The sequence below is a fragment of the Eptesicus fuscus genome, chromosome 21 (genome assembly GCF_027574615.1).
Source record: "Eptesicus fuscus isolate TK198812 chromosome 21, DD_ASM_mEF_20220401, whole genome shotgun sequence".
Lineage (NCBI taxonomy): Eukaryota > Metazoa > Chordata > Mammalia > Chiroptera > Vespertilionidae > Eptesicus > Eptesicus fuscus.
In genome coordinates, this window is record NC_072493.1 from 337258 (window position 1) to 406369 (window position 69112).

The 69112-nt window shown below is 57.2% G+C and overlaps 2 protein-coding genes across 2 annotated transcripts; one reads left to right on the plus strand and one right to left on the minus strand.

Moving 5' to 3' along the window:
• Positions 1–12717: 12717 nt before the first annotated feature.
• On the minus strand, positions 12718–33866 carry ADGRG5 (adhesion G protein-coupled receptor G5). Its single transcript, XM_008152358.3, has 12 exons — positions 33805–33866; positions 24109–24205; positions 23579–23654; positions 22322–22478; positions 21668–21784; positions 20825–20938; positions 19309–19461; positions 18549–18670; positions 18042–18310; positions 14190–14307; positions 13275–13552; positions 12718–12913 (listed from the first exon to the last, which is right to left on the minus strand). The coding sequence occupies exons 1-12, from the start codon at positions 33850–33852 to the stop codon at positions 12816–12818; spliced, it is 1647 nt and encodes a 548-aa protein (XP_008150580.2). The 5' UTR covers positions 33853–33866; the 3' UTR covers positions 12718–12815.
• A 6066-nt stretch (positions 33867–39932) lies between these two features.
• Positions 39933–57498, plus strand: CCDC102A (coiled-coil domain containing 102A). The gene is made up of 9 exons (XM_054711151.1): positions 39933–40006; positions 45171–45914; positions 47994–48220; positions 49936–50044; positions 52076–52192; positions 52522–52731; positions 53290–53460; positions 54373–54476; positions 56534–57498. The coding sequence occupies exons 2-9, from the start codon at positions 45318–45320 to the stop codon at positions 56661–56663; spliced, it is 1665 nt and encodes a 554-aa protein (XP_054567126.1). The 5' UTR covers positions 39933–40006; positions 45171–45317; the 3' UTR covers positions 56664–57498.
• Positions 57499–69112: the final 11614 nt, after the last annotated feature.

Genomic DNA, 69112 nt, shown 5'->3' on the forward strand with positions numbered 1-69112 from the left:
TGCAGAGAAGTGGACTCAGTCCAAATTAGGCAAACTGCACAGTACCCCTTCGTAACCTGCCCCCTGACCCTGCCCCCTGACCAATCGACGGGGCCACGAACGTTCCCCTTCCCACTGCTTTGGACCCCCAATAAAGCCTTTGTTCTCCCAAGCCTCTCTCTCTCCCCCGCCGCTGCGCCATGACTGCTGGAGACGGGAGCTCGTGCTAGCACGAATAAAGGTTCTTTTGCTTTTGCATCGGGCTCGGCTCCTTCCTGGTGGGTTTTTGGGGATCCTGAACACTGGGCATAACAGGTAGATTACAGAGGTAGAAAAAGTAATTCCTAGAAGAAATGGGCTGAGGAAACAAGTTACAGAGGTAAAGGAAGGGCCTTGGAGCTTGGGAGTGAGGAAGCTGATGGTGAGGTGCCTGGGGGAGGGGAAGGGAAAAAGCAAAGGCACTGGGCATGCTCCCAGGAGGGAGAGCATCTGGTCCTCAGTCCTAAGGGCTTTAAGGGTGGAGATTACAGTGATGGGCAACCTTCTGAGCTTGGTGTGTCAAACTTCGCCAAAACACTGAGCATAACTCGGGTAGTGTGTCACTTGGAGGAAAAAACTAACTCCAAGACTCTAGTCGCAAATGTTTCATCCTCAGCAGCAGCAAATGTTTCATCCTCGGCATGCGGCCGCGTGTCATCAGAAATGGCTGCGCGTGTCCGTGCTGACACGCGTGTCACAGGTTCGCCTCCTGTCTTAGGAGGTCTGAATAGTCGCAGTGTTCCAGGCGTGTCGTGGTTGTGGCCTCCACTGGTTGACTGGCCAGCACCAGGGCAGGAGCGCATCACTCAGGGCGGCTGGTCCTGACGTCAGCCCTGGCTGGTGTGGCCGCTTATCTGAGCCTGGAGCTGAAATGCAACCGAGGCCTACATGTATCTCTAGGGAGGAAAGGTCAGGGGGTCCAATCGACAGGACCAACGATATGCTGGGGGAGGAAAAATCACCCTGGGGCAAGGTCCCACCCTAGAATTGATTATCCATTGATAGGCAGCTGGGGGCTTTCCACGCTGATGACCTTTCCACGCTGTACCTGGCCCATCGTCCTTGCTGCCCACAACATCCCCACCCCCTCAAGTATCTAGGCTCTGAAATCTTTCAGAGAAAGGGGGCGTCGGGTCTTCTGTAGCTGCTTCCTGCTGAAAGGGGGCGACATTTTTCTTCAGAGCCAAGAGATCCTTGCTCTCTGTCATAGGGGTGATGGGGCCTGGGCATGAAAGGGGGTGGCAATGGTAAAAGACACCCTTTTTAATAACATATGGGTCAAAGGAGAAATCGCAATTACAAAATAAAAATACTTCTAACAGAACAGTAACGAAAATAGCACCTATCAAAATTGGTAGTAAATTTTTCTAAAGTAATACTTATAAGGAAACATATAACACATATTAGAAAAGAATAAAGGCTTAACCTTAATTAGGTGAACATCCATCTCAAGGCAATAGAGAATGAAGACTAAATTAAACCTAAAATATAAGGCAATCCTACCTTATAATAGAGAAACATGCAAATTGACCGCACCTCCGCTATGTCCATGATTGGGCCTGCGAGAGGCTGGGGGCGGGACTCCGGGTGGCCTATCCAGCCGTTGAGAAGACCAAGATGGCGGTGCCCAATCCTCTTAGTTCCGGGGGTTCCAGGGCGATCGCCACCCTGGGGGGGCATGGCCGGGCCGAGCCAGCCGCTCCCCGGGGGTCCCGGGGGCGATCGCCACCCTGGGGGGGCGTGGCCGGGCCCAGCCAGCCGCTCCCGGGGCGGGGTCCCCGGGCGATCGCCACCCTGGCCTAAATGGCTGGTGCTGAGAGGGATCAATGGGGCCGGTGGAAGGAGCGGGTGGTAGTTGACCACCGAGGGCATCTGCAGCAGCCGGATGCAGAGCTCGGGTCCGCGTTCTCCAGCTTGGCCTCCGTGAGGTCCGCGTGGCACCCATAGTGGCCGAGTGGGGACGCTGGCATCGTAGCCCCAGCAGGAGGCCAGCTTCCCAAGCCAGGCTGCGGAGGGAGGGAGGGCCTCTGGGCTGGGAGCACTCCCCCACCCCAGAGGACAGGGCACAGCGAGCGAGCAGCAGAGAGCTACTAGGGGTGGTGGGTGTGGTGGCCTGGCTTCCAAGAGGCTGGCTTCAGCTGCTGTGGCCTGCGCTGAGGTGGCTGGTGGTGGGGGCAACTGCGTGGGCGCATCCGAGGCTGGGGCACTGGGAGACGTGGGACTGCAGCCCAGAAAGCGAGGCTCCGGAGGACCTGGTCACCGACCCCCGGCATTGAAGCCGCCTCCTACAAGATGTATCCTAGCCTAGGTGTGTGGGAAGCAGGTTCAGGAACCTCTCCCTTTGCGGCGCCAGAGCCCAGGCCTGCCAGCGCCCCAGAGGAGACCCCCGCCAGGATCGGGGGCTTGACCAGTCTCTAAACCAGGGCGGCCATTAGCCCAGGCCTGCCAGCGCCCCAAAGGAGACCCCCACCAGGATCGGGGCGTGACCGGCCTCCAAACCGCCCGCAGCCCTAGCCCAGACCTGCCAGCACCCCAGAGGAGACCCCTGCCAGGATCGGGGGCGTGACCAGTCTCCAAACCGCCAGTGACCCTAACCCAGGCCTGCCAGCACCCCAGAGGAGATCCCCACCAAGATCGGGGCGTGACCAGTCTCCAAACCAGGGCGGCCATTAGCCCAGGCCTGCCAGCACCCCAGAGAAGACCCCTGCCAGGATTGGGGTCATGGCCAGCCTTCAAACTGTGGCGGCCCCTAGCCCAAGGAGGCCTCCTGGCCGAGGACGCCTGAGTCTGTTCTTGACCTAGGGCCGGGCTCTCCCCGCAAGGGACTCAGAAGCCGCCAGAGTCTAACTGCCAGTCTCTGGGAGTGCATCCACTGTCCACCAAAAAGTAGGGCCATCAAACCATTCAGTCTCAGTGCAGGCACAGGTCCGTGGCCGACGGGGTGGAGGCCAGACCAAAACAAAACAGCAGAAACACCCTGCCCACCTGGGCGGGTACTGCTGTAGTCCACGTGGCCTGGGCAGTGTAGAAAGCGCTACCTTCTCCCAGGTCCTGTGCTGGCACCTCCGCCTCGCTCACCCTCAAGCCCCCCTGAGTCCTGACAGCAAAGTGTGTGGGGCATTCTGCAGGAGTTGTGCCGTTCTGGGTGCTTTTGCCCAAAGACACACTTTGGGATGAATTCAGAGCCACATCTCATTTCCCATGAGACTGGAAGAACCATGTAAAAGGATTTTGACAAAAGCTTTCCACATCTCTGTTTATGCTTTTGAATCCATAAAACGATCTTAAAAAAAGCATTCGGGCCACCTAAGAAAGAATGCACTTTCTGGCCAGAGCACGCAGGATTCTTTTGCCCAACAGGTTAAAGGGAGCAGAGCTGGCACAGTGGGAATGGCCCTGGTGCCCTATGAGGAGACCGGGGGAATGGGGTTGCCGAAATTCCATAAGCCTCTTGCCACCTTCTCCTTTGCAAACCACACCATCCAGATCCACCAGGACTGGAGGCAACTGGGAATCACAGCCGTGATTTGGGACATGGTAAGCAAATCTTGAGGGGCCTCTGAAAACATCTGCAACTGATTATAAGACTGGTCTTTATTTAAAAAGAAATAAAAGAACAGCTTTGTTGAGATATAACCCATATACTGTACATGTTACCTAAAGTGTACAATGAACTGGTTTTTTAAAGTAAATTCAGAGTGGTACAACCATCACCATGCTCAATTTTTAAATATCTTCATGACCCATCCCCTCCAAAAAAAACTTCTACCCACTGGAATCACTTTCCTGATCATCTTCCCCAAAATAGATTGCACTTTAAAGGTGGGTAAAGGAAAGTTGAGGGAAGTTAAAACACTGCACAAAGGATATTGTAAGATGACAAATCCCAAAGTGAAGATCATGTGTTTTCTTTAAAAAATATATATTTTTAAATTTTCAGAAAGGGAGAGGGAGAGAGAGATAGAAACATCAATGATAAGAATCACTGATCAGCCGAAACCGGTTTGGCTCAGAGGATAGAGCGTCGGTCTGCGGACTGGAAGGTCCCAGGTTCGATTCCGGTTAAAGGCATGTACATTGGTTGCGGGCACATACCCCGGTGGGGGGGGGGGGGGGTGTGCAGGAAGCAGCTGGTCGATGTTTCTCTCTCATCGATGTTTCTAGCTCTCTATCCCTCTCCCTTCCTCTCTGTGAAAAATCAATAAAATATATTAAAAAAAAAAAAAAGAATCACTGATCAGCTGCCGCCCACAGGCCCCCTACTGGGGATTGAGCCCGAAACCCAGGCATGTGTGCCCCTGATCAGAATCAAACCTGGACTCTTCAGTCCACAGGCCAAACTGACCAGGGCCATGTGTTTTCTTCAAGTTCTGCGTGGTTGTAATGGTCCCCAAATCTATACTAATAAAAGGGTAATATGCTAATTAGAGTGGTTGTCTTCCGGACATCTTTCCAGACAAAGCCGCAGTGGCTACAAAGGCCAAGGCTCAGGCAGCCATAACCAGCTGCAGTGGCAGCAGCATTGGGGTTATGGGGGTGGTGCCTCCAGAGGGAGGCCAGACTGGGGGCCAAGGCACAGGCAGTTTGGGGTGATCAGGCTGATAGGGGAGGGCAAGGTAGGGGCAATCAGGCTGGCAGGAGATCAAGGTAGGGGCGAGCAGGCAGGCAGGCAGTGGGGTTAGGGACAATCAGGCAGGCAGGCAGGTGAGTGGTTAGGAGCCAGCGGTTCCGGATTGTGAGAGGGGTGTCCGACTGCTGGAAGTTGGACATCCCCTGAGGGGTCCCAGATTGAAGAGGGTGCAGATTGGGCTGAGGGGCACACCCCCCCACCGCCCCACCCCCTCCTCCCCCCAGTGCACAAATTTCATGCACCAGGCCTCTAGTATATATATATATATATATATAGAATAGCACTAATTAATAAAAATAGAAAGTAAACATACAATTAAGAAAGTCAACAAAAATTAAAATTGGCTTTTGCAAGGCAAATTTAACATTAGAAAAAAATGTAATTCACAATATCAGTAGATCAAAGGCAAATACTCTAAGCACCATCGAAATATACACAAAAGAGTTGTTCAACAAAATTCAATATCCACTCTTTTTTTAAAAAATATATTTTATTTATTTTTTTACAGAGAGGAAGGGAGAGAGAGTTAGAAACATGGATGAGAGAGAAACATTGATCAGCTGCCTCTTGCATACCCCCTACTGGAGATTTGCCCGCAACCAAGGTACATGCCCTTGACTGGAATTGAACCTGGGACCCTTCAGTCCGCAGGCCAACGCTCTATTCACTGAGCCAAACCAGTTAGGGCTCAATATCCACTCTTGATTAAAAAAACAAAAAGGCTTAGTAAACTAAAAATAGAAAGGAACTTCCTAAATCTGATAAAGGGCGTATTTTGTTTTTTGTGGGTTGTTTTTTTTAGTGGGTACAAGTCTGTTTATTTCACACATACACATTGTATTCGCTATCTTTACTGCTGCCCTAAGAATTACAACTTAATGGCTTCAGACAACGCCCATCTGTTAGCTCACCGTTCTGGAAACCCATTGGGCTCAGGAAGGCTGAGCTGGCTCTCTGCCTGGGCTGAAATCACGGTACCGCTCATCAGGCCTTCCCGGCTTTCTGGGGGCGCTGGGAACAAGTCTACATCAAGGCTCTTTGCTGAATACGGTCCCATGCCGTTCACTGTAGGACTAAAGTCCCATTTTCTTGTTGGCTCTCAGCCAAGGCTGGTCTTGGCTTCTAGCGGCTGCCCGCATCCCTTCTCATGCTTTCCGTGTGGCCCCTCCAGCTACAGCAGGTCAAGTCCCTCACACACTCCACATCTCTGCAACCAGCTGGAGAAAACACTGTGCTTTTTTAGTGCTCGTGTGATTTGACTGGGCACACACAGATAACCCCGGGTGATATTGTCCTATCTAATAAAGAGGGAATATGCTAATTGACCACCACTCCATCACAAAGATGGCTGCACCCACAGCTGAGGCCAAGTTCCCACAAGGAGCCTTAACGAACAATCAGCAGGGACCTGAGGCTACGCCCTCTCCTGCCCCCGTGGGGCTTGACAGGGGACCTCAAGGCATGCCCCCCATCCCGGTCTGGGCTGGGGGACCTCAGGCTATGACCCTCATCCTGGCGCCAGGCCAGGGGACCTGAGGCTATGCCCACTGCCCGGCAGGGCTTGACAAGGGTGGGACTGACCGGGTCTGGATCTAGCCCAATGGGGGGGGAGGGGCCGGTCGGGTCTGGGTCTCACGCGATTTTGAGGTGCATGTGGGTGGGCAGGGAGTTGACTCTGGGTCCTGTGGTGAGCCCCAGACTCTAATAGGAGGAAGGTTTTCATATACATTTTACTAATTTTCTTTCATCTCTGACACTTGTATTATAGAGAAAGGGCAAATAGCAATATTAAATTATTTCCTCTAATTAACCCCCTTTTAATGTGCACGAATTTCGTGCACTGGGTCACTAGTATTGGTATAAAAGTCTGTAACCTTGTCCTGGCCAATGTGGCTCCCCTTCAGCAGAGTCGCAGGTTCAATCCCCAGCCTGGTCAGGTGTATGCAGGAGGCAACCAATCAATGTGTCTCTCACCTTGATCTCTCTCTCTCCCTCTTTCTCTCTCTTTCCCTCCCTCCCTCCCTTCCACTCTCAAAAAAGAAAAAAACAATCAATAGAAAAAATGTCCTTGGATGAGGATTAACAAAAACCAAAAAAGAGAGAGATCCTTCAATAGGAGAATGGATACATAAACTGTGGTCCAGCAGATGCCAGGGAGGAAAAATTACCCTCTACTCTTCCAGGTTCTTCCGGCGGGTTCTCTCCGCTGCCACCCAAGGGGGACACGGGCTGCCCCTTCCCTGGGCCACGCTAGGTGGCAGCAGAGAGATATGCCGCCACTGCAGGGACAGTGGGCCAGGAAGATGCATCTCCAGGTGCCGCCCGGATGCTCCGCCCACCCCTCCGAGCTCGCTTTCCATTGGCTGCTCCACAGAAGGACCACGCTCCCATTGGCCCAGGCGCTGTCCAGAGCAGGCGCCTGGAGACCTCTCAGAACCCAGAGAGGCAGGAGGTGGTCCTCAGGGGAGCACCCCGCCTGGCTCAGAGCCCACCTGCTCAGTGGGGCCTTCGTGACCTCTGAGGGGCTGGAGTCCTTGCTATGAAGGTCGGGAGGCTGGGGTACCTTTCCATCAGCTACACCCCCCCCCCATTCCGGTCCTTTCCACAGTGTCCCCCATTCTAGTCCTTTCCAAAGTGTCCTCCCCATTCCGGTCTTTTCCACAGTGTCCCCCCATTCCGGTCTTTTCCACAGTGTCCCCCCCCATTCCGGTCTTTTCCACAGTGTCCCCCCATTCCGGTCTTTTCCACAGTGTCCCCCCATTCCGGTCTTTTCCACAGTGTCCCCCCCCATTCCGGTCTTTTCCACAGTGTCCCCCCATTCCGGTCTTTTCCACAGTGTCCCCCCATTCCGGTCTTTTCCACAGTGTCCCCCCATTCCGGTCTTTTCCACAGTGTCCCCCCCATTCCGGTCTTTTCCACAGTGTCCCCCCATTCCAGTCTTTTCCACAGTGTCCCCCCATTCCGGTCTTTTCCACAGTGTCCCCCCATTCCGGTCTTTTCCACAGTGTCCCCCCATTCCGGTCTTTTCCACAGTGTCCCCCCATTCCGGTCTTTTCCACAGTGTCCCCCCCATTCCGGTCTTTTCCACAGTGTCCCCCCATTCCGGTCTTTTCCACAGTGTCCCCCCCATTCCGGTCTTTTCCACAGTGTCCCCCCATTCCAGTGCTGGAGAAGACCCTGGGACAGCCCGTAGACAGCCTGGCCTCTGACAGTGGGAGGCTCGCCCACCACACAGAGGCTGAAGACAGAGTGACTCTGGCCCCCGAGGCATCTGTCACAACGACAAACAACCCGGAAGAAAACAGGCAAAAGATGTGAATAGACACTTCCCAAAAAAAATAAAAAAATAAAAAAAGAGGAGATCAACCGGCCAATGAATAAACCCGAGGTGCCCTCGCTCATTCCCAACAGCCCGAGATACCGCTACACACTCAGCAGACCGCCGACCGCTCGCAGGAGCGAGGGTGGCACCGGGGCCGGGAGCCTCACGGGCGGGTGGGACTCTAACTGTGCTTTGCCACTTCAGAAAGCCGGCGTCGTCCCGCGAAGTTGAAGGTACCTACAGCCCGTAGCCCAGACGTCTGCTCCCGGATCGACAGCTCGGAGAGAGCCACGTGCACATGCACCACGGCTCACACATGCGAACGCTCACCGGGCATTGCTCCCAAGAGCCCAAACTGCACACCTCCCGACGTCCACCCGCAGGAAGGGGACTGGGCCACAACACGTGACGAACACGGATACATGACATCCACACGCGACGGTCCGGGTGACTCTGGCAAACAGAACGGCGAGTGGGAGGCGGGGTCTGTTACACCGTCTTCCCGAACAGCCAAACCAGACCCTTGTTCAGCGATGCAGCTGCAAGTGGTAAAACTAGCAAAGTGCGGAAGTGGTTCCTCTCCCATCGGGAGGCTTCCCTCGCCGGGCAGGGAGCTGCGGGATGGTGGACGGGGGGCTGGGGTTCTGGGCTGGCGGTGACATTCGCTTTATAATTTTTGTGACATTGTGTGTCTACCCTGTGCGTGCTCTCTAGTTCACAATCATTTTAATCTTTAAAAGTAAATAATTAAATCCATAAAACTGACACACACACATGTCACTTGTCCTTCCTTCTTGGGCTCCACACCCAAGTTAGAGCCAGGCCACCCCAACTACCCAGGACCCCAAGTACCAGCTTTGATGACGCCCCATTCCAACCCGGATGTCCAGTCAGGCATTCCGCCCTGTGGGTTCCACCTCCCAACACCTCTCAGAGCCTCGCCCCTCCCTCCGTCTCTTCTTACCCTTTTGGTTTCTCTCTTGCCCCTGCCACTACCTCCCTACACACCAAGCCCACCTGCTTTCTCTCTCCTCTTTGCACCTCAACCCCAGTCTTTGCCCAAAACACTTCTCCCCCTCCCCCACCTCCTGGCCCATCCTATTCAACATTGAGATCTCAGCTAGAAGTCCCCTCTCATAAGAAAGCTTCCTGCCAGGCGGGGTTGCACCCATCACCCTGCCCTAACACCCCCCACCCTGCCCTAACACCCCCGCCTAAGGAAACAGCCAGCCCCAGGCTCCAGGCTCCAGGCTCCAGGCTCCAGCTCCAGGGCAGGGGGAGGGGTGCTCCTGCAGCCTTGGGAGCCTGGGGGGTGGGAGGAAGGGGACAAAGCCAGGACCTGCCTGCGACCAGAGGTTCCCACTGTCGGGGACAGCTGGGAGGAAGGTCTGGGTGTCTCTGAGAGGCAGCTTCTCGGCCTCAGCAAAGCTTCCCCCGGACCAGGACGCCTGGGGAGGGGCAGGGCGGGAGCCAGCATAAGAGACCCCATGGGCCCTGAGGGTTTTCCCAGTGGTTAGAGCATCGGCCCCCGACTGGAAGATCCTGGGTTTGATTCCGGTCAAGGACACGTACCTCAGTTGCCGGCTCGAGCCCAGTGGGAGGCAACCAATTGATGTGTCGCTCTCACATCAGTGTTTCTCTCTCTGTCTCTCTCTCTCCCTTACACACACTCTAAAAAATATCAAAGCGAAAAATACCTCGGGTGAGGATTAACAAAAAGTAAATACAAATAAAAATTTAAAAAAAAAAGAGAGACCCCATGTGCTTGAGTCCAAGGACATCAGCAGTGACCGGGAGGGGCGGAGCTCTCTCCCCGGGTTCCTTCCAGGAGCCACAGGCGTCGCCCAGGTTGTCATTGAACCCACGGGCCTCCTCCAAACCACTGACGGCACGCCCTGCCCCGCGGAGGACGGGGTGTTAGGGTCACTGTGATGTGAAAAGTGATGGAAGGGGCGTTTTGCACCCCTCGTCTGCTCACACGCATCACGCTGTGTCTGCACCGGCTGCTCGGTGTGCTGTGGAGCAGCCGGCCCGTTGCACATTTTCCCCTCGAGCACAACCAAGTCGACCCGCTCCGCGTGCCCACCAGCCCCTCCCGCCCGCGGTCTGCGAGCCTCCACTTCAAACGGGCCTCCGTCTGCCTCCAGACTCCCTTCCCGTCCTCCGGTCAATCTGGTTATCCCTGTGACAAATTTCTAAATATACGGGCTTCTCTTAATTACCTTTTGTCATTACTGTCTAACCTCACTGTACTGAGGTGAAGAATGTGCTCTGCATACGTCCGTTCTTTGAAAGTTTGGGAGCTTCTCTAAGCCAGTATGCAGTCAATATTTTAAATGGCCGTGAGTGCCGAGACCAGTATGACTGTGGGACGCAGGATTCAATCAATGTCCATTAGAGCGAGCTTTGTACTCCTGCTGCTCAAGTCTATGCCTGGTCCAAATTTTCCAGCTTTACCGTCAATAATAGGAGACGCATTTGAAATAACCCGTGTTGATGGTAGATTTGTCTGTTTCTCTTTCTTCTATCATTTTTTTTAAAAAGGCGGTTTTATTGAAGTAAATTGATGCCTAATAAATTCCACTCATCCCTGCCCCCACGTACGGTGGGGCATTTCCCGGAAGTGGTCCCATCCCAGAGCCTGGACCCCAATGGGGTTCCGGGCCACAAGTCTGGGGCCATTTCCTGGAACCTCCAAACCCATTTCGTGTCACGGTGGCCACATCCTCTCTTGCGTAGCCCTGGGCTTAGACCCCAGGCCCCAGCGGGGGGTGAAAAGGGAGGTCCGGGCAAGGCCCCCCATCACTAGGCTGCCAACCCAGCCTAGGTCACCGCTCCCCGGAGCTGCCCAAGAGAGGGGCTGGGGGTCCGTGATCCCTGAGCACCCTAATGAGCACGGGAGCTACCCCAAGTCCTGGGGAGCCTTGTACAGGTCAAGGCCGGGCTAAGCCAGGGGGACTCGAATGGGGGTCACATCACCCCGATAGAGGTGGGCGCACTCTGCTGGACTCAGAGCGGGAAAGACACTTTCTCTGCAGGGCAGTCGGAGCGATTTCCTGGAAGAAGCGATCGAGGGCCATCGGGTGTTTCAGTAGAGCCGAGGGTTGGGGAATGGAGGGTGGGGGCAGGTGGCCACGGCGTGGAGGCTGCGTTGTGTGGGGAGGGTTCCTAACCCGCAGGCCAGCGAGGCTGGAGGAGGGCACGCTGGGGGAGGGCGAGGAGGTGGCCAGGCCGAGGGGCAGCAGGAGGTACCCTGCGAGGTTGCTGAGCAGACCTGGGGCTTCCACAGGCTGGCCTCTGAGACGCAGCTGACGCCGTTCATCAAAATAGCAAAAGTGCTAACCGTAACCATAGTAACATTTATTGAGCTCTTACTCTGTGCTGCGCCTCTTTATATGGATTATTTCATTTAACCTTCAAAATCAGTCCTCCTGTTGCCCCTGTGTACAGGTGGGGAAACTAAGGCACAAGGAGGTTGGGTGGCTTGTGGCAGAGCCGGCATTTGAGCCCCGCCAGTCTGGCTCCAGAGCCACGTACCACCTCAGAAGGGCTGTGTGCATCAGGGAATGAACAGAGGGCCTGACAAAAGGGATCCCGCTCCCATCCCTTCCCTGTGCCCTTCGAAGTCATTAAAATCTGTCCCGTGGCCCCGAGCCGGCCCGAGAGCCTACCCCGCCCACTGCTCTCGGGCCAGGTCTGTCCAGAGCACCAGACCCCAAGAGCCAGAGCGGGCAGCTGCGTTGGGTACAGAGGGAAATGGCTGTGAACAGTGCTGACAGCCCTCCTCCTGGTCACTCACAGGCGCAGTCCTGGCGGCAGACCCTCTGGTGGGTCCTGTTCCCGGGCAGGCGCTCCCAGCATTTCCAGAAGCGGTTTTGGCGCCAATAGCCTCTGAGCACAGGTCAACAGCGCCCCCTGGTGTGCAGTCTCGGAAAGGCTGCGGCTTCATCAGTTTCCCACTTGGTTGAACAGATAGGTCAAGGGCAATGGTGATTCTCTGCTCCTGCGGCCTGACCTTGGATTTAGAACCCACACCCTCACCCCTAGCAGGGAAATTCAGTTCTACCCAGTCGTCCAATAGCGGGTCACAGGCCCAGCTGGCTCAGATGTAGGGCAAGGAGGCATTCCCCTTCTACTCCTTCCATGCCCCGCTGTTCAAATGGGCCGCTGGTCTAAATGGCCTTGGAGACTTGGGAGCACTGGAGGGAGGAAGGGCCTCTGGGAAGGACTGGCTTCCTGACATTTGAGAAGTGTGGCCATGGAGTTGGGGTCATCATAGTCTTGGGGGATTAAAGGGAAAGAGGCCTTGCACACAGGCTGGTGAGGTCTCCGACAGTGGGTGGGTCTCTAAGGCCTGAGCCCTGGGCCTGGCGGGGGAGGCAGGCCCAGCCGGCAGACGCAGTTCACGGGGCCGCTGTGACCCTCTTCCTCCCCGGCCTTATTCAGGCTTCACGAAGCTCTCAGTCTAGGCAGGACCAGAGCCGTCTGCCTCATGTCAGATGTGGAAACCGAGGGTCTGTGAGAAATGACAGGCCCGACGTCACAGTAAGACCCAGAGCCAGGCCTTGGAAGGTGGCCTCCTGGCTCCCAGGCCAGAGCTCTGTCCGGAAGCCAGGCTCCAGGGCGGAGTTTGCTGCCCCCCAGGGGGGTGGACCCGCCTCGAGTAGAATGCCAAGGGCACTCTGGGCATTGCCCTCTGGGCCGGGGAAGCCACAGAGGTGGGAAGCCTCCCTAGAGGGCACCGGGCTCTGGTGTCCAGCAGCTGGCCTGCCACCCTCTCTGGCGGAAGCCAGGGCCTCGGGGTGCAGGCAGCCGGAGAGGCTGGGGTTCCGGGCCGCGTGCAGACTAGTGCATCTGGGAGGCGCTGAAGGCCTCCTTCTCGGCCTCCGCCTCGGCCTCGGCGCGACACCTCTGGGAGCAGAACCACAGGAACAGGAAGAACCCTGCAAGCAAAGGCCGGCCAGTGAGCGTCCCGGGGGCATCGCGGGGCATCGCGGCCTCTCCCAGGACCCTCCTTGGTGGGTGAGTCGGGCCTCCCTGAGGCCCTGCAGTAGTTCCCAGAATTCCTTGCTGCTGGAGGCCAGGAGGGGTGGAGCACGGGAGCGGGAGGACCGGCCGCTGCTAGTCCAGAGGGAGCCTTTGTGCAGGTTGCGAAGCAGCACCTCCTGCTCTGGGAGGACGTAGCCCCCAGCCAGCTCCTCCTGGGGCTGGGTTTCCGCCCCTGACCCGCCCTGGACCTGAGCCTCTCGGCAGTGAACACCTACCTACCAGGTGTGCACACCCGCCAGGCCGCCCGGGACCCACCGTAGAGAGAGTTGAAGATGGTGAAGAGGAAGAGCTGCGGCAGCAGGAAGACGCCGAAGGAGAAGAAGGCCAGGGCCCAGGTGGTGCCCAGCAGCACGGTGAGGCCCAGCACGGTGACGGTGTCCCTGCAGGCGGGCGCGCCGGCCGCCTCCTCCCGCGCCTTCAGTCTGCGCAGGGCCCGCAGCGCCCAGGCCAGCACCACCAGGTTGAAAAGGGTCGTGAGGGTCCCGTAGCCCATGACCAGGACGCGGTGCACCCCAGGGCTCCGCACCCAGCATCTGCAGGGGAGGGCGAAGGTCAGGGCGCTGTGGCTCTGCGGCTGGGGAGGCCGGGGGCTCTTGGGCCTCGGGATTGCCTCTTGAACCCGGGCCAGTGTCTCGGCTCAGGCCTCCTGTTTCTTGCCTGACTGCACACGGGGGGGAAGTCCTGGGCCGGCTTTCCAGCCAGGCCCCCACGACAGGACCCACCTGCCACCTGGGTCCCTGCTGCAGCCCCCGTGCCTCCTTCCCAGCCCTCTGCCTCCCAGGACACCTTCGTGACCTGTGTTACCTTTGCCCGGTCAGACCCTGTTCACACACTTTCGGGAGATTAGCCCAGTCAACCCTCATGAGGACTCCATCTCTGAGTCAGGAATCATCCCCATTCTACCGATGAGGAAACTGAGGCTCAGGCTTAGGAACACACACTAGTAAGAGGCAAAGATGGGACTTGAAGCCCTGTGGTCTGAGCCCAGAGCCTGTGCCCCTGACTGTCAGCATGAGAACAGCCAAGTAGCTGAGGTGGTTGCAGCCGCCTCAGGGCTCCAGGCACCCCCTTCCAGAAGACACAGCCAGCGCCCTGCCTGCGGACACCCCGTCCAGGCCTCAGGGCCACATGGTTCTCCTGCCGGGGCCAGGGAGCCGGGCGCGCACTCACATGGACATGTTCTGGAAGGCCGCGCTGTTCCCCTGGCTGTGCGAGAGAGGGATCGTGTGGCGGCCATAAGCTGAACCGTTGATGGCAAGGAGGAGCAGCACCAGGAAGGCTGGGACCCCTGAGGAGAGGGACAGAGGCTCAGCATCTGCCAGGAGACCCCAGGGACGGACTGGCTGTGGGTCCCTGTGGCTGCTGAGACAGAATTCCACTGGGAAAGGGGTGGGTAGAGAAAGAGTCTGTTCCGAGCCCCCAGCCCCTGTCCTTGGTCCAGCTTCAGAGCAATCAGCCTGGAGATCTCAGAGAAGGCTGTCTCCCAGGTGATGGGGGTGAGGGCTCTGAGGTGGGACAGTGCGGCAGCAGTGGTGGCCACGCTGGGGAGCTAATGGGAGAGAGGGCTGAAGAGCAGATGAGGAACAGATCATAAAGAGAGGGGCTAGGATGCTGCTAGAGACAACAATGACAGTGGTGCCCGAGATAGCGGTGAAGGTGAGGGTGAGGATGGTGGCGATGATGGAGGGGGGCGGGGATGTAGTTAAAATGGTGGTGGAGGTGATGGAGGTGTTGGAGGTAGAGGTGGTGGAGGAAGAGGAGGTAGAGGTGATGGAGGAAGAGGAGGTGGAGGTGATGGTGGTGTTGGAAGTAGAGGTGATGGTGATGTTGGAGGTAGAGGTGGTGGAGGTGATGGTGGTGATGGAGGTAGAGGTGATGGTGGTGTTAGAGGTAAAGGTGGTGGAGGTAGAGGTGATGGAGGAAGAGGAGGTGGAGGTGATGGTGGTGTTGGAGGTAAAGGTGGTGGAGGTAGAGGTGGTGGAGGTGATGGTGGTGATGGAGGTAGAGGTGATGGTGGTGTTAGAGGTAGACGTGGTGGAGGTGATGGTGGTGATGGAGGTAGAGGTGATTGTGGTGTTAGAGGTAGACGTGGTGGAGGTGATGGTGGTGGTGGAGGTAGAGGTGATGGTGGTGTTAGAGGTAGAGGTGGTGGAGGTGGGGGTGGTGGAGGTGATGGTGGTGTTGGAGGTAGAGGTGGTGGAGGAAGGAGTGGTGGAGGTGATGGTGGTGTTGGAGGTAGAGGTGGTGGAGGAAGGGATGGTGGAGGTGATGGTGGTGTTGGAGGTAGAGGTGGTGGAGGAAGGGATGGTGGAGGTGATGATGGTGTTGGAGGTAGAGGTGGTGGAGGAAGGGATGGTGGAGGTGATGGTGGTGTTGGAGGTAGAGGTGGTGGAGGAAGGGATGGTGGAGGTGATGGTGGTGATGGAGGTAGAGGTGATGGTGGTGTTAGAGGTAGACGTGGTGGAGGTGATGGTGGTGGTGGAGGTAGAGGTGATGGTGGTGTTAGAGGTAGAGGTGGTGGAGGTGGGGGTGGTGGAGGTGATGGTGGTGTTGGAGGTAGAGGTGGTGGAGGAAGAGGAGGTGGAGGTGATGGTGGTGTTGGAGGTAGAGGTGGTGGAGGTGATGGTGGTGATGGAGGTAGAGGTGATGGTGGTGTTAGAGGTAGACGTGGTGGAGGTGATGGTGGTGTTAGAGGTAGACGTGGTGGAGGTGATGGTGGTGTTAGAGGTAGACGTGGTGGAGGTGATGGTGGTGTTAGAGGTAGAGGTGGTGGAGGTGGGGGTGGTGGAGGTGATGGTGGTGTTGGAGGTAGAGGTGATGGTGGAAGGGGTGGTGGAGGTGATGGTGGTGTTGGAGGTAGATGTGATGGAGGAAGAGGAGGTGGAGGTGATGGTGGTGATGGAGGTAGAGGTGGTGGAGGAAGGGATGGTGGAGGTGATGGTGGTGTTGGAGGTAGAGGTGATGGTGGAAGGGGTGGTGGAGGTGATGGTGGTGATGGAGGTAGAGGTGGTGGAGGAAGAGGAGGTGGAGGTGATGGTGGTGTTGGAGGTAGAGGTGGTGGAGGTGATGGTGGTGATGGAGGTAGAGGTGATGGTGGTGTTAGAGGTAGACGTGGTGGAGGTGATGGTGGTGTTAGAGGTAGACGTGGTGGAGGTGATGGTGGTGTTAGAGGTAGACGTGGTGGAGGTGATGGTGGTGATGGAAGTAGAGGTGATGGTGGTGTTAGAGGTAGAGGTGGTGGAGGTGGGGGTGGGGGTGGTGGAGGTGATGGTGGTGTTGAAGGTAGAGGTGATGGTGGAAGGGGTGGTGGAGGTGATGGTGGTGTTGGAGGTAGATGTGATGGAGGAAGAGGAGGTGGAGGTGATGGTGGTGATGGAGGTAGAGGTGGTGGAGGAAGGGATGGTGGAGGTGATGGTGGTGTTGGAGGTAGAGGTGATGGTGGAAGGGGTGGTGGAGGTGATGGTGGTGTTGGAGGTAGAGGTGGTGGAGGTAGAGGAGGTGGAGGTGATGGTGGTGTTGGAGGTAGAGGTGATGGTGGAAGGGGTGGTGGAGGTGATGGTGGTATTGGAGGTAGAGGTGGTGGAGGAAGAGGAGGTGGAGGTGATGGTGGTGTTGGAGGTAGAGGTGGTGGAGGAAGAGGAGGTGGAGGTGATGGTGGTGTTGGAGGTAGAGGTGGTGGAGGAAGAGGAGGTGGAGGTGATGATGGTGTTGGAGGTAGAGGTGGTGGAGGAAGGGGGGGTGGAGGTGATGGTGGTGTTGGAGGTAGAGGTGGTGGAGGAAGAGGAGGTGGAGGTGATGATGGTGTTGGAGGTAGAGGTGGTGGAGGAAGGGGTGGTGGAGGTGATGGTGGTGTTGGAGGTAGAGGTGGTGGAGGAAGAGGAGGTGGAGGTGATGGTGGTGTTGGAGGTAGATGTGATGGAGGAAGAGGAGGTGGAGGTGATGGTGGTGTTGGAGGTAGAGGTGGTGGAGGAAGAGGAGGTGGAGGTGATGGTGGTGTTGGAGGTAGAGGTGGTGGAGGAAGAGGAGGTGGAGGTGATGATGGTGTTGGAGGTAGAGGTGGTGGAGGAAGGGGTGGTGGAGGTGATGGTGGTGTTGGAGGTAGAGGTGGTGGAGGAAGAGGAGGTGGAGGTGATGGTGGTGTTGGAGGTAGATGTGATGGAGGAAGAGGAGGTGGAGGTAATGGTGGTGTTGGAGGTAGAGGTAGTGGAGGAAGAGGAGGTGGAGGTGATGGTGGTGATGGAGGTAGAGGTGGTGGAGGAAGGGATGGTGGAGGTGATGGTGGTGTTGGAGGTAGAGGTGGTGGAGGAAGAGGAGGTGGAGGTGATGGTGGTGTTGGAGGTAGAGGTGATGGAGGAAGGGATGGTGGAGGTGATGGTGGTGATGGAGGTAGAGGTGGTGGAGGTGATGGTGGTGATGGAGGTAGAGGTGGTGGAGGAAGGGATGGTGGAGGTGATGGTGGTGTTGGAGGTAGAGGTGGTGGAGGAAGAGGAGGTGGAGGTGATGGTGGTGTTTGAGGTAGAGGTGGTGGAGGAAGAGGAGGTGGAGGTGATGGTGGTGATGGAGGTAGAGGTGGCGGAGGAAGGGATGGTGGAGGTGATGGTGGTGTTGGAGGTAGAGGTGGTGGAGGAAGAGGAGTTGGAGGTGATGGTGGTGTTGAAGGTAGAGGTGATGGAGGAAGAGGAGGTGGAGGTGATGGTGGTGATGGAGGTAGAGGTGATGGAGGAAGGGGTGGTAGAGGTGATGGTGGTGTTGGAGGTAGAGGTGGTGGAGGAAGAGGAGGTGGAGGTGATGGTGTGATGGTAGTAGAGGTGATGGTGGTAGAGCTGGTGGAGATAGAGTGGTGTGGGAGGTGGCCGTGAGATAAGAACAGTAACGTAGGAAGGGTGGTGGGTGTTGGCAGGGATGGTGACGGGGTCCTGCAGTGGTCACTATGAAGAGGAGGAAGGGAAAGAGGACAGGCGGGCAGATGCTCAGTGCCGCCGGAAGTCTCGGGGAGCAGGAGGGGAGGGAGGCTGGGCTTACCCCAGCCCACTGCGCAGAGCTTGAGCACGTATCTCCGGATGTAGATGTTGTAGACACGCCCCAGGAGAAGGTAGAGGTTGAAGCCTTCGATGGCCATCCAGGTGAGGCAGCTGAGCAGCGCGTAGTGCAGGACGGCGCCCAGTGCCATGCACGCTGCCCCGGGCATGGAGGGCAAGGCCAGCGCGGGGCTCAGCAGGAAGGCGACGTTCAGGAGCAGCACGGAGGCGTGCAGGTGCATGTGGATGCGTGATATGAAGTTACTCTGCTTCCTGCGGTGGGAGCATGGCCCTTGGTGGCCTGGGGACACCACCCAGGCCCGGGCTCAGACACACAATGACGGGGACGCAGGTCGAGGCGGGCAGGGAGCCAACAGCAGCCACGCAGGAGGCTGGTCCCCTGTCTTGCGGCCTCCGCCCTCGGGAGAAACCCATCCCACTCTGGGGGACCCAGCAGAAACGAAGGAGAAGTGCGGAGCAGCCGTGGGGGCAGGCCTGGCACCGGGCATACCTGGTGTAGAAGTGCAGCAGGAGACTGAGCAGGGAAGCCACGACGGAGATGCTGCAGCCCACGAGGGAAATGTACGTGAGAGGTGCCAGCAGCTCCGCCGGGAGTGGGGCTGGGGAGAGTTGCTGTGGGAGAGAAGGGGGACTGGAGACCAGGGCATGGAAATGCCTCCCGCCAGGCTCAGTCGGAGAGACCTGCCACGGCCCCAGGTTCAACCCCCTTGCCCCACAACCCTCACCATGGTCCTGGCTCGAAAAAAAGCCATGGCAGACACAGTGGCTTCCCCACCTCCCAACTCCCATCCCCCACCTCCCCTGCCTCTGTGAGATCTCCCCTCCCTCACTGTCCACACACCTGGGTGGACCCACCACTTCTCCCACTGTTGTGCACAGGTGCACCACTCCCGGCTGGGAGAGCCCTCCCTCCTCCTGTCCACAGAGATTGGTTAGGGGATAGGTATGTGACACACTCTAGGCTGGTGGGACTCTACCACAAGAATGTGACCGGCAGAAATGAGTAAGAGAAGCCATCATCCCACTGGCCTAAAAGCTAGCAGCACAGGAGGCCTGTCTTGGTGATAGTGAGCCCCTGGATCAAGCCGTACCTGAAGCCTAACCCAGCCTTTTCAGAACATAAACCCACTGCTTTCCACCCCCACCCCAAGCTCCTTTGAGGTGCATGTCTAGCCTTTGCCTGCTTCTCTGTCCTGAGCGTGGGGCCTTCTGCAAGTCTGGCCGCCCTCCGCCGGCGGGAGCACACGTACCATGAGAACGGCGAAGTAGCTGAGGTGGTGGCAGCGACAGAGCACCTGGGAAGGTGAGGGCTGCTCTGTGCGACAGCCCTCAGGGCTCCAGAGCCCCCAGTGGCGCGTGCTGGCTCCCTCCTTCCAGAAGACACAGGTCACGTTGTAGCCTTCCTAAGGGCAGATGCTGGGGTTGGGTGCATCCCAGGGGTCCAGGGGAGGGATCAGGGTCTGGAAATCGTGGGGGCCAAAGATGACTCGACTGCACCCTTGTCAACCTTTTACCAGGTACTGGCTGGGCTTTGCCATCAGGCAGACCCAGATTCTAGCCCCGCCTCCACCATGGACTCTGAGAGTGACTTGGGCAAACCACATAGATTCTCTGAGCCTCAGTTTATTCATCTGCAAAATGGGGCCTTTTATACCAAGTCATAGGATAGTGGAAAAATTAAAGGCAATGAGGAATCTTGAGTGCCCAGCTCTGGCGTATACAGTTGGTGCTCTATAATCAACTGTCCCCTTCTACCTCCTCCCTGTGGGGAGCAACGGCGGTCCAGAGCCTTCCCAGTGTGTGTGTGGGGGGGGGGGGGGGGGGAGATTCGTCCACAGACAGCCATGACACCAAGCCATGTGGGTGGAGGGCGGGGTATGGCCCAGACGGCGCCATGGAAAACCACAGAAGGGGCAGAGCAGTCCTGAGGAGGCGAAGCGAGGCTAGCGCACCGAGGCCTGGAGGACACGCTGGGCTGCAGCAGGAGTGGAGCCAGGGCATTCCCGAGAAGCGGGAGCCCATGGGGCAAAGGCCCGGAGCGCTGGAAGGAAAGGGTGGAGGTGACACTGAGTGCGGAGAAGGGGCTGATGGGAACACAGGGCCGGAGCACAGAGGCTCTGGGCTTTAGGAATGCGGGGACAGAAGAGCAGGCCCTGCGGCCTACTCCCTGCTTCCCGTGCGAGTGCACGTCTCTGGAGGACCCGCCCCTCCCACAAGGGCGGGCCAGATGTGAGCCAGGCCTGGCCAACCCACACAGTCCACCTCCTGGTTCAGGGATGGACATGTGACCAAACTGGACCTTTAGGACGCCATTCCGGGACCTGGCAAGAAAGACCCTCTGAGAAGCGGGGAAGAAAGTCCAACGCTTCAGCTGCCATCGTGCTACCGAGTGGAGAGCCAAGGCAGGAAACCATTGCTGAGAGATGGAGAGAGACTGAGCCATGACGGCATCATATCAGCCCCTGGATCCAGCCGTGCCTGAAGCCAGCCCTGCCCTGGACATTTCTGTACATGAGCCAATAAGTTACCTTCTGTGCTTAAGTTGCTGGAGTTGGTTTACTATCACCTGCCACTCAAAGAATCCTGGCTAATGCCATGAGTAGAAGTTTCTCTCCCTCATTTCTTTGGTAAGAATTTTCAAGGTGTGATGGATTTTACACCGTTTGTTTCCAAGATGGTCCCACAGGTTTGAGTTTGGCCAACCAATGTTCACCAGGACAGTCTTAAAGGGGCAGCACGGGTGGAATGGGGACGTCCCCACAGTACCAGGCTTTGGTTGTGCCAGAAGCTGATGTTGATGGGCTCCGTGAGGTTGTCCACGTGTTCGTGGCCCAGCTGGGCCCCCAGGACGTAGTTATTGAGCAGAGACGAGTCGTCATGCTGGAAGGTGACAGAGGCAGGGCTGACTGGAGGGGACGGGAGACCTGGGCAAGGTCCCAGGGCCCCCTCTCCAGGCCCTCCCCCCTGGGTGAGCAGAGCGGCATGCTTTCGTGCGGCCGACAGGAGCCAGCCTCCGGCCTTCGCACATGCCGCCCCCCCACCCCCCCCCCCCCCGCCGGGGAAGCTGTCCTCTGACCACCCTCCTGCTCCACCTCCCCTCTGTGTACCCTCCACTTCATCCCTATCCTAACTCACTCTCACTGCCAAGGTTAAAAGACACCTTCTCCGGAAGCCCTCCCGGATTGCCCATTGGAACAACCCTGACTCACCCACCACTTGGTATCTCTATGGTTATAATCAACCTCGAGCTAAAATTAAGTCTCTACGGTCCTAGTGTAACTGTCAAGATGGAGAGTTCTCTGAGGACAGGGGCCGCATGGCCTTGCTCTGTCTCCTGCCTAGGGACATGCACATACATAAGTAGGTTTCTTAGGTCTGTCTCATTTGCACATTATTACCACTGCCTCCCACCATTCTGCTAAAACTGAGGCCCAGGGAGAGGCAATGGCGGTTCAGGTTGCACAGTGGGCTGGTCCCTCTGATGCTGGTCCCCCCCCCTGCCCCCTCCTACCCCCCCCCCCGCCCCCCGAGCCCAGGCCGCGGCATGGATGCTCCGTGCCCCCCAGGAAGAGGCCGGCGCCCTCCTGCGGGGCCCTCCATGGCACTGACCGGGAAAAACCTGGGGGAGAAGAAGTACATGCAGATGAGACGCAGCTCCCTGGGGCCCGTCCTGCAGGCCTCCTTCGTCAGCTCGGTGGGGAACTGCATGGCGTGCCTGGCCCCGGCCTGCGGAGGGCCAGCGAGGCTGAGCCGGGTTCCCAAGGCCTCCGGGCCGCCCCAACACCTTCCCTGGCCCCCACTCCCTGTGAAGCTCTCCCGACCTCCCCCACCCCGGCATTTCTTTCCCTGGAGCCTCCCCCTGCAAAACCCTCCTCCCTGGCTGCACCTCCTCCAAACTTCCTGAGATCCAGGTCTTCTCTCCGGGCAGCTCTGGCCTTGAATTTGGGTCACTTGCCTCACCCGCTGGGCCCCGGAGGATGGAGCTTCTCCCCCACCCACCCACCCAGCACCCAGGCAGTCAGCAGGAATCGCACCAGCACCTCAAAGGAGCCCCATGCCCACGAGGACACTGACTTAGGGGGCCACAGAACACCCCCAGTTCTGCACTCACAGGAGGAACACCAGCCCCAATTACAGAAAAGGCAACTCAGCTACTAGGACAGAGCCCGATTGATGGATCCTGGGAAGGTTCAGACCTCACACCCCTGAAGGATTTCTGGGGTGGAGGCCCCGGCCATCCCCCATGTCCTGGCCATCTCTGACCTGGGGGACGCGGTCCAGAGCATCACTGTCCAGCGAGAGGCCGGCAAAGTCGCAGCCCAGCTTGAAGGCCAGCGTCTGGATGGTGTGCGTCTGACAGGTGAGGTTGTAGCCCTTGAAGGTGGCATTCAGCAGTCTGTGCACCAGACCCTGGATGAGGCTGAGGGCGAGAGAGGTGACCAGACCCTGGAATGGGGGTAGGGTGACGGGGGTCCAGACAGCATGAGGGGGTAGGGCTTTCCCCACCTGTGGACCTTTGCACACACAGTGTCCCTGGCACACTCTTACCTCCCCACCCCACTCATTTCCTTCTCCTGACTAACTCTTGTCCGGGTCCCAGTTAGTCGACACCTCCTCCAGGAAGCATTCCTTGGCTGCGCCATGTTGACTGACTGAAGTGCCCCATAGTCCCCGGGCTTCCCTGCCCGTCGTCAGCATTGGCCTCTCAGCCAGAGCTGCTCGGCCTTTAGGTCACAGACTCGAGAGACTAGCCTGAGCTTTAGAGCCCCTTCCAGGAAATGAGCACAGAGATCCGTGATTCTGCGCCCGGTTCATGACACCCATGGTTAAGGGCCCTGACCAGACCGTAAGCTTGATGCGGGCCGAGAGATGTGTCTATCCTGCACCTCCGGAGCCTAGAGCGAGGCACATGGAAGGCCCTCAATAAATGCATGTTGAATAAATGAATTAATAGTCTACACTAGCCAGGCTGGTGTGACTCAGCGGTCGACCTACAAACCAGGAGGTCACGGTTCAATTCCTACTCAGGGCACATGCCGGAGTTGTGGGCTCGATCCCCTGTAGGAGGCGTGCGGGAGGCAGCCAATAGATGGTTCTCTCTAATCATTGATGATTCTACCTCTCTCCCTCTCCTTTCCTCTCTGAAATCATTAAATACTAGAGGCCGATGCACGAAGATTTGTGCAAGAATAGGCCTTCCTTCCCCTGGCTGCTGGCACCGGCTTCCCTCCGGCACCCAGGACAGCGGCTGCTTGGCTCGGGCCACCACCGCCACCCACCGGGTGTGCTCTGAGCCACACTGCGCCGCCGAGAGCAGGCCCACCCCTGTGTGTGTCCGCTGATGTGCGGCGTGCTCCGAGCTGCGCTGGCGGTGACGGTTAAGGCTTAGAGCCAGTTGTGGCTGTAAAGGCGTCCCGGACAAATTTGCATGTTACATTTTTTTTTTTTTTAAATAGTTTACACTAGACCAACTTTGGACCACTGATTCAGGGTACAAGTGAGGAGGGACACACAACTCACGCGGCAGGATTAGTTGAGATTCGTCCCCTGGGCACCTCCATTCCCTTCATCCAGCTCAGGAGCTCTTGGGCTGCCTCTGTGGGAAGCGGGCCAGACCCCCAGCTCAGCCTCTGTCCGGAGCTGCCCCGGGCCCCACGGCCCGTGACTCCTCCACCCCACGGCCCGTGACTCCTCCACCCCACGGCCCGTGACTCCTCCACCCCACGGCCCGTGACTCCTCCACCCCACGGCCCGTGACTCCTCCACCCCACGGCCCGTGACTCCTCCACCCCACGGCCCGTGACTCCTCCACCCCACGGCCCGTGACTCCTCCACCCCACGGCCCGTGACTCCTCCACCCCACGGCCCGTGACTCCTCCACCCCACGGCCCGTGACTCCTCCACCCCACGGCCCGTGACTCCTCCACCCCAGCTGAGACGGCCGGCTCACCGCGCTGCTGCCCCGGGAGGCCTACGCCCGCTCAGTCTCCCGGTCTGAGGCCTCCCTTTCCCGTCACAGCCGGGGCCACAGCTCGGCAGAGCCCTCGTACCTTCTGCCCCACTCTGCGAAGTCACGAGACTCAGGCAGAGGAAGAGGACCGCACGGCACTCCATGTCCCGAGCCGGGTCTTCTCCACCAACCAGCTCCTGCCCGAAAGGGGCATGTGTCACCGCCAAGGTCAGAGGGCGACCTCGAACCTCTTGGTGCCTGGCATGTCCCAAGGGGAGGACACACGGCATCTTATTTGACCCCCATTACTCCTGCATTTCGCAGATGAGGAAACCGAGGCTCAGAGAGCTCTGCTTGAGGCCGCCTGAAGCCAGGTCTCTGTGAATCCAGAATCCTTGACAAGTTCGTAGCGCCTGCCATTAGCAGTTCTGCCTGAGTCACTCCACCCTCCCCCAAAATGGTTTTTCTGGGGCTTCCCCCACGGCTCTGCCTCACCCGGGGGGGGGGGGGGGAGTTGCTTGGGAGCAAGCAACCTGTAACCCTGTCCAGCCCTGTTGTGAACCCATCATGTGACTTGGAGCAAGGATCTCGCCCTCTCCGCCCTCGTTTTCCTCGGTTTTAATTTTTTTGCTCTTGTTAATCCTCAGTGGAGGGTATTTTTCCATTGAATTTTAGAGACAGTGGAAGGGAAGGGGGAGAGACAGAGGAACATGGATGCGAGAGAGGCACATCAAGTGGTGTCCTGACCAGGGCTGGGGATGGAGACTGCGACTGAGGGATGTGCCCTTGACCGGAATCAAACCTGGGACCCTTCAGTCCGCAGACCAACGCTCTATCCACTGAGCCACACTAGCCAGGGCTCCTCGGTTTTAAAATGAACTAACAGCCCTGGCTGGTGTGGCTCAGTGGATAGAGCGTTGGTCTGCAGACTGAAGGGTCCCAGGTTCGATTCCAGTCAAGGGCATATCCCTGGGTTGTGGGCTCAGTCCCCAGTGGGGGGTGTGCTAGAGGCAGCCTATCCATGATTCTTGTTAGTGATGTTTCGCTCTCTCTCTCCCTCTTCCTTCTTCTCTGAAATCAATAAGAATATATATATATTTTTAAATGAACTTCTGCTTAAGGGCAGCAAATGTATGGCTGTCCTCAGAAGCTCCATGAAAACGAGAGTAAGTCAATAAAATAGACACCAAGCGACACAGACACGTACGGGGAAGAAGACAATAGCAGATGAGTGTCGTCTGCAAAACTAGGAGGCTACAAAGCAGGTGGTAATGTAGAGAGCCCAGCATGTCCACCCGAGCGCCCGCATGGGGAGCGGTGCGGAGGGCCGGGGAAGGGACAGTGGGCAGCGCCAGCTCAAGCCTCACGACCTTGCAAGCCCTTGAGAAGCAGAGGCAGAAGGGACCTCTGAGGGCAGGGATGGAGGGTGAGATCCTTGGTGGTGAGTCTTTTAGGTGACCACCTTGGTCCCCAGATCTCCTCGGGCACTTGACTCGCCGGGCGCTTCCTCACCACACGGCCATCCTCAACCTACCCCCGCACAAGTTCTCTCCCGGAGATGGTGCACAGAGCATCTGAGGGCAAAGGCGGGGTCGCTCTGGTACATGAAGCCATATCCCCTCCCTGCCGCCTCCTCCACGCGGCCTCCAGCAGACCACAGCGGCCACGGTGATGCCCAAGCCAGGAGAGACGTCTCCTCTGAAGAACTGACCATTTCAAGAACAGTATCCTACAGTTACTAAAATATATATATTTAATATATATATTTAAATTTATATATATAAATTTATATAATATATATATATGTATGTGTGTGTGTATATATATATATATATATATATATATATATACACATATACATATATATATATATTTAAACTCCAGTAACTGGAGTTTAAATCCAGTAACTGGAGTTTCAGAGAGGAATGGGGAGAGAGAGAGAGAGAGAGAGAAACATCAATGATGAGAATCATCGATCGGCTGCCTCCTGCACACCCCACACTGGGGATCCAGCCCACAACCTGGGCCTGGGCCCTGACCGGGAATTGAACCGTGATCTCCTGGTTCATAGGTCAATGCTTAATCACTGAGCCACGCCGGCCGGGCTAGTTACTGATGCGTTGGTGTTCCTTGATAAAATGGCCAGGACCAAACTTGGGGTGAAGTTTCAGCAGTCACCGAGCCCTGCCAAGCAATTGAGTTTATAGTGCTCCGCTCTGAAAGACGGATGGTCAGCCAAGGACCACTAGGTCTTTTAAAAACAGACACCCACCCCCCGGAAGCTGCTGGAGGCTGTGCTCCAACAAAGTGAGGGAGTAAATCATGGAAGAAGACGTAGGGCTCAGGAAACCCCACCCGAGGAGCGGTGAGGCAACGCCTCAGAGAATGGCTGAGAGAAGGCCCGGGGTTGATGGCCCGGGTTGATGGCTGGACGGCAGGACGAGGACACATCCTGTTCAGAAGGCAGCAGGCGCCAAGAAGGCTCCAGAAGGCGGCCTCGAAGAATAAAAGAAGGAGGAAGAGAACAGACAGACTCTCTAGCGGGTTTGGACATCTAAGAAAATTACTTTGAGAAATGCCCTATAAAAAGCTTGCAAGTGAAAAATAAAACGAGCCATTAATTTCAGATAAAAACAAGTTGTACAAGAAAGAACATGTAATCTCGCTACACACATTGACTTCATCGGGGATAAAATTTATACGGTCATAATGAAAACACGGAAGGGGAGATTTCTTTTTTTAATTGTGTGAAAACCGTATTACAATGATTTCGAAGTCCATTGGCGCTGTCGCGGGCCACAGGAGAGCATCGCCCCCCGCACGGCGATGGAGAAAGCCAAGCAAAGGACAAGCGTACTTTCTGCGCCCTTCAGAGAGCCGCAGGCACGAGGCCGCCGAGGCAACGGGCTTGTGGCCAAGACGCCCTTCAAGGACGAACCGGTTCACCTTTTACAGAACCAGGAAGTGGCCACAAAACAAACAAACAAAACCACAGAAGAAAACAGCTGATATCTGAATGAATGATTAAAGGCTGTGACTAGGCTGGCAGAGTGGACCCCTGGGGGCCAGATACTAGGGGAGTCTATTTCTTCCCACCGTTTTCACTGGGTGCAAGTGGCAGGGATGCAGCCCATCTATGTCGCACTCTCACATCGATGTTTTTCTCTCTCCCTCTCCCTTCCTCTCTCTCTAAAATCAATAAAAACGTATTTAATGGTAATACGAATTCTACAAAAATTCTTCCACAAAACAATAAAAGGCAAAGAAAGAAATAACAAGGCCGCAAACATGTGCCCTCAGAAAATAAAGGAGGCTGGAACGCTTCCACACTCATTTTATGCGAATATTAGTGCGGCGCCCCAACAGCCACGGGCACACAAGGAACCCACAGGCCAGTGTCCCTCATGAACATAAATCCAACCAAATCAAAATCCCTGCTGGGTATTTTGTAGAAATGGACAAGCTGATTCTAAAATTTATATTAAAAAGCAAAGGACCTAGCCCTAACTGGTTTGGCTCAGTGGATAGAGTGTTGGCCTGCAGACCCAAGGGTCCCGGGTTCGATTCTGGTCAAGGGCATGTACCTTGGTTGCAGGCTCCTCCCCGGCCTGGGCCCTGGTCAGGGCTTGTGCAGGAGGCAACCCATCGACGTGTTTCTTCCACATCAATGTTTCTCTCTGTCTTTCCCTCTCTCTTCCACTCTCTCTAAAAATCAATGGAAAAAATATCCTTGGGTGATGATAAAAAAAAAAAAGAAAGAAAGAAAGCAAAGGCCCTACAATTGCCAAAACAATTTTGAAAAGGAAGAACAAACTTAGCGTCACACTAGTGATTTCAAGGCTTACGATAAAGCTACAGTAATCAAGATCGTGTGTTCCTGGCATAAGGCTAGACATACAGATGAATGAAACAGAATAGGGTCCAAAAGTATATCCAGATAAATATGATAAATTGAGTTTTGACAAAGATGCAAAGGTAATTTGATGGAGAGAAGATAGTCTTTCCAATAAATGGTTCTGGAATAATTGAATATTCCATGTCAAAAACTAAAAAGAACTTGGACCCATACCTTGCAGCATATACAAATTTAACTCAAAATGCATCATAGATTGAAATATCAAAACAAACTATAAAACTTCTGGGGGAGAAAGGAGAAAATCTTTCTGACTTTGGGTTAGGCAAAAATTCTTAGAAATAACACCAAGAGAGGTCCTTAGGGAAGCGCAAATAAAGAACCTAATACCTCAAGGGAATCAGTGGGTGACGCATACAAACTTTTCATTCTGCTTATCCCCCGACCCAGGAAACCCATTTTTATTAATTTATCCTATGGAAACAATAGGGCAAGCCAGGAATGTATACAGAGACATTTTTTGAAAAATATATTTTTATCGCCCAGCCAGCCTGGCTCAGTGGTTGAGCGTCGACCTATGAACCGGGAGGTCATGGTTTGATTCCTGTGCAGGGCACATGCCTGGGTTGCAGTCTCGATCCCTAGTGTGGGGCGTGCAGGAGGCAGCTGATCAATGATTCTCTCTCATCATTGATGTTTCTATCTCTCTCTCCCTTACTCTCAATCCCCAATGAGAGAGAATCATTGATTGGCTGCCTCCTGCACACCCCACACTGGGGATCGAGCCTGTAGCCCAGGCATGTGCCTTGACTGGGAATCAAACTGTGACCTCCTGGTTCATACTTCGACGTTCAACCACTGAGCCAGGCCGGCTGGGCGATTGAGAAATATTTATAATACGATTGTTAATCATAAAGAAATAATGGAAACTATGTAAATGTCTACCCATAGAGAAATCTACACTAATAAAAGAAAACATGCAAATTAACCATCACTCCGCTACGCCCCCAGCCAATCAAGAGGGAATATGCAAATTAGAAGGTCAAAGACGGCAGCCACCCAGCTGCTCCAGGCACGGAGTGGCCAGGCTGGGCAGGACGCCTGCTATGAGAGGGAGGGTGGGGGGCGAAGGGATCTACAGGAGCGGCACCGGCCGCAGGGAAGACGAAGACGGCAGACTCCGGCCGGAGCGAAGGCCTGGGTCCCGGGTGCCGGAGGAAAACCGGTGCTGGAAGCCGAGGGAAGGAAGGCCTATTGCACGAATCTCTTCGTGCAACAGGCCTCTAGTTGTTAAATAAATTACCAGGTGCACCGGTTAAAAATGCGGATTTTTTTCAATAGGTAGAGTTACACATGTTGATATAGATGCGATTTGATATGTAGGCTATTTTGTTGTATTGACAGCAAGCTTCAAAACTGCATATGTCAAAGTTTCTGAAGGTGTTAACATCATAGATATTTTTATGCTTAAAAATGTCGAATTTCATGCCCAAAAAAAAAGAGCATTTGCAGGACATTTTAATTCATTACTTTATTTTGAAGAAAAGTGCTGCTGAAAGTGATCATATACTTCGGGAAGCTTATGGTGAACATGCTCCGTCTCAAGATACTTGTGAACGCTGGTTTAAACGCTTTAAAAGTGATGATTTCAATGTGAAAGACAAAGACGTCCAGATCAACCGAAAAAGTTTGAAGACCAACAATGACAAGCATTATTGGATGAAGATGCGTGTCAAGCTCAAAAACAACTTGCAGAAAGATTAAACGTTGCTCAGCAAACAATTTCTGATCGTTTACAAGCAATGGGAAAGATTATAAAGGAAGGAAAATGGGTGCCACATCAACTGAACGAAAGACAAATGGAAAACCGAAAAGTCATCAGTAAAATGTTGCTTCAACAGCACGAAAGAAAGGCTTTTTTGCATCGAATTGTGACTGGCAATGAAAAGTGGATTTATTTTGAGAATCCCAAAGGCACAAAATCACGGGTTGATCCAGGTCAACCATTAACATCGACTGCAAGGCCAAATCGCTTCAGAAAGAAGACAATGCTCTGCGTTTGGTGGGATCAGGAAGGTGTGGTGTGTTATGAGCTTCTAAAACCAGGTGAAACCGTTAATACTGATAGCTACCGACAACAAATAATCAATTTGAACCACTCTTCGATAATAAAACCACCAGAATGGGCCAGAAGACACGGCAAAGTAATTTTGCTTCATGATGACGCACCATCACACACTTCAAAACCAGTTAAAGACACGTTAAAACAGTGATGGCGAACCTATGACACGCGTGTCAGCACTGACACACGTAGCCATTTCTGATGACACGCGGCCGCTGAGGAGGCCGCATGCCGAGGATGAAACATTTGCTGCTCCTTGAGGATGAAACATTTGCGAAATAATGTTTTTTCCTCAAAGTGACACACTACCCGAGTTATGCTCAGTTTTTTGGCGAAGTTTGACACACCAAGCTCAAAAGGTTGCCCATCACTGCATTAAAAGATCTTGCCTGGGAAGTATTAACCCACCCATCGTATTCACCAGACCTTGCTCCTTCAGATGACCACTTGTTCCGATCGATGGCACACGCACTTTCTGAGCAGCACTTCAAAACGTACGAAGAAGTGGAAAATTGGGTCTCTGAATGGTCTGCCTCAAAACAAGAAAAGTTCTATTGGGACGGTACCCACAAATTACCTGAAAGATGGGGGAAATGTGTAGCTAGTGATGGACATAACTTTCAATAAAGCACTTTTGATGTTTCTCTTGAAATTATCGTGTTTTCTTTGATTACAAAATCCACATTGTTAACCAATAAAGGGTCAATCTGCATTTTTAACCGGATAACGATAATTTCAAGAGAAACATCAAAAGTGCTTTATTGAAAGTAATGTCCATCACTAGCTACACATTTCCCCATCTTTCAGGTAATTTGTGGATACCGTCCCAATAGAACTTTTCTTGTTTTGAGGCAGACCATTCAGAGACCCAGTTTTCCACTTCTTCGTACGTTTTGAAGTGCTGCTCAGAAAGTGCGTGTGCCATCGATCGGAACAAGTGGTCATCTGAAGGAGCAATACAACAAAATAGCATAAAAACATATCAAATCGCATATATGTCAACATATGTATAACTCCATCTATTGAAAAAAATCCGCATTATTAATCGGTACACGCGCACAGTTTAATGCCACTTTGGAAAACAGTTTGGCAGTTCCTTATAAAACTAGACATGCACCTACCATATGCCCCAGCCACCGCACATCCGGGCATTTATCCCAGAGAAATAAAACCCATGTTCACACAGTACGAACTTCATAGCAGCTTTGTTTGCAATTACCCCACACTGGAATTATCCCCATGTCCCTTCCATGGAAGAATGGTTAGACACACGGGGGTCCATTCCTGCCGTGAAATACAACTCAGCAATTGAAACGATGGATGGGTCTCCATGGAATTATGCTGACTGTCCCCCAAAAAAGCCAATCTCAAAATGTTGCATACTGTTTGACTCCAGTTAGCTAGCTTTCCTGAAATAACAACATTGTAGAACAGATTGGTGATTGCCAAGGGGTAGAGAGGGTTGAAGGGTGTGTGTCTGCAAAGGACAGCACAAGGAGACCACGCAGTGATGGCTTTGTCTCTTTTGTGGTTTGGGTTACATACGTCATCAAATTGCATAGAACCAAACACACACACACACACACACACACACACACAAATGAGTGTGTATAAAACTGATGAAATCTGAATAAAGTGTGTAAATTGTACCAAAGTCCATTTCCTGGTCTTGATATTGTACTACAGGTATGCAAGATATTACCATGGGGGCCCAGCTGGTATGGCTCAGTGGTTGGGCATCGACCTATGAACCCGGAGATCACGGTTCGATTCCCAGTCAGGGCACATGCCCTTGTTTCGGGCTCAATCCCCAGTGTGGGGCGTGCAGGAGGCAGCCGATCAATGATTCTCTCTCATCATTGATCTCTCTCTCTCTCACTCTCCCTTCCTCTCTCTAAAATCAATAAAAACATCTTTTTTTAAAAAGAGAGAGAAGCAGCATGGAGTGGAAAGAAAAAGTTGAAACTAACACACATAGTATAATCACATTTCTGGAAAATTATGTTTCTATTCATGTTTAAGCCCATGAGGATACCTAGAAAAATGGATGCCAAATGTTAATAATGTCATTTGGAAGAAGAGGGCTTTTACTTTCTTTTTTATAAATTGAATTTTCTATAACAAACATATATTGCCTTCACAACAGAAAACAAATCGGGGGGGGGGGGGGATTTGAATTTTAGAAAGAGAAAGGGAGAGAGAGAAACATTAATCAGCTGCCTCCCTCACGAGCCCCAACCAGGGATCGAACCTGCCACCTGGATATGTGCCCGTACCCGGAGCCAAAACCGAAACCTTTTGGTGTACGGGATGGTGCCCCAACCACTGAGCCACCCGGCCAGGACCTCCCTGGTCTGGGGCTCGTTGTGTGTGTCAATCGTTTCAATTGCTGAATTGTACTTCTCGGCATGAATGGACCCCAGTGTGTTTAACCATTTATATTGGGCTAGACTTTTCCTTATCAACTCCTAGATCATCTTTACCTAATAGGAAAATCAGCTCTTTGTTTATTATTTGAGTTGCAAATCTTTATCCTGGTTTGTCTTTTTTGCCTTCTGCCTTTACAAATGGTCCCTTTGCCATGTAAACGTACATATAATTTTTTTTGGCCCATGTCCATGAGTTTTTTCTTTGTTTTCTCTCTATCCCTCCACACCCACCACCTCACCCACACCCCCAACAGCGGTAATAAAAATTACTAGTATGTTCTGTTTGGGCTTCTGGTTTTTGAGTCATTGCTAAAAAGGCCTTCCCCGCTCTAACCTTATGAAGGAATTCTCTTACGTTTCTCCTAGTACTTTTAAGGTTTCATTTTTACCACAGAATCTCTGGTCCATATGCATTGAACCTGGAGTACAGTGTGAGCTATGGATTCTGGGTGTTTCTCCCCCCGGCCCCCGCCCCGGTGGTCATTCATTTGTCTTCACATTATTATTAACGTGTGTGTGTGTGTGTGTGTGTGTGTGTGTGTGTGTACAGAGAGGAGACGAGGGCAAAGGTGTGAAAGGAAGCCGCTGAAGGAAACCACGAAAGGTTTGAAACGTTTCAGGTGAGAAAGCTGAGGACCCGCAGAAAAGACCTTAGGCCATCTTGTCCACCCTCTCACAGTATGAATGGGGAAACTGAGGCCCGGGCGGTGGTGTAGATATGACCTCCAGGGTCTCTGGACCTCGAGGCTGACACAGAGGGAAGAAGAGACTGACCTCACCCCCAGCTGGGGAATCGGGCCAAAGCAGAAGTGACGCCTCGCCGGGCTCTCCAGATAAAAGCTGTGGTTTCCACCCTCTTTCTCAGGAGCAAACCACCATCTTCACTTCTGCTTGCAACCCAACATCCAGTCCCATCCCCCCAGAGGCACCACCCACTGACACCCCAACCCTTGGCATCCCCATCAACCCACCCCCCGTCACCCCAACCCTTGGCATCCCCATCAACCCACCCCCCGTCACCCCAACCCTTGGCATCTCCATCAACCCAGCCCCCCATCACCCCAACCCTTGGCATCCCCATCAACCCACCCCCCGTCACCCCACACCCTTGGCATCCCCATCAACCCACCCCCCGTCACCCCACACCCTTGGCATCCCCATCAACCCCCCCCCCCCCCCCCCGTCACCCCACACCCTTGGCCACCTCCATCTACCCATTGCCCTGCAATTCATAATAGAGGATGTTAGGACTATAGGGCAATTCAATCCTTAACGGCTTTGTTTGTAAGCTTCCCGCCACAGGAGAACAAAAGACCAGCAAAAACTCACTGGACTCCAGGAGTCAGACCACACAAAGAATAGAAATTATCCTGAAGACACCTGAGCACACACCTGCATTCCATCCACATTCCAAGCCGCCCACTCAGCCCCCAGACCCATTCACGGCAAGTCTCCTGCCGGTGACTGCATATCAGGATGAAGCTCCAGCTTCTGGCTGCTGCCATCGTCCACCCAACGTCGGCTTGGCTCGGTGCTGGGCAGCCCTTCCCTCTGGAGATCCCATCGGCCACCCCCTTTCCCTTAAATAAATTCCACCTTCTTTAACCACCGTCGGAGGTAGCTGGTTAGCCTGCCTGCACACACCACCCAGCGCCTTCACCTTTCACTTGGATCCACCTGGCCGGTTCCTCTGCAGCGACCTCACAGAGGGCCCTCGGAAACAGGAATCCCTGTGGGGTGGGGGTTTGGGGGGTGGAGGGGTGGTTAGGCAGGTAGGGGTGTTGGGGGGTGGCTAAGCACCGCACAGGAGTGTGCCTGGCATTCTACAGCAGCCCAGAGGTCAAGCTGGGACTCGAGCCCAGGGCTCCAGACTCCGAGTCAGAGGCTGTCCCCGCGCGCGGCAGCCTCCAGTGCTGAGCTGCTGGGTGGCAGGGAGCCGCTGTGGAGCCCGCAGTGCTGAGCTGCTGGGTGGCAGGGAGCCGCTGTGGAGCCCCTAGTGCTGAGCTGCTGGGTGGCAGGGAGCCGCTGTGGAGCCCCTAGTGCTGAGCTGCTGGGTGGCAGGGAGCCGCTGTGGAGCCCCTAGTGCTGAGCTGCTGGGTGGCAGGGAGCCGCTGAGGAGCCCCCAGTGCTGAGCTGCTGGGTGGCAGGGAGCCGCTGTGGAGCCCCTAGTGCTGAGCTGCTGGGTGGCAGGGAGCCGCTGAGGAGCCCGCAGTGCTGAGCTGCTGGGTGGCAGGGAGCCGCTGTGGAGCCCGCAGTGCTGAGCTGCTGGGTGGCAGGGAGCCGCTGAGGAGCCCCCAGTGCTGAGCTGCTGGGTGGCAGGGAGCCGCTGTGGAGCCCGCAGGGGATGAGGAGGCCGGTGCAGCGCCGAGCTGAGCCTTTGGAGGATGCAAATCTGACAGCCAGTTCCGGTTTCGGGGTTTCGGCGCCTGGGCTGTGACACCAGCGCACCCCGGGCAGTCACCTGGCCTCTGTGCCTCGGTTTTCTCATCTGTAACATGAGGCCAAGGAGACCTATTTCCCAGGGAGAGCGGCTCAACCAACCATTTCCACGGCACGGGCCTGGGAATCAGCGCCTGGCCCCAAGTCCCTGGCCAGGAATACATCTTGGGAGCCCTGCCCTCCTCCCTGGTCTGGCCCTGCACCCGCAGCCCGCCCTCTCCCCAACCGCACCGGGGCCTGCAGAGCCCGCCGCGCTCTGGGGGTGCCCCCCCCCCCACCGTCCACAGCCGCCGGCTGGAGCCCCACCTCCGGCCTCACCGCCGGCCTCCGCAGAGAGCCCTGCCGGGCCGGTCACGGGCCCCTTTCCCAGGTGGGAAAGCGAGACCAGGCCAAAGCCCAGCTGGGACTCTGAGACCCCGACAGCCGGAGCCGCTTCCCTGAGACGCTCTGCCCCCGGGCGCCAACCCGGGTCCCTGCAAGAGGAACTGCCCGCTCCCATTTGCTCAGCCCAACAAACGCTCTGCCAGCACCTGATCCGGTCGCCTGAAGTGCAGGTAACTGGACTGGCCCCACTTTACAGGTGAGGAAACTGAGGTCCAGAAGCGAAAGGTCCAATCGCTTGCCCCAGGCCACAGGGGGAGAGTTAACATTGGAGCTCAGCACCTACCCACCCCTTAATTTAAATCGCCTGTTTTCAAAAGCATCCATCTCCGCGCTCCCCACCATCAAAGTGGCCACTGGGAGCCCGGGAGCTGGTGAGCGGCATGAAGGTGCCAGGCTTGCAGCTCCTAGCAAGTCCCCAGCCCCATGCCACCTGGGTCAGGGCATGCCCAGTGCCTGCCGGGACCCTGCAGAGGAGGACAGAGAGCTGGAGAGTGGGGACAGAGGCCCAGAGAAGGGGCTGACCTGGGAGTCTGCTGCCGTCTGCCCGGTCTGCCCGGTCTGCCTGCAGCCTCGCTGCCGTCCGCGTCCCCTGCAGGAGGAAGGGGAAGTGGCACCTTGCGTCGGGACCTCCTCTCTGCTCTGTTCACCCCACGCCCGCAAACCCCTATACTTCCCTCTGCTCTCTTCACCCCGCCGCTCACCACGCTCCAGCTTCACTTCTTCTTCCCGCCAGAGCCTCGTGCTGCCTCTGCACCCACAGCTGTCCGCCCTCCATCCAGAGGCCCGGCCTGCAGCAGGAGGGGGCGTGGGGCCTGTGGGGGAGGGAGGGAGGCCGGCCAGCGCGCCCCAAGCCCCACCTCAGCTCTGCAGCCTTGGGCACGGGGCGCCACCTCTCTGAGCCTCAGTTTCCCCATCTGAAGGAAAGGAGGAATGACCCCTGCCTGACCTGACAATCGATGAGATTGGTGATGCAAGGACTGCAGGCAAGGCCGGGCAGACTGCCTGGGTTCAGATGCCAGGCCCACCACTTGCAGACACCTGACGGGCGCTGAGCCTCAGTTTCCCCTGTAAAATGGACGTAGTGGCAGCACCACGCGTGGGGCAGTGTGGGACTTCGACAAGGCGATGCTGCACCGTCACCGGAGGGGCTCCACGAGCCCTCAGATGGGGAGCCTGAGGCCTGGGGAGGGCAAGGGCAGGCCCCCTGGGGAAGGGACGCACCAGGGGCAGAGCTCGGGAAACGTGGCCGGGACAGTGGGGCTGGGAGGCTGGCCAGCTTCTCCTCCACCCAGGGGCCTGGACAAGCCCGTCCTACACCAGCCACTTCCTCCCGGGGCCCTAAGGGTCAGGGAGGTGTCTGATGTGCTGGTGGGAAGACAGCGTCTCTCTCCTGTCTGGGCCCCATCCAGACGCCCTGGGAAAATTCCGACTCAGAAGCGGGCCTCCTGCCCCTGGGGGTCGGGGTGTAGCAAGGAGAAGAGGGCAGGTCCCAGCATGGTCCCTTCTCTGCTCGCAGCCCCGGGACCTTCCAGCATCAGCCCGAGCCCAGCCCACAGGGAGCTCAGGCGGCCTCTGTGGGAAGGAGAGGGGAGCTGCCCCTGGGAGGCGGAGAGGTTTCAGGGGAGCACAGCCCCCCCAAACCCCAGCTGCAGTGCAAAGGCTTTGCAGGGTCCCCTATGACCTGTGCCCTGACCCTTGGCCCACCCTCCCGCTGGCGTGTGCACTGGGGTTTTCCGTGACGAGCACCCTGAAAGGCCCTTCCTTTGAGGTTTCCTGGCCGCCTCGAGGGCTGCCGCGCCAGCAGCCTTCCTCCCGGGCTGCGTGCGAGCCCAGGCGGCTGCTGCCAGGGCCCGGAGGAGTCCTGCAGCCCCAAGCCCTATCCCCTCCGGGTCTGCCGGCTTCACCTGGCCCCGCCTCAGCTGGGAAGAGAACCCCAGAGCCTGGAACTCTCTGCCAAGACACTCCCCAGCTCCAAAGCCAGCAGTGACTCCTTTGGACGAAAAGGGGCCACATACTAAAGGCCTGCGTGGCGGCCTTACAGACTCAGAGACCTAAAGGCTGGTCTGAAATGAAAACTTTTCAACTACCAGCAGTTATGGCAGGTAGTCATGTCCGAGGCCAGGATCTTCCCTGACAGAAGCCACTCTTGACCTTAATTGAGCCTGTCCATTGTCTTTTTGCATCTAGGATAACATAACTTGGAATGGCCACCACATTCTGCTTTCTGTCTCTATGCATTTAACTGCTCTAGGTACCCCCACAAACACACAGTATTTGTCCTGGGGGCAGGCTTATTTCACGGAGCACAGTGTCATTCAGCTGCAGCATGGGCCAGAATGCCTCCCCTTGTAAGGCTGGGTCACATTCCTTTGTATGCACCGCGTTTTGTTTCTCCATCCGTCCACCCGCAGACCCGGGTTGCTTCTAGCTTTTGGCAATTGTAAACATGGGTGCACATATCATGCCCCTTTTTAACAAAGACAAAGTCTGTAGCTGGATTAAAGATGTTTTGCTTACATGATATTTATTTTTATGGTTTTCTTCTATGTATGCCAGCTGATACAAATTTTCCATCCCTAAAATACATGTATGTTCTAAAAGGTAAAACGATTTTAAAAAAAATAAGCTAAGTTAAATAACGGCACCAGTGCTAAGTGTTGATGGCAAAAATGGTGGCAGATACAGGACAGAGAAGTGTGGGACATGCTGACACGAGCCTCAGTCCCAAACCACACCGTGCTGAGCTGGGAGAGACACTCCTGGGAGGTGGGCACTGGGGGCTGACACCCCATTAGCACTTCATCCTGAAGGCTGCCTGGAAGTGTGGTTTTAGGAACAAGAGTGACATTGGTAAACTGAGTCAGGTCTGGGCTCTGAGCCACACACCCCCCCCCCCCCAGCTGTGTGACCGTGGGCTGCCACTTGACTTCTGCTCCTCACTTTTCTCACTGGAGATGGTGTGAACAATGCCCAGCCACAGGGTGGGTGTAAAACAGATCATTCATGTGAACTGCCAAGCCTACGGCCAGCACCCATCTTGGTTCCAAGAATGGGTGGCTCCCCCAATCCTACACCCTGAAAGAGACACCCCTAGGACAAGTATTTTTTAAAAAAATATATGTTTTTATTGACTTCAGAGAGAGGAAGGGGTATATTAGAGGGAGAGAGAGAAATAGAAACATCCACAATGAGAGAGAATCATTGATCGGCTGCCTCCTGCATGCCCCCTACTAGGGATGGAGACCTCAACCCCGGCATGTGCCCTGACCGGGAATAGAACCATGACCTCCTAGCTCATGAGTCGAAGCTCAACCACTGAGCCACGCCGGTCAGGCTCGGACAAGTATTTTGGCTTTCTCTCTTAAGAGGGAAGACCCAACTGTAACAGCGCTCTAACTGGAGCTTAGGTTCACCATCACCTCACCGCCTCCGCCCCTCCCTGCCCCCCCTCTGGAAACTCTGGCAGGAACTCTGGGCGCTTGATCCATGGCTGCGCTTCGTGGCCATGGGGGTTTGGGTATGTCTGAGCCAACAGCCTCCCCAGCTTTAAAATGGGGACACCCGGTCCTCTGCGTCCTCTCTATCTAAATCTCACAGGCCCAGGCGCGCCCCAAGCTTGGGGTGCACCCTAGTCCTTGGAGCCTGGGCAGCAACATTCACAGGTTAGTTCCCCCTCACACATCACATGTCCCCACCAAAATCTGTCTCTCGCTGTCAGGTGCTGCCAGCGTTGAACCAGACAAATGCAAAGCAAATGAAAGAGAGTGAAACTGCCCATCTTGCAAAGGAAGTGAGGGGTTTCACGAAGTTGATGGGAGTAATGCCATAGCAACCGAGCAGCCGCTAACCACAGAGGAAGAACGCTTCTGTAAGAGAAGCGACCGTGACCTCAGAGAGGACTGTTTGACCAATAAAGGATTCAGAGTGATCCTTGGGCTTGAAACCCTCAAATATTTTTTGCAAAAATGACCTTTTTGTCGCAAAGAGCCGATTCTTCCATCATCCTAATGCCTACAATGGGTTAAAACTAATATATCTTCAGCATTTTTTGGTTTATTTTTCGAGGTAAAGTCCCAATCTGGCCAGGTTTCCCCGCACTCTCCCTGAGTTTTTGGTCCTCTTTCTGGAAGGATTCACCCCAGTCTGCCCCCCAGGGCACCGTAGGTGGTGAGAGGCCCCCCCAGAGTCTGCCCCGCCCCCTCCCGCCAAAACCGCAGACCCCCCCCCCCCCAACTCTGAAGGCGTCTGGGCCCAAGCCCGGCGGAGCCTCGCTGCTGCACGTCCGCTCGCAGCGCCGCGGGCACGAGGCGGAAAGCAGTTAACAAAGTGACTCATCCCGGGGTTCCCGCGGGGAGCTGCGGGGGGCGGGGGGCGGGACCCCGCCGGCGCTCGGGATCCTGAGGCGGGAAAGCGGAGCCAAGCCCGCGGGGTCTCGGGCCCCGGCCTCCCGTCCCCCACCCCCGGCCCCATGCGGGGGTGGGGCCTCCGTCGGGGTCCCGCCCGCTCTGCAGCTGCCCCGCGCCCCGGCGCGCGCCCCTCGCCCCAAACCCCCACCCCAGCGTCTCAGCGGGGGGGTCACGGCCCGGCCGCAGCCAGCCGGGTGCCCCCGCCCCCGCCGTCGCCCCGCCGGCTCCTCTCCCGCCCCTCACCCCCCCCCCCCGGAGGGAGGAGGAGACTCGCGGCCCTCCCGGCGACGGCCGCAGCCAGCCCCGCGCCCGCTCCGCCCTGCAGCGGCGGGTCGGACGTCCGGAGCCCGCGGGTCCCGGCCGAGGTGAGCGGGCAGCGCGGTGCCGGGGCGGGAGGTCCCCGCGCCCCGGGAACTCCCTCCCGGCCGTGCGTGTTCGCGGGCGGCCGGGGCTGCGTTGGGGGGGGCTGGGGAGGGGGCCGGGCACTCAGAGCGGAACTTCCTAGCCGCCTCCCCGGTTCCCCCGCGTCGGGCCTCCGGTGCGGGGGGCTGCGGGGGGGACAGGGCCGCCCACGCGATGCCGCGGGCCCGCCGGGCGGGAGGGGGCTGCGGGCGGGGCAGACTTTGGAACTTTCCCGGGGGACACGACAGTCCCCGGGCGAGTGCGGGATGGACGGGTGGCGTGGGCCAATCGGAGCCCGGGCCACCTCCCGGGGGCGGGACAGCGCCGCGCGGCCCGGAGCCCCCTCCGCCCGCCGCCAGGGGGTGCGGGGCGGCCCGGACTGGCCCGGGACGGGGCGAGGGGGTGGGGGTTCGGGCGGTGGGACGGCGGAAAGCGCGTTCCCGTGAGGAGTCGGGCAGGTGGAGCAGGGGCTGTGCCAGGAGGAAGGAGGGGGCCCCGCTGCCCCCTCTGAGGGTGCCAACGGGGAGGTCTGGCCGGGGTGAGGGCGCAGGGCTGTGGCGGGGGGTTCCTTCAGGTGGGCACACGGGCTGGACAGAGCTTTCAGGAGGCTCGTTAGGGCCCTGCCCGTCGTCCAGGTAAGAAGACAGGCGCAGAGAGGTTAGGGACTTGCGGATGTCACACAGCACAGCAGCGGCAGAGGGGGACTCAGGGATGTCTTCTCTGCAAACATGAATAGATCAAGGAGCTGCTGAGAGGCCGGGCTGGGGTCGGCCCCACCGAGGGCTCCCACCCTCTTCCATACAGCTGTGGTTGGCCACTTGGCCAGATGCGTGAGGACCCCGTTGTAGAGGTGCCCTCCCCCCCCCCCCCCCACTTTGCTGCTAGTCCTCTATGTGGATGTGGGAGCAGCTGCTCCCCTGGGCCTCAGATGGGCCATTTGTAAAGAAATGTTATAGTCAGTGACCAGGCTATCTTTGTGGCTCCTCCATCTAAGATGGGGGTATCTGAGACAGTCACCCCACCCCAGGGCTCAGGTCCCGCTTGCCTCCCTCCGTCCTCTCCTGGAGGTCCAGTGGCTGGAGCCCAGGCAGCAGGTCAGAGAGACAGGTGCCCACAATTTGTGGCTGGCCAGCCTGGGACCCTGCACTTATCCAATCAGGCTGTCCTCTGCGGTTTCCTGCTGGGCTCTGCTCCCTGCCCACAGCCAGGCCTGTGGCCCTGGGCCAGGCCCACAGCGCCACCTGAAAGGTTCTGGGAGGACATAGGGGGTTTCTGAGCTGGAGGGAGGAGTTGGGCCACCAGGCACCCCCCTAGTCCCCCCAGCTGACCCCATCCAGGCTTCAGCATGGCCCACTCCCCTCTTTGGATACTGAGAATCATCTAAACATGCTTAGGGCAAAACACAACGTTGACCCTCTGGGCCCATTCAGCTTCCTCAGGTAAGAGGCTTGACCACCCACTTAGCTATAAGATGACCTCTGACCCTGACCTTGGCCACAGACAGGCTCAGACACCTACCTGTCTCTGAGCCTGCCACAGAGTGACTCCTGATCCTTAGGATGACTCAACTCGCCCTGGTCGCAGGGGGACTCCCACCTGTCCGTCTTTCGTCCATAGCCCGGGAAGCATTTATGCAGCACCTGCTGTTTGCTGGGCCCAGTGCGGACAGCCAGCCAGACCAAGTGCCCTTGTGGACTTCACAATGTGGCCATTGCTGAAAAACAGGGAGGTGCTAGTGCTTTGGGATCATTCACATAATCTGTGTACGAGGTCAGGGAAGGCGTCCCAGAGGAGTGCAAACTGAAGGTGGGTCTTGAAGGATGTGTAGGAGTTTGCTGGTGGAGAAACAAGGGAGAGATATTCCAGACCAGTCCGCAGGCAGCAGGAACCACTGATCACTTCCTGTAGACAAACCCGATGAGGGCCTAGCCTGAGGCAAGTGTCGTGTGAAAACATTCTTGCTGCCCTTCTAGAGTGGCCAGCAGCTGTCTGGAGCAGTGAGGGTGGCTGAGGGCTGGGGTTCGGGAGCTCCGGGTCCCACTCAGCCTGTTGCCCAGCTAAGGGTACGCAGGTCACAGATCAGCCTCTGCTCTCCACCCTCCCAGCCAAATTGAAGCCAGTCCTCGATGCCGGGCCTGTCCTAGAAGCTCTGGGTGGCACGAGAGTCCCGCCTGGGTGGGCGGAAGCCGGAGCTGCAAAAAGCGGGCAGCTGGCCAGCTCTGGCGGTGGAGGGTCGTAGGGCTGTGCTCCCTGGGCGTTTCCTGGAGGTGATGGGACTGAGCTTGAAGGATGGGTGGGGGGTTCAGAGTCTGAGGGTTAGAGCAGGAGTAGACCCATCCTGCTGGTGGGAGGCAGGAGAGGGGAAGGTGGAGTGAGGAAGTGTCCCTGCGGTCTGCAGTGGTGGAACCTTCTGGACCTGCTCCTGGGGGTGCGATGACAACCTAGAGGAATCAGGAAGCCACCCCGGCACAGCGATGGGAAGAAGCCACTGAGCCTGGTGGGTAAGGGCAGCCGGCAGGGCCCCGGAGCCTGTCTCTGCATCCAAGCTGGACTGTGTTGTGCGTGAGTGTGTGCGTGACCAGGGCTCTGTGAGCTTTCGTCCCCAAGGCTGTGTTATGTGAGGGGTGGGTGGGCTGAGGAGAGGGGTGGCTGCTTGGCAGGGTCCGGTTGAATCTGGGTGTGCAGGGTTCCTGGTGTGCTAGGGGATGGGTTTCTCCAGAAAACGAGCCTTGGGGCCCGGCCCCCACTCCTTCCCACACGTGGGCATACGCACCCCGGGGGCCCCTGGGCCACTGGAGGAAGAGCAGGAGGGCTGTTCAGAGCCCCTCTGTCCCGCTGCTGTCCTTCCCCCTCCCCCAGCCCCCAGGAAGGGCCAGACCAGGTGCCAAAAAGGGGCACAGGAGCTGAGCCTGAAGCTCACCCCTGCCTTTAGCATGGGCGCCTGGAAGCCATTAGGGACCTGGGTGGCGCCCGCCCTGCCCCTTTTGCGACAGGCTTGGGATTCCTGGAAGGAGCAGGCCACCCCCTCCCTGCTGAGCCCACGCCAGGCCTGGCACCTCCCAGAGGCAGCGAGGGTGTGGCAGTGGCCCCCTCCCTGTGACCCTCTCAGTTTAGGGGCTGCAGGAAGGGCCCAGCAGACAGGGCCTGGGCCCCAGGGCCCCCAACCCCCCACCATCCCCGATTTCTAGCACAGCCCAGGCTGCCCGGCTGGCGCTTGGATTTCCTGCCTCCTTCCCCTCCCCCGCAGGCTCTCACTTTGTTTTTCTTTTCCAAGAGCTTCTCCGTGGAGTCTGGCCAGGAAAATGGGGAGAGGAGAGTGAGTGTCCGTATGCATGTGTGTGTGTGTGTGTGAGTGTGTGCATCCACTTAGCAATGAGTGTCTTTGCATGTCTGTGTATATCCATCCATGTGTTGGCATGTGTATGCCTTCACGTGTGTCCAGGACTCTCTACAGGTGAGCATCTTTCTGTGCGTCTGTCGAGTTGTGCGTGCCTCGGGTCCCTCTCTGAGTGTGCCTGTGCCTGCCTGTGTCTCTTTGTATCTGTGTCTGTGTGTATGGGGTGGGGGTCGGGGGTATCTGCAAATGTGCCTGGGTGTGCACAGCTGTCTGTGAACACACATGGGGTCACAGCCAGCTACCTCATTGCCCAGGTGGAGAGACTGAGTCACAGAGAGGGTATCAGCCTGCCAGGGATCCTTTGGGGAGTCAGTGGCATTCTGGGAAATGGAACCTCACCGGCATGGCTGTGTCTGGGTGCATGACTTTGTGCAGGTATTACTGGGCTTGAGACATATACATTTGTGTGTATGGACACATGGGCGGTGACAAGGCATCACCAATCCCAAACGCCCTAACCGTGGACTGTTAAAATACAGTTCCCAGCCTCCTAGCTACTGCACTGGACTCCCCAGGGGTGGGGCCGGGAGACTGCATTTAAAGCAACTATCCTGTTAGGGACAGAGAAGAGAGGACCTTGGGGCCTGGGGCAGGGCAGGGAGGGAATGCCAATCTGGTGGCTTCCCTTTTCACTGACATTAGATCACCTGCCAAGAGTGAGGGGTTGGAGACTGGGAGAGGGGACACAGGGTTGGCAGGCAGTGGTGGGACCAGCCAGTGTTGAGAAGCGCTCTGATTGGTCACTCTGAAAGGAAGGGGTAGAGATCAGGGTGGGCCTCAGGGGCTGGTGTGAGGGACAGGCTAGCTGAGTGGGGAAGGAAGGTCACTATGTCTCCATGGGCTGCTGGAGGTGGTCAGGAGGAGGCCACGTGGAGGGAGAAGGTGGCAGGTTAGGGACAGAGAGGGCCATGTGACTGGTTTATTTCAAAGGGGATGTGGCCTATGAATAGCAGAGCCTGACACCTCGCTGCGCCCTCAGCATCTAATAGGCACGGGTTGACTTCCCTCGCACCACAGCACGCCTGTATCACCAAACCCTCCCAGCGTTGCATTGGACTCCCCGATCCCGTATTGTCAGCTCTGCCTCCCGCTCTCTTCAGTAAATGTCCGTCATTTCTCTCGCGTCTGGAGATAAATAAATGAGATAATTCGCATAAGGCATGGTACCTGGCCTGTGGTGGGCCCTCCACAGGTGTCATTGTCATCATGTGCTAAGACTGAAACAGTGGCCAGGAGCCAGCTTCCGGCCCCAGCAAACTACAGGCTGGGGTGAGAATGGGGAGCACACAGGGGTCAGGGGTTGATCACCTGACCTGAGATGGTCCAGGAGGACTTCTAGGAGGAGGTGGTATCTCAGAGAAGTGTTAAGGATGAGAAGAGTTGGCCCGGTGTAGGAAGAGGCAGGAGGGCCAGCATGGAAGCATGCTGTGTTCGGGATGGAGATGGGAGAGTAGTAGTTGCTCAGTGTGTGAGAGGGGACTGAAGGTTGGGGACAGCAGATCAAGGCTGCAGATCAGCTGCCATTGCTGCAGGTTGAAGGGACTAAAGCAGGGAGGCTGGGGACCAGTGAGGAAGCGGCTGCAGCCCTTGCTCACCACTCCAGCCTCTCGGGTTCTTCCCGCGCAGACCATTCTCTCCGCTGTCCCCTGCCGGTCATGCCCTTCCCGCGGCTGCTGTTATGGATGAGGACAGATGGCGCCACAGCCTGCTAACGGTGTGCCCTCCCACAGGTCCCGGAGGCATCCCCACCCGGCGGCCGGAGCGCGGCGGGTAGCCGTGTCATCATGCACAGTGGCATCGCATCTGCCGGACGTCCCCCTCGCGGCCCCTGAGTGCAGCCCACGTTCAAGTCCAGGGCCCACAAGTCCGCTTGCGCCATGAGCCACGGGCCGAGCCCCCGGCTGGCCGAGTCCCCGCAGCTGTCCAAGGGCAGCCTTCTGACCATCCTGGGCAGTCCGTCCCCCGAGCGCATGGGGCCGGTGGACTCGCTGCCGCCCACCCCGCCCAGCGGCACTCCCTCTCCCGGGCCGTCCCCCGCGCTGCCGCTGCCGCTGCCGCCGGCGCCCGCGCTGCTGGCCGACGGGGACTGGGAGAGCCGGGAGGAGCTGCGCTTGCGGGAGCTGGAGGAGGCGCGCGCGCGGGCGGCGCAGATGGAGAAGACCATGCGCTGGTGGTCGGACTGCACCGCCAACTGGCGGGAGAAGTGGAGCAAGGTGCGCGCCGAGCGCAACCGCGCGCGCGAGGAAGTGCGCCAGCTGCGCCAACGCCTGGACGCGCTCACCAAGGAGCTGGCGGGCGCCCGCCGCGAGCGCCAGGAGGTGCAGGGCGAGTGCGAGGCGCGGGGCCGGGAGCTGGCTCGGCTGCGGGGTGCCCGGGGAGCCGCCGGCCCTACCCCCGAGGGACTGGAGACAGAGCCTGAGCGGGAGCACGAGCCGGTGCGCGACGTAGGGTCCGAGAGGCCCCAGAGCAGCCAGGTGTGTGGAGGAGGCGGGGCTGCGGGGCAGGGGCCTGGCCCTGGGGTCCGGAAGTGGGAGAGGCTGATGTGGGCAGAGGTAGAGGCTGCCCGGCCCAGAGCCAGAAATGGTAAGGGCCTGGTGCCCTAAGAGGTTTCACTCCTGTGGTTTGACCTGGTGGGGCCCCAGTCACCTCCGTTCCGGAGACCCCTAGGGCAGAGTCCTGGGTCCTGGGTTCTGGTGGTCCCTGCACTCCCACACCTGAGTGGTCAGCAGAACCAGGGGATCAACCCATTTGGGCCAGAGTGGGATCTAAGTAAGTACTTGCCTGGGACGCCTCCATCAGTAGCAGAGCTGAGCCCATTCATTGGTTCAACTTGAATTTGGGGGGAGGTGAACACAAGCACCAGTTAAGGCCGAGGGGTGGGGGGCCGGGAGGGCACTAGGAACACGCCCTCCTGAAAGAGGCCCCCTGCAGCTGGGACGAAGAGGGTGCAGAGGAATTCGCGGTGAAGCAGGAAGATGGGTGGGCACTCCAGGCGCGGCAGTGGCGTCAGCCAGGGGCACCTACACGGAGGCTCAGCTCCAGGTGTGCATCACCCAGTTCATTCTCACAGCAGCCCCCGGAGGTGTTTGCCTTACGGAGGAGGACACCGAGGCATAGAGAGGTTAAGTCCCAATGTCTCCCAGCTGGAGGCGAGTTGCTGGGGAATTGAACCCAGGTGAGCTCCAGAGGCCATGGTGATAATCAGTGGCTGGAGCATTGACGGTGGGTGTGGAGGGCAGCGACCCCCTGAGCCAGCACGCCTGTCACCAGAGGCCATCTAGGGACAGAGCCCAGGCTCGGGTTGCTTCTAGCTCCATCCCCAGACTCTAGCGAGGATTCTTGGTGGTCCCTCTCCTCCCCTACCAAGTCCCCTCCCTCCCCTGCCCAGCTCCCTCCACCCCTGTAGGCTAGAGTGGGCCCTGCTCCCTCCTGGTAGCTGAAGCCCCCCTCCCCCAGGCCTGCCTGGTGTTCGGAGGCGGCAGTCATTGCTCTGCTGCGGGGCAGACCACAACAGCCCGCCAGCGGCCTCAGGGCTCCCCGGCCCTGTCCTTGTCCGGTGTCAGTCACCGCCCGGGAGGCGGCAGTCATTGCTCTGCTGCGGGGCTCAGGGCTCCCCAGCCCTGTCCTTGTCCGGCGTCAGTCACCGCCCGGGAGGCGGCGGGTGCGGCAGGCAGAGCCCTGGTTGCAGTCTGAGTTCGTTTGCCAGCCCAGCCGCTTTGCTCCGCGACCAGAACAAGTCCCTTCCCTCCCTGGTTCCCTGTTTGTGACATAGGGCATTGGACCAGGTGGCACCTGAGACCCCCACCCAGACTCCGAGATACAGGAGGAGTAGAATCTCACTCCTTGGGGAGTCCTCGGAGCCACTGTCCCAGTCTAGTAGGGACACTGAGAGCCAGACAGGGAAGGGAGTGGCCCCTCGTCTGGAGAGGCCGTGGGGAAGGCAGGCTGGAGCAGGGTGTCTGGGGTTTGTGGCCAAGGCAGGCCTTGGGGGTGGACAGGGGCAGGGCAGGGGGGGCAGAGGGAACAGGGGCTTGGCATTGGGTTAATAATCCCTGCAGCTTCCTGTCGGGGAGCTGGTTCTGCTCACAGGGCCGCCTTACTGTTCAGCTCTACCGTGTCACCTGTCTCGCGGTGCCTTAGTGTTTGCACCTGAAAAATGGGATCTTAAAGCCAGAATTCCTTTTGAAGGAATTTAGTTCCTGTTCATTGTAGGAATCCCCTACTTCTACATTGATCCACACCAGTGTCCCACCATATGTTTGCATACTTACAGTGACAGGGAGCTCACTACCTCTCCTGGGAAATCTTCCAGCATGCAGGGAACCCTGGTGGCTGACTCTTGTGCAATTCCAGGAGAAAGGGGAGGCCCAGAGAAGACTGTGTCCGCCCCCCTTTCTAGGATGCAGGGGCAGGCTACAAAACAGGGATCTGGGGCCCAGAAGGGCTGAGTGACTTGCCCAAGCTTACCCCCCAGCTGATTCCAGACCCAGGGCCTGGGAGAGGCCAAGAGGACTCAGCTGCCACTGGTCCAGCTTCCACCTTGGTCCCCGCAGGAGCTGGAGCTGGCGGAGAGCCTGCTGAAGAGCAGACCGGAGGAGCCCGAGGGCTGCTGGGAGACACGCAGTGCAGGGACCGGGGGCCCACGGGGCAGCTCGGGCCGCCAGGAGCGCAACCGGCTGCCCTGGGAGGACACAGCAGCCATGGAGGAGGAGGCCTCCAAGTTGACTGCCCTACGACTGCGGCTGGATGAGTCCCAGAAGGTGCTGCTCAAGGAACGAGAGTGAGTGCTGGGGGCAGGCAGGTGCCAGGGGGGGGGGGGGCCGGCAGGTGCCGGGGGGGGGGGCCGGCAGGTGCGGGGGGGGGGGGGCCGGCAGGTGCCGGGGGGGTGGGGCAGGCAGGTGCGGGGGGGGGGCAGGCAGGTGCCGGGGGGGTGGGGCAGGCAGGTGCCGGGGGGGTGGGGGGGGGCAGGCAGGTGCCAGGGGGGTGGGGCAGGCAGGTGCCGGGGGGGGGGGGGGGGGCAGGCAGGTGCCAGGGGGTGGGGCAGGCAGGTGCCAGGGGGGGGGGCAGGCAGGTGCCGGGGGGGGGGGCAGGCAGGTGCCGGGGGGGTGGGGCAGGCAGGTGCCGGGGGGGTGGGGCAGGCAGGTGCCAGGGGGGGGGGCAGGCAGGTGCCGGGGGGTGGGGCAGGCAGGTGCCGGGGGGTGGGGCAGGCAGGTGCCAGGGGGTGGGCCGGGCACCCTCAGCACCACAGCGTGAACATCAGTGTCACAGAGCGTGAGACTCACTGAAGGGGAGTGGTTCTGTTTGGGCTTGAATCCTGCAGCATTAGAGCAGTGTGCTCTGCCCGAGGACCCCGTGCTAGTTTTCTATTATTATTATTATTATTATTACTACTACTACTACTACTACTACTAGAGGCCCAGTGCACAAATTCATGGAGGGATGGGGTCCCTCAGCCTGGCTGGCCATTGGGGCGATTGGGGCCAGCAGGCTGGGGGGAGAGGGACCGCAGGAGGCTGGCTGTGGGAGTGCACTGACCACCAGGGGGCAGCTCCTGTGTTGAGCATCTGCCCCCTGGTGGTCAGTGCGCATCATAGCTACCAGCCAGTCATAATAGTTGCTTAGGCTTTTATATATATAGATTAATTCAAATAATATGTAATATGCAAATCAGAGTGAGGTTCTAGATCTTTTTCACCCCCAGGGATGTCATGTACACATTACCGGATGCAGGGTAATTCCTGGATGGGCAGGATGTCCTGGGCACTGCCAGGTATCGAGTACCCCTGGTCCCTGCCCACTAAATGACGCTGTCATCATGACAACCAAACACATCCCCATGGATTTCTAACACGCCTCCTCGAGGGTGGCGCTGTCTCCCCTCAGAACACTGTGTTAGAGTCGCGAAATATTAGACCCTCAGAACGGGAGCCGGGCGTGGTGTGGGATGGGGAAGCGCAGCGTGTAACAGTAAGCGCAGCTGTTGGTTGAGCACTTACTGTGCTGGAGCCAGGCACCGTGCTTGTTACCCATGGCTCCTCACTCATGCACAGGGTCATGGAGAACTTGGGAATCCCACCCAGGATGATGACAAGAGGGGACCTCTAGATCCGAGGGACATTGGACAGTGTTTCCCAGCTTTTCTAATGGCAGAACCATGTTTTCAAGCCAGGCCTTGCAGGGAACCACAGTACATGAAACAGGAGCCGGGGTCGTATTTGGCAAATGATCCTGGGGCCCAGGGAGAGGGGGCACCTGCCAGGGTTGGTCAGTGCCATGAGGCCTGGTCATCTCCTCACACCATGCACTCGTGGGAGGGCTCTAGTTCCAGGAGGAATCCACAACCAGGTGCCTGCCACAGTGTGGGATGCCAGGACCTTGAATGCCGAGGCAAGGACTTTGGCCTTGGGTTCTGCAGGTGCAGAGTGCATAGGAGGACTCTGAGCAGAGGGCGCCGGTGGGCTCACCCATGTCTGCCTCTCTCTGTCCCCTCCCCAGGGATAAACTGGCATTGAGCAGGAACATTGAGAAGCTGGAGGGGGAACTCAGCCAGTGGAAGATAAAGTATGAGGAGCTGAGCAAGACCAAGCAGGAGATGCTCAAGCAAGTGAGTCTTGGGGACCAGGAGGGCTTCCTGGAGGAAGCAGCATTGTGCTGTTGAGTTTCAGCAGTGGGAGTGCGTAAAAGAAGGGAGTTCGTTGATTGTCAAGTGCTGGCCACGCACTGTTCTGAGTGCCGGGTGGGCAATGTCCCGGCCTTCAGGACCTCACCGTGAGGAGGAGGATCGGGGAGGATGGCAGGAACCAGGCAGATAAATTCATAAGCTATGAAGTAGTCAGAACAGTATAAGAGGGTTGGGGTGGTGGGTCAGGAAAGGCCTAAGAAGGTGACATTTGAGGCAAGACCTAAAAGGATTAGAAGAAGCCACCCTTGAGAAGATAACGGGGCAAAGTTCCTCGCAGAAGGCAAGGCAGATGCAAAGGTCCTGGGGCCAGAACAAGCCTAACGTGTCCAGAAAATGAGCCAGCGTGGCTGGAGGGTAGTAAGTGAGAGGTGAGGCTGCAAGGAGAGCTTTGAGGACCAGGATGAAGGGGAGGCGTCTGATGGTGCATTCACTGAGTGCCTACTGTGTGCGAGGTCTCACTGGAGCCTCGTGGCAGTCGGCGGCTGTCCCCATTTCACAAGTGAGGAAACTGAGGCTCCAGCCAGCAGAAAGGGGACTCGGCTTCACCACCACAGTATGGCGGACTCGAGCAGGCAGGGGTCAGTGTAGGCAGCCCTTCCCGCCTCCTGTGCAGGCCCCCATGGCCACCAGGGGGCACAGCCACCCCGAGAAAGCTGGCTGGACCACAGACCTCAGAGCCTGCATCTGCTCTGGAAGGGACACTGGCCGTAGGGAAGCTCCTAAAATAGATTCCCAGAACCACCCTCGTCCTCCTGATCATCGTCTTGGGGACTTGGGTTTAGGAATCTGTCTTTTTAATTTTTCTAAATTGGGAAGTGTGATCATTTGCAGAAAGGGAATAAAACACAAACGCACAGTTCCGGATTACTTACAGAGATCCGCTTTGTGTCTGACTTCTTTCCCTCACCGTGTGTGCAAGGCCATCCCCGTCCTCACGCACGGCGCGGCGGTGGGTTGGTTTTCCCTGCTGTCAACACGACGCTGCACTATGTCCGAGCGCCCAGGGGATTCTGATGCGGCCAACCCCGCTCCCACACGCAGACCGTGGCCAGCCAGTGTCCATGGAGGGCTCCCCGATGCCAAGGCCTTACAGGGGTACAAAGGTGGACAGGCAGACAACTCTCTGTCCTCCCAAGCTCCCATTCTAGAGGGGGAAGGTGGCAAGTGGAGGAGGCACCCGCTGCAGGTGGGAGGCCAGCAGAGGCCGCCCTGAGCAGGGCATGTAGGCCAAGGCCCGCATGAGAAGAGTCCATGCTGCGAAATACCTCAGTGTGTGAGGCAGAGGGAGCCACATGTGCAAAGGCCCTGGGGTGGACAGGGTGTATTTGAGGCTTAGAAAGGAGGCCACACAGTGAACTAAGAGGAAGGAGGTGGGAGGGCTTTGTGAGACCATAGGGAGGGGTCAGCCCTTACCCTCAGGAACCCAGGATGGGGACATGATTGTATTTATCTTTTTAAAAGCTCACTCTAGGCGATTGTTGTGGAAAATGGGTTGATGGCCGAAACCGGTTTGGCTCAGTGGATAGAGCGTCGGTCTGCGGACTGAGGGGTCCCAGGTTCGATTCCGGTCAAGGGCATGTATATTGGTTGCGGGCACGTCCCCGGTAGGGGGTGTGCAGGGGGCAGCTGGTCGATGTTTCTCTCTCATCGATGTTTCTAGCTCTCTCTCCCTCTCCCTTCCTCTCTGTGAAAAATCAATAAAATATATTTAAAAAAAAAAAAAAGAAAATGGGTTGATGGGGGGCTGGGCGTGGACACCGGGCGGCTAGACGGTAATGCGGTAGGAAGTGAGAGATGTCGGAAGCAGCACAAGTGGTCAGATTCAAGGTCCGTTCCACACACCCGCTGGCCCATTTGGGTGCCATCTCTTCGCCGGGCACTCCTCACCAGTGCCCCCCCTCGGGGCTGGTTCTGGGTGCTGTTCACGTAACCAGGCTGGGCTGTCTCCCGCAGCTCAGCATCCTGAAGGAGGCTCACCAGGACGAGCTGGGCCGCATGTCCGAAGACCTGGAGGACGAGCTGGGGGCGAGGTCCAGCATGGACAGGAAGATGGCTGAGCTGAGGGGCGAGGTGGGGCCTCCGGCGGGACCCAGGAGGGCTGGGGGGCCATGGGGCCCTGCTCTGTCAGCTGGGCCCTTGAAAGAGGCCTGTGCTCTAAGGGATCCAGGCACACCCCAAGGGGTACCCCAATCTGCAGGGGGCAGTTCCTCTCCCACACAGAGACCAAAAGCGCCTCACATCCTGCACACGTGAAAGAGCCCAGGTTAATTATAGCCACTGCAGCTGGACCTGCTTCCTGGAGCCAAAAATGGCTCCAGGAGAGTCGGGAGGGGGGAGTCCAGCTCAGCCCTTCCGTGCCCCTTCCCCAGGGACCCTCACCCTGTCCTGCCCTGTTCCAGATGGAGCGGCTGCAGGCGGAGAACGCAGCCGAGTGGGGTCGCCGCGAGCGGCTGGAGACGGAGAAGCTGGGCCTGGAGCGGGAGAACAAGAAGCTGCGGGCGCAGGTCGGGGACCTGGAGGAGGCCCTGGCCCGCCGGCGGCGGCAAACGGCCAGCGCACTGGACTGCGACCTGCGGGCCAGCCAGGCTGCACTCTTCGAGAAGAACAAGGTGGGGCAGTGGGTGGCGTGGCCAGGACTGGCGTGGCCCTGCCTCCCCATCCAGCCAGGGCAGAGCACCTGCTGTGTATCCAGTGTCAGCCCACAGGGACCCGGGGACCCCTGAAGTGACAACTAAGGACAGAGGCTGCTCCTCCTGGGCACCCACTCTGGGTCAGGCTCAGTGACCGTGGCAGTACCTGCATTTATTGAGCACCTACTGTAGGCCCTACGCCAGTGCTTTCTGTCCGTTATGTCACTGAATCCTCTCAACAGCCCTTCTGTTTATGCAACAGATGTTTGCACCAAAGACTCCAGACCTCATCCCTCCCCAAAACCCTGACTCAGCTCAGTTACACGTGCAACGTGGAGCCACTGAGTCACCCACCTAGGCCTGCTCACCTCACTGGATGTCACCTCTTAGCCTCCAGTTGCTCAGCCAAACCTCTAGTGCTGGTATTTGTGACACCAGGTAGAGAGATTCTGGGGAGCGGGGACACCAGCTCCCCTAGACCTGCCGGACGCGGTGCCCTCGGACACCGAGCCATCCCCTCCCCTCTGCTCCCTGCAGGAGCTGGCAGACCTGAAGCACGTGCATGGCAAGCTGAAGAAACAGTTCCAGGAGAAGGTGGCAGAGTTGGCACATGCCACCCGGCGGGTGGAGCAGCACGAGGCGGAGGTGAAGAAGCTGCGGCTGCGGGTGGAGGAGCTCAAGAAGGAGCTGGCCCAGGCTGAGGATGAGGTGAGCACCGCTGAGGCCCGGGGGCGGCCTCCAGACCTCAGCTATGGTAGGAGTGTCACTCCATGCTGAGTCCCCAGAGCCTGGCATGAGCCTGGCTCTCAGGATGTGCGCAGGGTAGAGAGGGTGGGTGGGTGATGGATGGACGGTAGATCCGTGTGTGGGTAGGAGGGTGGGAAGAAAAATGGACAGACGAGGTTGATGAGAGGTTGAATAGATTAATGGGTGGATGAGGGACAGACTGTAGGTGGTTAAATGGAAAGACAGAAGGATCACTCCAGGGATGGACGAACAGATGGATGAGGGACTGGGTGGACAGATGAATGGGAGAGGGAGAGAGGGCGGGAGGAAGGATGGATGGATGAGATGTGGCAACAGACGTCTGATGGGTGATGGGGTGGATCGATGAGGATGGGTGAGTATGTGGAAAGATGGATGGCAGTGGACAGTGGAAAGATGGATAGGCCACTGACTGCATCAGTGGGTGGAAGAATGAATGGACAGGGAAAGAAAGACAGAAGGATGGGTAGATGGAGAGAGAGGTGTGTCTGGGAGAATGGAAGGACACATGGACAGGCAAGGTGAAGGGGTGGCTAAATAGATTAATGAATGGTGAGTGGGTAAGTGGGTATCTTCATGGGCAGATGGATATTTCCATGGATGAATGGTCGCATGGGACAGACGGATGAGGGTAGATGGGTAGGTGGGTTGATGGATGGGCCAGTAGCGTGGAGTATTGGAGGAGGGGTGGGTTTAGAAGGGAGGGGCAACGGATGGAGAGGAGCACCAGGGATGCTTCCCTGGAGGAGGTGGGCCTGCTCTCCGGGAAGGACATTCCACGGGTGAATGGCAGGAGGCAGGCCAGGCTGGCCCAGCCAAGGTGACCCCGTGCTGTTGGCCCTGCTCACCCCCCAGCTGGACGAGGCCCACAACCAGGCGCGGAAGCTGCAGCGGTCGCTGGACGAGCAGACGGAGCAGAGTGAGAACCTGCAGGTGCAGCTAGAGCACGTGCAGTCCAGGTGGGCCCCACGTGCACCCTGGGGGAGGGGCTCCATCCGGGAGAGGATTCCTGGCGGCACAGAAGCTAAAGGAAACTCCCCCCCTCCCCTCTCCTCCGGGCAGGGTCCGAGCTCAGCTCCAGGAGAAGGGGGAGAGGGAAGAGGGCCGGGCTCCCTGGGCCAAAACCCTGTCCCCTCCAGGCAGGAAGGGCCGGCCGGAAACCGGGGAAGGGGCGTGAGAGCAGGAAGCGAGACCAGCTGGGACCTGGGATTGTCCCTGTGGCCAGAGAGCAGGAAGGGTGGCCAAACAGGTCAAGGCCAAGGTGGGGTAATAGGTAGGGCCCATGGGCTTGGGGAGCCATTGACAAGAAAAACAAACAGCCTCGGGGTCCTGGGCTGGGTTGACCCGGGCCAGCTGGGATCGGAGGAAGGGGAGGAGCCCCAGCCTGATGGCGGCCGAGTCCTCAGACCCCAGGGTCTGGGGAGCCCACCACACACTCTGCATTTCTCCCCGCCCCCCTCCCAGCACCCAGTGAATTGTACCCTCTCTCTGACACCCCTTATAGAACCGTAAGGTATCAGAGAGCGTCAGGTCCAAGCCCCTCCCCACTTCACAAGCCCCCTGCCTGAGGGGCCTCCACCCTGACCCACTCTTCCTGGGCTGGGCCCTGGGCCGGCCCGACTCCCATCCTCTTATCTCATGGGATCGAGAGAGCCTGGGCTCTGCCTGGGTGGTGGGAATCCTGGCTCTGTCCTTCATAGCTGTGTGGTCTTGGGGCACTTACTTAACCTCTCTGTGTCAGTTTCCTCATCTGTAAAATGGGGGCAATACTAGCTCTTACCTCTTGGTTGTTAGAATTAAAGGAGCTGGTATGTGTTTATAAAAGCACATCATAAAAGCTGCACAACTGCCAGCTACTGTGTTACTATTACCCCAGGGTGGGGGGCTCAGAGTGGGTCAGATACGGTGCTACAAGAATCGTGCTCCTGTAAGAAGGGAAGGGGGAGTGTTTTTTTCCTAGACGGTTGGCAGATGAGGACACTAAGGCACAAGAGGGTCAGCCACACCTCCACGCCGTGGCCATCTGCCACCTGAGCCCTTATTTACTAAGCACGTACCATGTGCTGCTGTGTGCACAGTACCTGCTTCTGGGAAGGGTACAGGCTATGGAGCCAGACATGGCCAACCAAGCCTCAGTTTCCCCTTCTGCTTGGGATGTTTCCTCTAAAGTGCTGGGCAGGGGCCCAGGCATGAGTCCAAGTCCCTCTGGCTGTGTCTGGCCAGCTCTGCCCACTCCCCGCCCCAGCGCACCCCCAGAGAAGGCCGCCTAGCCCCAGGGCTTTCCCGCCGTCTGGGCCACATTCTTCGGGAGCCATAAACTCCCAAATGGACAGGCAGGCACTGCCCAGCCTCTCAAGTGCTTCCATCGGGGAGGGCGCGGCCGCCCAGGACCGCTGCCTCGTTTTCTTTTCCAACTTTCTGTGCTTTAATGTTCCGGGGACGGCACTAAATCACAGCCAGTGATGGAGGCCCGGCTGCGCCCCTCCGCGTGTTAATAATTCATGCTTCCCGTACGATGCCGCCAGGCAGCCTCTGCTGGGGGATGGGTGCCGCGCCGCAGCTCTTCCCAGGCCCAAGCTTGCCTGGTGCATTTTGGCTTTGGAACTTCAATGTGAGAGGAATAGGGCGGCGGGGGGGGGGGCACTTCCTCATAGACACGGGCTGGAGGGGACTGAGACCCCCACACACACACACCCCCCACACACACACCCCCCGTGGCCCTTAGAGCCGGGCTGGGGTTGGACTCGCAGCAGCCTGACCTGAGCAGCCGCTCACCTCTCCAAGCCCCCAGCCCACTCTCGCAAATTACTCACCTGCCTCGTACCTCGGTTTCTTTGTCTGTAAAATGGAGGTGATAATAGCGCCTCCTGTCATTTCAGGGGCCTCTGGGAGGCTGAGATGAGGTAATGTTTGTAAAAGGCCCAACCTGGTGCCTGGCAGTGGCAGCCAGTGGGATGCTGCTGTCAGCCCAGCTGATGAGTCCCACGCCCTGACCCCGCTGTCCCCCACCCCCCAGGCTCCGCCGGCAGCAGCAGAACGCCCCCCTCTTCGGGAAGATCCGCAGCGCTCGCTTTGGCCCTGAGGAGGCCGGGGATGGAGCCAGCGACTTGGATGAGGACGAGGACCTACAGATCCAGGTGGCCTAGAGCTCCAGGGCTGGCAGGACTGGCCCGAGGCCGCAGCCCCCGGGCGCTCGGGCTGACGGCCACTCACTGATGCCGCTGCCTCCTCACCCTGGGCGCACCCTCCCAACGGCCTGTGTTTATATATATAGATATATTTTTATATATACGCCTGGTGCTATAAACACAATACCGCCCCAAAGCCTGACCTAGGCTCCCCCACCCACCAGGACTTTCATGGAGGGGGGGATGGGGTGTCAAGAGAGGGTCGTTGGGTCCCCAACCCAAGCTGCCTCTCTGAGCCTTGGGGGCTGGGCGGGAGCTGTTCACAGTACAGTGATAAACCAGTCTTTTGTAACGAATGATTGAGGTTCTTGGGGTGGAGTCCTGAGCGGGAGGCAGACCTGGGCAGGCGGTGTGGGAGGCGGCATCGGCCTGCACTGGCACCGAGCCTAAGTTCAAAAAGATCAAGTGAGTGAATGAATGAATGAATGAATGAACATCTGAGCTGCGGGATGGTCTGGGACCCACCTCCTAGGAGGGGAAGGAGACAGGAAGGTGCACGTGTTATCTGGAGAAGAGGAGACTTGAGTCTGGCTTTGATGGATTCAGACCTCAGCTCTGCCCCTTACTGGCTGTGCAACTTTGAGGAAGTGACTTGCGCTCTCTGAGCCTCGGTTTCTCTGTCCGTAAATGAGATGTCTCACAGAGCCATCCCGAGAATCAGGTGGGTTCATCGGGAGCTCAGGAAAGGTTCGTTGTTATTGAAGTACTCGGAGGGATTTGCCAGCTGGGCCCCACAACGAGGGACGAAGTTCAAGTGACTGGTAGTTTACGCAGAAGTAAGTGTAAACAATAAACAAGAAATCCTTTTATCTTTTCCCTGGCCCTGCTCTAGGTAGTGAAATTATAGGTAATTTTAAGTTTATTTTGGATACTTAATCTCTAAGTCCCTCTGTAACCAACAGACTTACCTTAAACCTGGTGGGAACTGTTATTAACACAGCAGCACACATTTCTGAACCTTCGCAAGTCGAGGTAGCATTCGAGACACCTGCCCGTGATGAGACCCTTTAGTGAAGCCCCGGGGCCTGGTTTCTGCGAAAGGAGGCTGGCAGGATTCTGCCGACACGGGAAGGTGGTGAGTTCCCTGTGTCGGCTGTGCAAGGAGAGCTGGGCGCCCTGCTGGGGTGGGGAGCAGCATTCAAGGACTTCCTTCTTGAGGCCACAACCGGGGGAAGCCACGAGCCTGACAGGAGGGGAGAGGCAGGCCCAGGAGCCCAGCTGGGGGTAATAAATCCGGGCTTGAATATGCCTGTTGCCAGGCCTAAACTGACCATGCCTGTGAGGTGGGGTTTGCTGTCATGACAGGGAGGCCCCTCTCCCCTCCTGGGCTCCAAGGGGAGAGGATGGCGTTGGGGACACCCAGCCATGGGGACCCCCCAGCGGGTCTTTCCCCCATAAGCCAGGGCCGTTGGAAAAGGGGCTGCAGGAAGACCATTTCCTGCCAGGGGTCTTTCTGTTTTCTCTCCCAGACAGGAAGTGGGCTCCAGAAGAGGCTGAAAATGCTGCCCTTTGACCCCTGGGAGCTAGGAACCAGGCCCTCACTGACAGCAGCCCTGAGAGCCGCCTCCCCAGGCCCCCGGGCAGACATGCCATTCCCAGACACAGAGCAGACCAGCGGCTGGCTCCCCCAGACTCCCTGGCACCTCCAGCGAGATAGTGTTGAGCAGGGGCCCCATTCCAGCCCCTGTTGTGGGCGGGGCCACTCCTGAGAATGTCAGTGAGGAGGGGGCCTGGCCGCCCACCTCCTTTATACGAGGGAAATCCAAGACTCGGGAGGCAGCCGCAGACAAAGGGCTGCAAGATTGTCCGGGCCTGGACTGCGGGCTCCCTCCCTGCTCAGGCCTTCCCTCCCAGTGGCATCTGCCAAGGGAAGTGTCGGCTCTGGCTCCCACGATGCTGTAGAAACGAATGCATTGCTGATACTAGTGATGGGGTTTTCTCATCAAAATAGAGGTTTCTTTCTCTGGAGAAGTCAGCACCTTGGATGGCACCGAGCTCACTCACACTCCCGCGTGGACACAGCTGCTGGGCGAGAGCCGGTGCTCCCTGCACTGGGCAGTTACCCGGTGGGTGCAGTCCCGCCACGCTCCGCAGCCTCTCCCTACATCCACCTCACTTCTGGGACTGCCTGGCCCCTGGACGCCTGTGGGTGTTTTTCCCCTTGACCTCAGAGCTCGGACAGGTTCCTCGTCACCTCAGGGATGGCCGCTAACGCCCTGAGCCATGCCATGGGCTTCCCTACCCATGAGGCAGGCACTCCCCTCCTCTCACTTCGCACTGAGGATGCAGAGGCTCGCAGGAGCCAGTGACGGTCCCCAGGCCACGCAGGGGTGACGCCCTCATTCCAGGTCAGGTGCTGGAGGCCAGACCCACACTCCCCACGGCGCCCCTCCAAGGCCAGGCCCCATGCGGTGCCACTCCTGCCCCCCTCCAGCGCCCTGCAGCCAAGATGAGCTTCCTGGCTGCCAGCCTGCTTGCCCCTCCCCCACCAGCCCTTCGAAGTTCACTTAATTCTGAGAGTATTGGTGGGTTGTCACTTGCCTGCATCTCCGGCCCCACCAGATGCTCTGGCCCAGTGGTCTGCAAACTCATTAGCCAACAGAGCCAAATATCAACAGGACAACGATTGAAATTTCTTTTGAGAGCCAAAAACCGACTTCGAATGGGCCACGAAGTTTCAATCACACTGTACGTGCGTGCCCGCACGTGGTATTTTGTGGAAGAGCCACAGTTTGCCGACCACTGCTCTGGCCTATGGGGCAAAAAAACCCTCCCAGCAGCCAGCACAGTGCCTGGGCCCAGTGGGCATCCTAAAAGGAAGGAAAGAAGGATGGATGGATGGATGGATGGATGGATGGATGGACGGGATGGTAGAAGGTTAAAGCCAGAACCACCCCCATCCCCCACCCGACCTCCCCGCTCCCACCCCGGTCCCACTGCAGTACCTGCGGGACTGGTTCTGTTGGGTCTTTCTGCTGGTCAGCTAAGTTTCCAAGAGAGCCACAGTAGCCCGGGGGCAGCAGTGTCCGCCTCCGCCTGCTCAGGTGCCTGGACAGGCTGGAGAACCGGCTCGGCCAGATCCTGCCCCCCCTCCCCCGCAGCCTGAAGCTCAGGGCCCTGGAATCTGCTCTGAAGGCTCGGCCTCCCAGCTCTCCAGCTGAGGTTGTTTTTGCCCAGCCCGACTACCCTACCGGACAGACCCTGGGGTTCCCTGCCCCAAATCCTACCCAAGAGCGAGCCCCTTGCGCCCCATCCCTCTGGCTCCCTCTGGCTTCTAGACCCAGCTGCTTTTTTTTTTTTTTTAAATATATTTTATTGATTTTCTTACAGAGAGGAAGGGAGAGGGATAGAGAGCTAGAAACATTGATGAGAGAGAAACATCGACCAGTTGCCTACCGGGGATGTGCCCGCAACCTATGTACATGCCCTTGACCGGAATCGAACCCGGGACCTTTCAGTCCGCAGGCCGACGCTCTATCCACTGAGCCAAACTGGTTTCGGCGACCCAGCTGCTTTCTGATTGGCTGTGTGCTTTCTAGCAAGCCCCTGCGCCTCTCTAGGCTTTTGTTTCCTGATCTGTAAAATGGGAACAAAAGCAACTGGAGGCCATGTATTTGTCCAAACCCACATCCAATAGCATGACCTTCCTGTTAGTGTTATTTTTCGGGCTTTCCTCATGCTCTGCATCCCCTGCCACGCCCGCAGTGCCCTGTGCCGGGGCCCCAGCCGCCCTGGCACCCTCTGCGCGGGGCAGTGAGGGAGGGGCCGGAGCCTGAGGCAGCACAGCTGAGGCCGTCAGCCCCCCCCCCCCCCCACACACACACACACACACACACACACACGCCACCACCACCACCAGCCTCCGCCGCTGCTGATTGCAGGGTTAGCAGATGCCAGCTGCCTCCAGGCCCCAGGCGGGCGCCTCCCAGGAGAGCGGGGGCTCCTGGAAAGCCTCCCAGTCCTGGAGCCCACAGGCCCATGCACTGGAGGTGCTCTCCCTGGTGCCCAGACTCCCCTGCCCCTGGGGAGGGGCCTGAAGAGGTGTAAACCTGAGGCCTCCTCCGGTTTTCCCACTCCCCAGGCTCCCCCACGTCAGAGAGCATCCTGGCCGCCCCTCCCCCACTGAGGAACGCGCCGAGGCTCCCACGGCTGGGCCAGCAGCTCCACATCCGGAGCGTGGAGAGCACTCCCCCAGGTCCCTTGGTCTCCGGTCCCTGCTGATCTAGGGTACAGCGCACAGCCCCTAGCTAAGGCGTCCCTCCCTCCTCCCCACCCCCACCCCCGGCTGGGACTGGCTTGTACCTGCCCTGGGCCAGCGCAGCAGTGGCCGGGTCAGACTGGGTGGTGGCTTCACAGTGACCGTGTGGCTCATCGCCGGCACCCGGACCTCGAGCTCTGAGGGCAGGGGTCCCGCCTCCCGGACTCGGACCCCCCGGAAAGGAGCAGAGCCTTCCGAGCCCAGGTCCCCCTGTGGTGCATCTCATTGTCATCATCGCATGACCCAGGAGGTGGACAAAGACAAGGTGGGGAAACCCGGGCCCAGAAGGAAAGGGACCGGCCAGTTCATGGCAGGGCCAGGATCGAATCAGGACAACTGCAGGGGCCGCGGTCCTCGCCCGTCCTCGGCCCAGGCCTGCGCCGGCTCAGAGCAGGTCTCCGTAATGTTCATGCGAGGGAGGGAGAGAAGAGGGAGCTGGTGCAGACAGACGCCGTCCCCAGCCGCCTTCCCTTCAGACCACTCCGCAAGGCCCTTTCACCCCGCGCCCACCGGGGCAGGTAGGAGGAGGGACCCATTTCCTAGGTGAGTACACTGAGGCCCAGTGAGCACAGCAGCTCCTCCAAGGGCACCCAGCCACCGTCTCCGTAAAGGAGTCTCAGTCCTTCACGCCTTTGACCTTCATTATAACTCGAGAGAGAGCAGCCAAACAGTGCAGACCCTCCTGCACCCCAACCAGGCCTCCTGAGCCTCAGTTTCCACGTGTGTCACACGGTGCCCAGAGGGTTAGGAAGGACATCTGTCAAGCCCACAGCATGGGCTTCGGCAGCCAGCAGCATTGTTCGTCCGCTCTCGTCAAGGTCACCTGTCATGTCTGTGTGGAGACAGGAGAAGTCACCGGCCACACTGGAGAGGGGGTCCTTGTCCAGGATCTAACTCTGCCTGCGCGGACCACTCCCCTCAGCCACGCTCAGCTCCCCCGGCTCTCAGTCCAACACCAGAAACCTCCACCTGATCACTCGCCCAGGGGCCCGGGCATCTTCATTCCAGGATGGGGTGGGGCTTGGGGGTACCACTGGGAGACCAAAGGCCCCTTTGTTCCTGGACCACCCTCCCCTCCCCACCACCCCACCCCGGTGACTGACAGACTGGAGTTAGGTACGTAACAAAATCCCTTGGGAATTTGGCCGGTGAGAATACTTTATCAGATCGCGTTTATCTGATCGCCCGGTCCCTGAGGGGTAAACTGAGGAAGCTGCCAAGCAGTGGGGGGTAGAGTCAGAGAGAGAAAAGAGATGCCACGCCAGGCCGTCTGCCTGTGACTTTGTTTGATGATCATGACCGCCAGTGAGGTGATTACAGCTGTGATCCTACCTTACAGGTGAGAAAACCAAGCTTGAGACCCTTAGCCGCATCCTGAGGTCTCACAGCAGCTAAGAAGCAGATCTGAACCGGCCTCCCCTGCCGGTAACCACGCTGGTAACCACTACACCAGAGGCTTCTGTGCTTTGAATGTAACACACCCATGAACCTCTGTCTGGGTCCCTTGACATGGATTGTTCCAGATGGCCGGCTTCTCCTGGTGTAATTACCGACTTTTCCACCTGGCTGGTGCTGGCTTTCCGCTCCCTGGCTAGCCTGGGAGTCCCCTGAAGGCTGGAATGTGGTCCTTTGTGGTCGCCTTGGCGCCCCAGCACCTACGCCTGCCACCTAACAGGAGCTCACTGCGCATTCGGTGAATGAATGAATGAATGAGAGCGAGTGGATGAACAAATGAATGAATGACCGTCCATGCTCCCGCTCAGGCCCAAGGCCAGTCGGGAGGCTCCGGTCGGTCAAAGGCAACAAGAGGTGAGGTTATAAACCAGGGCAGGCAAACGGACTGTGCGAAGTTTTTTGAGAGGAAACTCAGATGCGGCTCTATTAAAAATTGATATTTCAATGAGATAATCCCTCTGCCAGGCTTTTAATTGATTGTCTAAAAAGCCTTCCTCTGTTGTTATGCTGCTTTTTTCACCGGGACCATTAATTTTTTTATGGACAATCAAACCCAGATAGAGTGGAAGGGCTGCTTCCAGAGGGGTAACCAAGGCGCCAGGGACAAACACCGGGGCGCCCAGCCCGGGAGAGGGGACGTGGCCCTGGGGCTGGCCTCGGCTCTGAGACGCCTGTCACACACACCCGCCCCAGGGGACAGCCTTCTGGAGTTCGGAGGAGCAGGAGGTGTGGGCTCCAGGGGCAACAGCTGTGAGGTAGAGCCCCACCCGGGAATTGGGACCCCCTGGCCCCCCTCCCCCGCCACTAAAGGCCAGTCCCCACTATTCCAGGCCTCTGTTCCCCTCTGTCCTTATCGGGATGGGGCCGCCGGAGGTGGACAAGGAAGTGCAGGGGAGTGGGCGTCGAGAAGTCTGAGTTCTGCCCCTTTCCCTCTCCGGGCCTCGGTTTCCTCATCTGTGCAGTGGGGGTGCCCCTGGCACGTGTGTCCAGGAGCGGTTTTGAGTGCAGAACCAGGACGTCCAGGCTCCTTCTCCCGGCTGTGCGGCAGCCCTCAAACTGTGCCCACCCCGCCCCCGCCCCAAGGTGACCTTGCCGCCTCTTCCCTCCCTCCCTCCCTCCCTCCCTCCGAGATGGCTGTGAGTCAGCTCCGCGCTCGGCTGCGAAGCTGGGGCCGCAGAGGTGTTCCTGCCGCCACCCACCCACCCACTGCGTCAGCCTGACGGCAGCAGCGGCGGCGAAAACGGGCTCAGCCTCGGCTGCCGGCCCTGGGCCCTTCGTAACTGTCTGGCCGTGAGCTGGCCTCCCTCGCTGTCTCTCTGCCACCCCAAGCTCCGGGGACCTCTTTTCTGGCCAAGCAGGGCGGGCTTCCTGGGCGTGGGGCCGGGGGTCACACAGGTCCCGCAGGGCACAGGGCTCCCACTGGGTGTGATGCTCTGTTGTTGCCATCTAGAAGGAATTAATAATCTTTTAAAATCTCATTTCATTTTTCCCATCACCGTTTATCCCTCCATGCCATCTTCCACCTCCGCCTCCCCTCCTCCGCCTCCCCTCCTCCGCCTCCCCTCCTCCGCCTCCCCTCCTCCGCCTCCCCCACCACAAGAAATTATTAACAGTGTTTAAAGGGGGCCCCACGTTTTCATTTGCACCAGGCCCCATAATAAGTGGGTTTTGTTGTCAAGGGACAGACCTGCTTCAGGAGATGGCCATAGTGTGACAGCACCCCAGGCCTGGCCTCCTCCCTAAATCTTCCCCTCCCCGCCTTACCCAGGACCCCAGCTCAGAAGCCCCCCTGGCTCTCCTCCCTGATGCAGGGTGGGGGTGTGGCACAGGGGATGAGCAGGTTAGGGGGGAGCGGGGGAGGGAGATGACTGCTCCAGGCCTCTCAGACGCGGGGAGGCAGGGTGGTCCTCAAATCCGTGTGTCTCCCCTAGACAGGTGCCACTCCGGTCCAGTGGACGCGTGGGCACCGCAGAGCAAACGAGGCACAAACTCCTGTCCGTGGCCCGGGGGTTCCTAGCGCCTCGGCCAACAGGCTGTTTCTCAGGCGGCGGACGTGGAAGGCGCCCGCTTTGACCTCCTGGGCTCTGGGAAGGTCTGCTCCCTCCAGGCACCGCCTCGGAGGGCAGAGGGGCAGAGAGCCCCCATGGCAAGATGCCGCTGAAACAGAGACAGGTCACGCCCAGAAGGCGGGCCTAGGAAGTCTGCAAAGCTTAAGTGTGGGTGCAAATATTTAGCCACACAAGTGCCCACCGGGGCACTGTTTACAAAGGCAAAAACCAGACGGCTCACGGATGACGAAACGCTGAGGCGTTTCTCCAGGGGAGGCTGGCCTGACCTGACAGAAGCGGGGGAGAGAGGTCAGAGCTGAATGCAGGCAGGCGGTGGGCTGGCTTTCTCTCGCCACACGTGGAAGAATCGAAGCCATAATGTGCCTCTCGGGGTCATCGTCTTGCATCTTCCTTACCCCCGACTCTCCCGGCTCCCAGTGGCCAGTCATCGGGGAGCAGGGGCACTTGACGTTCTGCCCTCTCAGATCTGCCCCTGCCACCAGCCCCCTCACTACCCCAGCCCACCAGCTCCCTCCTGCAAGACTTGCCTTCCTTCCTGCCTGGCTCCCCACAAGTCCACGGAGGCCCTCCATCTATTCTCTAAGGGCAGCCTGAAGGATTTTTTTAATGCTAATCGGATTCTTTCCCATTTCCTGTTTAAACCCAGCCCTTGATGAGCTCCCCGTCACGTCACTCAAGAAGGGGACCAAACCCGCGAACTGGCCTTCACGTCTCTTCCTGGGCAGCCTCGCGAGCACGACGCTTCCCCCTCCCGCTGCTTCCCAGCCACCCCGGCCTCCTCTCCGCTCTGACAGCGCAGGCCCTGCTGCCCCTGACTCACCACGCCCTCCCTCCCTCTTCACGTGGGTAGCTCTCCCCTTTGCTTTCACCTCCAGAGTCACATCCTCCTCCGCTGGCTTCCCAGACAGGCCGGGTCTCCCAGGCCTCTTCCAGCCCCTGGCAGAGCCTCGCTGCCCTCTCACAGCTGCACCTGCAGCCGTGGAGTTCATAGGTCAATGCCTGTCCCTTCCACTAGCCCGTCAACTCCTCCAGGGCACAGGTTGCACCTGTCAACCTCTGTGTCCCCAGTGCTCAGTGCCTGGCCACGGAGTGGTGCTCAGGTGTTTGTTGAACGAATCAGTGAATCGCCGAGGGAGGGGAGGCTGCTGGCTGGCGTGCCTGTCCAGGGAAGACTTGCCAGGCCTGCTGTTAGCAGTCACGGTCACACTGGCGCGCGGGACAGCAGCCCACGAGAAGTGCCAGAGCGCACCGTGCACTGGAGGTGCTGGGCTGGGATGCCCCCTCCTTCCTGAGAGCTGCTCTCTGCACCCCTCGGAAATCTCCCCTTCCCCAGCCTCCTTGGGAGGAAGCAGAGGGAGCAAGAGGGCCCCATCTCCTTCCTCTCCACCCCCTCCTGGTCAGTCCTTTGATGGGAGGCTGGTTTGTGTCACTGTTGAGCTGGGGGGAGGGAGACAGTTCAGGGCCTCATCCTAACTGACAGACTGGCCCAGATCTCGGTGCTCCGTGCAGCTCTCGCAAACACCAACTTCTCACCGCCAGCCATTGAAAAGAATTCACCAATGGGATGGCTGTGATGGGGTGGCGTTGCCTGGGGTTCTTTACCTGGGATCCCGGGGACTCCGCTCTACGAAGAGCAGAGGAGGGAAGTGGGGGGAGTAAGGACCTTGCAGGAGGCCCCTGGGGGACGGACATGCACTGGGACCCCTGTCCTTCTAGGCTGTGTCAAGGCCCCAAGAAACTGTGGCTCCACAGTCTCCTCTTCAAGTCCTGGCCTGGCTGCACCCTCTTGGACAGATTCTTCTACTCATGGCCTCAGTTTTTCTATCTGTGAAATGGGGATTGTGATTGCTACTGTGAGGTTCGATCGGCTAGAACGGCGTTTCCCCTAGTATGGGCGCACACCGCCGCCACCATGGTCAGGAGGATGGTGCAGTCACACTCCACAAGGCGGTCCTGACTGACACGGGGCGAACTGTGAGAAAGCGATTCCCTACTCATTTTTCTTTCCACCCTCCGACCCCGTGCTTAAGGAGAGTCTCCGCCAGGTGGTAGTGAGGGCTTAGCACCTCCCTCACACTTGCTCAGCTCCTTTTAACAAAAGCCTTAGAGCTTTCGGGCAAGCAACATTAGCCAGCACACATGTCATGCATTTATTTTATTTTCAAGGTATTTTATTTATGTAGCTTGTTCTCGAGGCAAATATAAACATATGAGGTGATTTAAAGAAATATATTGAGCAAATAATAGTACAGGAGATGCTGGAATCTGGCAAAAATCACCAAGTGGCTGGAGTGGCTGGGGCTTGGGCAGTACCGTGACAGCACGGTGTCAGAGGAGGTCCAGTGGAGAGTCAGGTAATGTGGGTAATGAGGCCACCCCCATGTGGAGTCAGCAGAGAACACCTGCCCAGTAAGGATGAGGCTGCCCCTACCTCAGCAGAAGCCACGTAGAAAGCCTGGACTTCTCCCTTCCCAAGGCTGCAACCAGGTGGTGCCCCCCGCCCCTGCTGGCGCAGTGCCAAACAGAAGGCTTAAACAAGACCTGGAGTCTCGCCCTAACTGGTTTGGCTCAGTGGATAGAGCATTGGCCTGCAGACTCAAGGGTCTCAGGTTGGATTCCGGTCAAGGGCGTGTACCTTGGTTATGGGCACATCCCCAGCAGCGGGTGTGCAGGAGGCAGCTGATTGATGTTTCTCTCTCATCGATGTTTCTAACTCTCTCTCCCTCTCCCTTCCTCTCTGTAAAAAAAAAAAAAAAGACCTGGAGTCTCATGATAGGAAAATGTCCAGATTTTGAAAAACCACTCGTATCAAGAATCAGAAAGACCTCAAATTGAATGAAAAAACACAAAAAACAACCAATGGATTCCAACATGGAGATGGCAGAGATGTCCTCTGACCAAGAGTTTAAACCAGCCATGATAACAATGCTTCACTGAGCAATTACAAATATGCCGACACAAATGAAAACATAGCCTCCGCAAACACACAGGAGTTATAAAGAGAACCAAATGGACAGTTTAGAACTGAAAAATACAATAACTGACATGGAAAGCTCAGCGGGCGGGCTCAACAGCAGAATAAAGGAGACAGAGGAAAGAATCAGTGAACTGGAAGATGGAACAATAGAAATTGCCCAATTTGAACAACAGAGAGAAAATAGACGGGGGGCAGGGTAGGGGTGGGAGGGAGGACTCGAAGAGCTTCAGGGACTTATGAGACTATAACAAAAGATCTAATGTTTGTGTCACCAGAGTCCTTGAAGAAGAGGAGAAAGAGGGCAGGGCTGAAAAAGTACTTGAAATCATGGCTGAACACTTCCCAAATTTGATAGAGGATGTAAACCTACCGATTTGAGAAGTTGAGTAAATTCCAAAGAGATCCACTCCAAGACACATTATAATTAAACTTCTGAGAACTAAAGATAAAACAAAAAGTACTGAAAGCAACCAGAGAAAAACAGCACCTCACACAGAGGGGAAACCATTTCAATAACGGCAGACTTCTTATCAGAAACCGTGGAGGCCAGCAGGAAGTGACACATCTTTAAAATGCTGGCGGTTCTTTTCCAGGCTCAGTGAAAATGTTCTTCAGGAACAAAGGGCCAATGTAGGAATTTTCAGATGAAGGAAAACTAAGAGAATTTACTCTTTAAAAAAAGGACTCAAAGAAATGCTGCAAACAAAGGAAACTATGAAAGAAGGAGCCACGGAACATTAGAAGAGGTGAAAGAACATGGGAAGCAAAAATAGGGTTAAATGCAATAGGCTTTCTTTCTCCTCTTGAGTTCTCTAAATTATGTTCAATAGTTAAAGCCAAAGTGACCATACTATCTGATGTGGCTCTAAATGTACAGAGAGCAAACCTTAAATTATATTATCAATTTGGGAAATTAAAGAGACCTAAAGGGAGGTAAGATTTCTCTACTTCACTCAAACTGGCAAAATGATCACGCCAGTAGACGGTGATAAGTTATGTAGACATAATGTAATACCTAGAGCAACCACTAAAAAGCTATACAAATAGATGCACTAAAAACCAAAATAGGTAAATCAAATGGAATTCCAAGAAATGTTTAGGTAGCTTACGGGAAGGCAGCAAAAATAAAACACAGAAATGAAAAACAGAGAACAAACAGAAAACAAAAAATAAAGGTAGATTGAAGCTCTGTCATGTCAAGAATTATATTCATTGAAAATGGTCTAAATATACCAATTAAAAGACAGATATTGCCAGATTGGGTTAAAAAAGCATGACATTAAAAAAAAAGTATGTGAAAAAAAAATGAAAAGAAAACCCTATATGTTATCTCCAAGTGATTCACTTCAGATATTATGATATAGGTAGGTTAAAAATCAAAGAATGGAAAAAGATATATCATGTAAGCATTAGTCAAGCACTAAAGGAAAGCAGGAGTGACTAGACTTCAGAGGAAAGAAAATTACAGAGACAGAGAGGGAGCGTATATAATAATAACAGGACAATCTATCAAGAAGACATAGCAATCCGAAATGCGTATGCACCGAACAGCAGAACTACAATATATGTGAAACAAAAACTGTTAGAACTGCAGGAGAAATGGACAAATTTACAATCATGGTTGGAAGGATCAACCCCCCTCTCTTAA

Coding starts and splice junctions, on each gene's coding strand:
- ADGRG5 (XM_008152358.3), bottom strand. CDS start 33,852: ATGGGTCTGGGGGCTGAGTGGGCGGCTTGGAATGTGGATGGAATGCAG. Junction 24,206..33,804: donor GGAATGTGGATGGAATGCAG/GTGTGTGCTCAG, acceptor CCTTTCGGGCAG/GAGCTGGTTGGTGGAGAAGA. Junction 22,479..23,578: donor ATCTCAACTAATCCTGCCGC/GTGAGTTGTGTG, acceptor TCTCGCCCTCAG/CCTCATCCAGGGTCTGGTGC.
- CCDC102A (XM_054711151.1), top strand. CDS start 45,318: ATGAGCCACGGGCCGAGCCCCCGGCTGGCCGAGTCCCCGCAGCTGTCC. Junction 48,221..49,935: donor GTGCTGCTCAAGGAACGAGA/GTGAGTGCTGGG, acceptor TCCCCTCCCCAG/GGATAAACTGGCATTGAGCA. Junction 54,477..56,533: donor CTAGAGCACGTGCAGTCCAG/GTGGGCCCCACG, acceptor CCCACCCCCCAG/GCTCCGCCGGCAGCAGCAGA.